Raw genomic sequence first — 71,266 nt, forward strand, 5'->3', positions numbered from 1 at the left:
ATTCATCAAAAAAGTGCACTGCTCTTCTGTCTATTGTACCGACTTAACCTCTTCCACCCAAGTCCGCATCTGTGTGTATCATCAATAAAGTTGTGTGCTTTGATTGGCAGAAAAGAGTCATGGTCCTTGTCCTTGAGTTTACAGTCTGCACGGAGAGAAGGACAAAAAAGAAGCACGGTAAACGCCAGCTGACTGGAACGTCTGCTCCCTGACAAATGCAGGCTTATCGGTGCTCACAGGAGGCAGGGATGGAGAGGGGCTGCAGTGCTCAGAATAAACTTCAAGAAGGGGCTGGGGGCGGGGGTGGGGGAAGGGGAGGGGCACAGCGGGGGAGTTCGTGGAATTAGGATGGAATGTTGAGAGGACTGAAAGAGACAACACCCGTGGAGCAGGCAGCACCGTGCCCGGCACAGAGAAATCCCTTCTTAATGTCTCTTCCTTGACTGCCAGCCTGGAGAGAAAGGTCAGTAACCCTGGCCTTTTCGATTGTCTGCGCATCCCGACGTGGGGATGGGGACCGGGGTGGAACGGGTGGGGGCGCTCTACCACGCATCGGGGCGCGTTTATTGCACAATGATGGCGATAAAGGTTGCCGCTTGCCCAGCACCTACCCTGTGCAGTTCTATCCCTCCTGCGAAGCCAGGGGGAAATCTGCTTCCAGCCCTCCTTCTCTCTTCCTTGGGATCCCCAGCGCTACTTCCTGGCAGAGTGAGAGGGTTGGCCGCTGCTCCCTTTGGAGCAACCTCCTTTCTTCCATATCCCCACTACCTGTGGTGGGACCCAGGAAGGGGACAGTGGAGCCCTCCATCAACTACCTGCAGGGGTGATAGGGCAGATGCTGAGGGCACTTGGCACGACCGTGGCCACTCCATCCATCCGGAGACACCTCCACACTCTCCATCTGAGGTGCCTGCACCTTGCCAGGAAAGGAAGAGCCCGTGGGCGCAGAAGCACTCCATGGGTCAGGGCAGCTCGTTCTGCCCCGCCCCCACCTCCAACATTACCAGATCCCGCCCAGCAGGTTTAGCCCCTGAATCAGCAAAGCCAGGTTCCCTGCATGTTTGTGATGTGTCAAGAAGTGGTCCCCTTCCCTAAAGCCATGGCAAACCCAGTAAACACATCTGCTTCCCCTTGGGCAAGGCTGCTGCCGTGCCCGGTGCCCTCTCGGTCTCCCAGGGCTGCTGCTGTGGGTCACTGTGTCCTGGGCAGCCGCGATCTCTGTGGTGCTGGGCATTCTGCTTGTTCTGTTCCACACAGAACAAAGCTTTCTTTTCTTGTCTTATTCTCCCTTCCCCCCGCAGCTTGCCTTCCAGGTGGGTTACAACTTTCCTGCTTGTACCATCTGCCCCACAGTCCATGCTGGCCAGAGGGCCTGAGTGCCTGCCGGGTCCCCTGACCAACTCTGGGAAACCCTCCCATCTGGAATGGGGACCAGACCTCTTCCCAGGCCCTGGTGCCTGGGATGGCCAACAAGTGACTTGCAGTTGTTGTGACACCACATCCCCTGTCAAGGCTCACACTGCTGGGGCTTCCTTGGCTGGCTCTGGGAGCCCTGTCTCGGTTCCTAAGGGTTCCTAAGAGCTGTCAGAAGGACCACCCTTTCTCCCAAGCCAGCCGCAGTTTGGCTGGGCAATCTGATTTCAAAGGGGATTTCCCTGCAGACAGCTCCGCATGCACTTTTCCCAGTGGAGCCTGCTTCGCCAATGCTGTCTTTAGTGACACCTCATTGCTCAGTCTCTTTGAGCACAAAGGCATCCTCCTAGCCTGTGGTCCCGAATTAGCATGCACCTCCCTACTTCCCTGCACGCTACCAAGTTTCCCTTTACGTGCGCTTGTCCACCATCGCTGAGGCACTTGACACCGTGAGGCCGCAGCTGAGTCCTAACTCAGGGAGCGCCCCAGAGGCTTTCTGCCCATCTCCTGAGCAAACTCTGTCACAGAAAAGCCCATCAGCGTCCAAGTGTCTCCACGGCGTTGTCTTGGCCCAAGTCAAAACCCTCCTGTCCATTTGTTGGCACTGCCCTCCCGAAAGCACTCACGCACAGCCCCTCTGTCCTGCCCCTCATCCCCTGACTGGTTGCAGTGCCTGGGTACGAGCCCAGTTCCCGTGGATTCTGCCTCCCTGGGATGCGCGGGGGGAGTCGGGAGCATGCCTGCCTCCCAGGGCCTGATCAAGACACTGAGAGGTTCTCAGCACTGGCAAGAGCGCCAGTGCCCCCATTCCATATGCAACGCAAACATAAAAACAGACCTCAGCCATCAATCACAATGCATACCTGCCTGCTGCAACCAAAAGACAGCCTTTCTGGGCTTCCCCGTGGCAAACATTGGAAAAGGTCATCAATCCTGAGCTTGCCACATTCTGTGAGAAGTGCTCTGCCTTGATGGTGCCGCCCCAGCCTGAGCCCGTCTCTTGTGTCAATCTGGAACTGCCGCCACAGGCTGTCTTCCACCTCCAGAAAGGGCCCTCAGTTTTGCTTCTCATCTATCTTATGAGCACGTTTCCATTTGGTGCCTGGAGGCACTGACTGACTTCCAGACCAACTTCAGGTGCCCTCCCCAGCCTGCTGCCTCTCCTAGGGATTTTGTGGTTTGCCACCCCCACCCCGCCCCCCTCCAGGTGAGTGCACACAAGGTTGCAGACAACCAGCTTCCCGGCAGGCACGTCCTGTCTCAGACACGGGATCCTCACCGGGGTGCTATGTGTCACTCTCAAAGCAGTATCCACTACGATCCCCTTACTTTTAAGTGCCACCCTGGACCAGCATAGCCCTCACCCAGTCCTTCCCTCTGACGATGCACCACCGGGCTAAGAGTTGGGCAGCTGTGGCAAGGGGTTGCTCTTGCCTCTCTTCTGAGGGACACTGGCTGCTCTATGATGCAGATGGGCACTGCACCAGAGTCCAGCAGAGTGCTGCAGAGGGCCGGCCCTTGCCCCGTCTGTTACAGACGCCAGATGTGTCTTCTCACTGGCTGCCACTTCCCTACTCTCTCTGCTCATGGCCTCCTTTCCATCCTGGAGGTCCATTTTCCCTTATTGCCTCTTGTTTTGGTGTGAGGTTTAGGACAGCCTTTCCCACTTTCCCATGAACACAGTCTCCTTGGCAGTTTTCTCGTTCTTTCACACCTTTCTATTCAGAGTTTTGTCTCATCGATCTGCCTGGAATTTACTTTTGTGCAAGGTGAGAGACAGTGATGTGACTTCACTTCTTTTCCCGCATGATTAGCCGATGAGCCCAGCACCACTGGTTGAGCACTCCGTTCTAGTGCTGTCTGTGGCACGTTCTGGGATCCTCATGCGCCCAGCTGCACACCCGCTCTGTGGTTTCCAGGCATTAAAGTTTCTCCTGAGGCACATCTCTTTCCCTCAGGAACCTCTTACTGACTTGGAGTCCCTCAGCTCACTAAGCGGCCTAAGGCAGGTGGTGTGTGTGTGTGTGTTTGTGTGTTGGTGGAGAGAGCTGTGTTGGTGCTTGTGAGCAAGCCTCTGCTCCAGGTACGTTCTCAGGACATATTGCGGCCCACAGGAAGCTTAGGAACTCTCATCCCGCCGACCTTTGCATCATGGCAAACTGGGCACTGGTCTCTCTCCTCTCCCAAATTACTATATCTGTACAGAAAAGTTGCAGAACAGTGTACTGTGTGTATAATTGTAAATATTATATATCCTATAACACTATATACTGTTTTATGTGATTATACATTTCCTAAATATAGTGTCGAGTATCTCTGGAATGATGCACAATGAATAGGTCGCTTTGGTTTTTTTGTTTGGCTCGTAGCATGTATTATATATTAGATTTGCAAGTGAAAAGACCAATAACTCACTTAATTGTCTTTTTCTGTCCTTTGTGCCTCTTGAATTTTGTCCTTATGTATCCATGTCCCATTGGAAAATAAATTTACTAAAAGGCAATTATTGCAGGTTTCTGTAAAAGCTGTTGATGTAGCATTGTCATTCTATAGTCAGACTCTTTCGGTGAAATCTCTTATTAATTTTATTATATTGTCTCTTTTTTTCTTTCTGACTTCTTAAGTAGATAAACGTACTGTACAAATTATGACAGTTTTAGCTCTTCCTATTCAATAGTTTTTAGTTCATTTCTTTTACTTATCTCATTGCACTGTCAGGGACCTCCAGAAAAACAGTATTGATGATACGGCACATATTGGTCTCATTTCTGATTTTAATGGTTGATGTTTCAGCGTAAGGCTGGTGTTTACTGGAGGTTTCTGAATAAATAATATGTGGCATGTTTATGTAATAGAATTTATAGGCATTAAAAATGAGTGAACAGCCGGGCGTGGTGGCTCATGCCTGTAATCCCGGCACTTTGGGAGGCCGAGGTGGGTGGATCACCTGAGGTCGGGAGATTGAGACCAGCCAAATCAACATGGAGAAACCCCCATCTCTACTAAAAATACAGAATTAGCCGGGTGTGGTGGCACATTCCTGTAGTCTCAGCTACTCGGGAGGCTGAGGCAGAAGAATCGCTTGAACCCAGGAAGCGGAGGTTGCAGTGAGCCAAGATCCCGCCATTGGACTGCAACCTGGGCAACAAGAGCAAAACTCCATCTCAAAAAAATAAATAAATAAAAAGAAAGAGTGAACTAGATCTCTATGTATCAAGCTAGGCAGTTTTCAGAAACCTAATGTTGAATGAAATAATCAATTTGCAGAAAGACATAGTATAATGCCATTTATATAATTTTAAACATATGAAACTATATGTTATATTGATACATATATTTATAGCAAAATTTAAAATGGACACTGAAAGACGCACATCAATTTTGCAATATCAGTTGCCTCTGGGAACGGCTGGAGGAGAATGTGACTCCAACAATATATGCAGTTTAATTTTATCTATTAAGAAAAAGATTATAAACAAATATAAAGAAAGCATTAGCATTGCTAATTATGGATGATGTATACAGAGATCCTCATTGTTTTTTCTCTGTATATCTTTTTTAAAATTAAAACTAAAGATGTATTGTGTACCCAATACAATTAATTTAAAAAATTCCTTCACCTAGACATATTCTCAAGAAATTTTAGGATAATAAGGACTGAAAGGAGACCCTAAAACTTCCCAGGATAAGGGGAACGCCACCTACAAATCAAACTGGCCTCAGACTTCCTAGTCATAATACTTGATGATAAATGTCGATGTATAAATGCCTTGAAATCCTTAGAGAATATGCTTTTCTCTAGTATTCTATTCCTAAACATACTATCAGGCAAATATATAGTGACAATAAAGATGTCTTCAGGACTGAAATTACTCATAAAATTTACCTCCTGTAGAATTTTCCTTAGAAAATTGACCTCCTGTAGAATTTTCCTTAGAAAATTGTTTGAACATGTACTCCCACAAAATGAGGTAGTAATCAATTGAAAAGTAAATATGGAATCCAGGAAATAGTGATCCCAACTTGGAAAAGTAATAAAGGTTACTTTTAAGGTGATGGTCAAATAATAGGTCCTGATTAACTAGACCAAAGTGGAGCAATATGATAGAAGATTTAGGGTAGTGGATGAACTCATGAATAAAAGGAGACTTGGTAAAATGAATTGAGAGGTTAGAAAAACTAGAGGGTGCAATAAAAGCAAATAAGGGAAGAAAAACAATTAGAAGATCATCTAAGAAAATATTACAGTAATGACCCTCAATAAACCATGCCTCCCTGTATCCATGCCATTGTATAGTCCCCTCCCGCATTGACTCTGGGCCTGGCCACGTGATTTGCTTTGGCCAGTTTAAATGTTAGGAAACATGACAAAAGAAGAGGCCTGGACAGAGCATTTTCAGTGAGACTTGCACTCTTTCTGCTCTGAAACCACCATGTGTGGAGCTGCCCAGGCTAACCTGTGGAGGGTGAGACCACATAGAACAGAGATGAACTGTTTCAACTGAGGAATCCTAGAAAGAATTGTCAGATAAAATATAGGAATCCCAGTTAAATGTGAATTTCAGCTGAATATCAAATAAATTTTAGTGTATGTGTTTTCCAAATATTATATGAGACATACTTATACTTTAAAAATATTAATTGTTCATCTTGAATTCAAATTAATCTGGGCATACTGTATTTTAATTTGCTGGATACAGCAATCCTAGCTACAGGAAAACCAGTCCTCAGCTAATCTGCCAGCTGACTTTAGCCACATGAAAAACCTCAGGCAAGACTAGCAGAAGAACTAACCAGATGAGCCCAATACGAACTACCAATCCACAAAATAACCAGCAAATAAGATGGCTATTTAAAGTCACTGAGTTTTGGAGTGTTTTTTTTTTTAATTCAACAATAGACAACAGATGAACAAAACAAAACAAAACAAAAATATGTACTTGCTCCAAAAGTGCAGCAAATTAAGATACAGAATGAATTCAGCATTTTGATGGAATATAAGGAAAAAGAATCTATTAAGTCTTGAATGTAAGAACAGTCCCCCTTATGTGACTCAAGAGCCTTGAGCTGGAATATTTCTAAACAACTATAGTGGGCTTGATTAAATCATAACCTAATCCCAGATGTCTCTTGAATCTGACCTGGGCACATAAGATGGGGCAGGATTGAACTAGCTCCCAACTTACTAAGAGTGATTCAGGTAAATATTCCCAGGGTAAGATGAATTCATAACGTGATATAGTTTATTTCTACCTTGCACCTAGCTGTACTACACCAGAAGGTATTACATAAGTAGACGACGGTTACGTGGCTCCCAGAGAAGTCTGAAGTGACCAAATGGATATGAAGGCAACCCTTCTACATCCCAAGAAAGGCTTAGGTTGAACTTGTGAAAGCATCTGAGATATGTGAACACTAGTCATGTGATATTATCCTCAAAAGGGTACCTCCATGCGATCATAAAATCAAAGGGAGCTTGCCTCTTTAATGGAGAGAATGCAGTTGAACTTCCTGCTTTATATAACCATCTGCATGCAGCTAAGTTCCAGTTTACTTTTATATTCTGTTCTGTAACAGCCAGGTCTTTCTCCCATTAAAGCTTTCTGCTTTCAACTCTAGACATTGAAAACCATGAAGTGTGTTCAGTTTATTATGACTACATAAATGCTGCCCATTGCTGAGCCAAGTAGTGTCCTAGCGCTTGAACCCATCTTGTATAGTTTTAGAAAATGATTCACATATCACCTGTGGGGATGAGATTTTAAGTAGACATGAGATTCAGTGTAGCTGACAGAATGTGGGATATAGAAGATGATAAAAGGCAGAAGAAAGAATAGTGGAATGGATATCCTCATTTTACAAAGTGCAAAGTAAAGAAATACTAGTGGAAGTTTATGAAATAAAATAAAGTTATATGTATATTAGTTAAAGTTAAATTTAGCTACTTTATGTGTTTTATTTTTATTGCCTACTTCTTTCACAGGAAAACAAGCTTAATAAAGGCTACCTCTGCCCTGCTCACTACCAAATTTCAATGGCACACAATGGTGCTCAAGAAATATCTGTGGACTGCATGATTAAATTAAAATAATAATAATGCTATAAAAATGGGAATAAGAGGGGGAGAAAGTATGATAATATAAATGAGCTAAAGTGTCTTATTTTCATATCAAAAATTCATTAGGAATACAAGTGTATTTTAGAAGTCTTGATGATAACCACAAGAACAGGATTTCCCAGGCACTATTAACATTTTAAGCCAGGGACTGTCCTGTGCATTGTAGGATCCTTGGTCTCTACTTACAAGATGCCAGTAGCACTCTTTCCCCCAGTTGTGACAACCAAAATGTCTTTGAACAGTGACAAATGTCCCCTACGGAGCAATATCACTCCTAGTTGAGAACCACTGCATCATAAGGAGTTAAAAATCAGAAAAGTTGAGAAAAGTTTGGCATTCTAGAAAGTGATACTGAGTCTAGGCAAGTTCAAAAGGGAAAACCGTTTTTATTATAAATTCTGTACTATAGAGTTTTTGTCAAGTGTATGTATTGTTTTGATACATATTAATATTTATTAAAAAACATTACTGAGGTAGAATCAATGGGGCTTTGTGACAAGCTGGCAATATAGAGTGAAAAAGACGGAAGAGTCAATAATGATTAGGGTTCTGGCATGTGCAACTGGGTGGATGATGGTTGTTTTCACGGAGACAGGGAATACAGGCGGGGAAATAGTTTTGTTGTAGGAGCAGGGAATAATGGCTCCAATTTCAAATATGTTGAGCATGAAATATCTGTGAGATATGTAAGCTGTAGGCATCAAATAAATTAATCTTGAACTTCAGATATAGAGATGTGTGAGTCATTAATATATAGATGATAATTGAAACGATGGCAGTGGATGAGATTCCTGGAAAAAGAAGAGACTTGAGAACAGGACCCCAAGGAACAGCAGTATACTGAGTGTGTAATATTTTAGTCTGTTTTATGCATCTTAATTTTTAAATCAATTAGGACTATACTGTAAATATGGTTTAAGATTTTTTAAAAAAAAATTTTATCTTTGCAAAAATAACGCACATTTATTGAAGCCATTTCAAAAACATGTAGATAAGCACAAACTACTCTCCAGAACCAGAACTGCAGCTTCAGGCCTCGATGATCAAATAGAGTAGGCATTGAGCACTAATTATGTGCCAGGCAGATGGAGATTCGATAGTAAACAAAACAGACACCATTCTTGTGTTAATACAGCTTATTATCTAGTAGAAAATATAGTCAAAGAAAATAGGAATTTACAATGGAGTGTGATGAATGGTATAAAAATTAATAATGGAAATCCACTTCACCTACAGATGCAGTGGGATGTGATTAAAGCATCTTCAATGTCCTCCATTTTCCTCTTATTTCGCATGAGCTTAGTTGCAAGAACAGGAAGAAACTGTTTTGAGTTCCTTTGCTCCCTGTACCGTGTAGTAAGAACGTTCAGGAAGGATGACAGAGAACATGAAGTTGTTTGCCATTGTGGGCCTTACTAGAGGCTCTGTCCAAACCAAGCTTCTCAATATTCTGGGTTCTGACTCCTTCACAGAGAGTGTCTCCTCGGATTTGTAAATTGGTTTTATACTTTATAATCTGTTCAGTTAATTTTCCAGAAACTCCCTAGCTGCACTCTTGAGTCACTCACTCAGTAACACCAAATTCCAAAAAGAGAGAGACTGTATATTTCTCAAAAATAAGAAGCATGCACAAGTTGACAGCACCTCAATGGACCCTATGGGTTATAAGAAGCAGAAAGAGATTGAGATGAAGAAATCACAGAGACAGGTCATGTTTGCACGAAGCAATCTGTTCCCTTGGTAACATTGTAGTTGACCCTGCCCCTGAGTAGCAGGAGAGAGCCCCAGCTGTCTTGCAAAGCCCCAGCTACCTCTTTGTAATGACTTGGGCCACAAGGAAAATTGTTTACATTAGGGGAAACAATGCTGGCCCTAATCTTAGAAGAACTATCTGCAAATAACTGATTTGAGAAAACCTGATATTTCTTAAATATGGTGAATTAAAATGAAACTGGCATACAAGGTAAACACAAATAATACATGAAAAAGAGAGAAAAGGGACATGAAAACTAAATGGCAGATGATGAAAAGTCATCTGAAAAATGTTACCATAAAGTAGATGAAATTTTTCACCAAATATTTCATATGAATTTGAAAGTTTTAATAAAGCAAGTAAGCAAGAGCTCAAGAAAGGAGTGGCAAAATAAGAATGAGAAGAAATGTGATCTGTGAGGCTTCTGTGAAGAATGTGAAAAAAGAAATTTAACGATCACAGAGATGAAAGCAAAAATGGCAGAAGCACAAGGAAGAGAGAAACCATGGCAAAAGCATAGTAATTAGTGTCAAATCTGTGTACATTTAGGACTAAGACCAAAACAAATGTGGTGATTATGTTTACAGAATGAATGTAATGGTGATACACTCAGATGGAGAAGCAATTATACAATGAACAACAATTGGAAGAGGAAAGAAAAACAAGGTGGGAGGTAATGTAAATATGTTGATTTTCTTATCCTTAATGATTGAGGTCAAAAGATACCATCTAAACCAGACAAATATGGTGATACAGGTATAAGTATATTGAATAGTATAAAGATAAACACTAAGAAATATAATCTAATCAACTAAAAGTGCATGAAAAGAGGAAAGGGAGTAGGGCAGAGGACTAAATGTGTATAAAGTTAATCCTTAAAGCATTATTCATAATAGCAAGAAAAATGAAAAAAAAAAACCACACACACAAAATATTCACAAACAGGGGACTAAGGAATTATGACACATTCATGCAATAAAATACTATTCATCTATAAAGTGAAAAGCAAATTTTTAATCTAGTGATAACCAAGGATTGACAAGGTTATTAACATATTGCTGTGTGTGTGTGTATGTGTGTTTATTTGTGTGTTTATGTGTGCCTGTGTAATATCTCTAGAATAATGCATTAGAAACTGCTTCTGGTGGGAGAGAAGCAAGTAGTTGGTAAGAGAGGGGGTTAAAAGATTTTTAAATGTATACCCCTTGTTATCTTTTGAATTTTGAACCACTAGGATGTGTTACCAGTTTTTAAAAACAAATTAAGTTTAAAAATAAGATAAAATGCAGTCAGGCGCGGTGGCTTATGCCTGCAATCCTAGCTCTTTGCAAGGCCAAGGTGGGCAGATCACCTGAGGTCAGGAGTTTGAGACCAGCCTGGCCAACATGGCGAAAACCCATCTCTACTAAAAATAGAAAAATTAGCTGGGTGTGGTGGCACGCGCCTGTAATCCCAGCTACTCAGGAGGCTGAGGTAAGAGAATTGCTTGAACCCGGGAGGCGGAGGTTGCAGTGAGCCGCGATTGCACCACTGCACTCCAGCCTGGGAGACAGAGTGAGGCTCCGTCTTAATAATAATAATAATAATGATAATATAAAATGTAAAGATTTGGCTGATTGATCTTTGCCCAGCTTTGTAGATATCATGTGAGATCCCTAATATATGTTTTGTAGAGTTTCCTCATTCCACATACATCTGTCTTTGTTCTATCCTCCTGAAAACTGAGGCAAAGGGTACAGGGCAATGTTCTCATTGTCAATGTTCCCCCTGTGTGCCTCCCCATTTTCATTATTCACCATCAAGACTAAGTAATTAGGATATTTCTCTGTTAGTATATTTCTCAAAAATAAGAATCATGTACAAGTTGACAGCAACTCAATGGACCCTATGGCTTATAAGAAGCAGAAAGGTACTGCCAGTACCTTGCTCAAGAAACTTTGAGTTCTCAAAGCTAATTTTAAAAATTCATAGCCATCAATTTCAAGTTTTCCTAAATTCCAAAAGCTGCCATTACATATTGGTAACCAGGCCTGGGAGATTCTGACCAAAGATCTTTAATATAAGCCAAAGGTAGTGAGAACTCAGGACCTAAAGGAAATGTTTATCAGAAAGAAACTTAGTGGAAAGGAGAGAGGAAAGATGAGGAAAAAACAGCCAATCTCATGTGTCCTGGTTCAAATCAATTCCCAAATTGAAACCCTAGAGAGTGGTGGGTATCAGGTATGACCAGATAAGTTACTGGGAAATTTAAGAGTATTGGGGTTAGTTTCTTCACTTCCGTAGGCACAAGCTGAAAAAATGCTGAGTCTAACATGGGACAGCTCAAGTGTAAGGCTAGAAAAGGCTGTGAGAGAAGGCTGGTGATAACATCTCCCAACACTTCCCTTACCTCCATGCCCCATCCCAAGGTGAGGGGAGGTTGCCAACTTCATCTACTACCCAACTCAAAGGACTGGTTAATTAAAAATACAGAACACTGGATATAGATCTACGTATTGACAATTGGTCTTTGTGAGATGCAAATATTTATTCAGAGGAGGGTTGTGTAACACGGTTATCTGGAGTGCTTAATCGTGGTAATAGCTTGAGCCATCAAATTGCCTTTCCTTCCTTCAAAATTATCCCATATCCAGATATTTGAGAACAAAGAACAATAGAATACTGATGGCTAGACTTAATAAAGACCTTGCCAGGGTCGAAAGAAACATGATTGAATAAACCAGAAGAACTAGTTTGGACTACTCCACTGCCAGGGGAGTCGGGGAGAAAGACAACATAAAAATAAAATGAAGGCAGGGAAAGGGTCTTTAGAAAGATTTCTGGGAAAAGAACATTTGTAGAACACTAGGTCCAAATGCTTTGTTTTTTCCTCCTTCCCTCCTCTTTGAGAGTAGCAATGGTGAGGCACTTCACTGTCCAATTTTTTCATTGCTATTCTCAAAGCAGTAGAAGCCAAAGATATGGCCTGTGTGCTGGCATGTAGGATGAGGACAGCAGAGTCAAAAAAGCACTCTTATAGGACAAGGTAAATATCATGTCCACACAGAAAAACAGATAAATCCTTAGGAATAACCCCAAAAAGAAATGTGAATGATCTTTATAAAGAAAATATCAAAAGTGACGAAAAGGTCTAAATAGTTGTACCTGGATAAAATTCTAAGATGCCAATCCTTGCCAATTTGATCCATAAAGTTAATATGATTTCAATCAAAACATAAATGGTGTGTCCTACAATAAATGACATTAGTATAATTAATAATATATTTAGAGAAAATTAAGATAGAAAATCTACCTCAAACTGTATGGACAGACAGACAGACACACACACACACACTCACTACTAGTAGGTTAACAATGAAGCTAACTGTAAAAAAGATATTCTGTTTGTATTCCTTCTAAGGAAATAGGCAAAAGTTTTTCTTATAACTTTGAGAAGGAAAGGCTGTCATGGGAAAAAAAGAAAGGAAGGAAGGAAGGAAAGAGGAAGCAAGAAAACAGTACATATAGAAGTCCTAAAAGGAAAATATTGACAGAAGCAGAAAACCCAATTTCCTGAGCGATGAAATGAATCACGCATACACAAAAATATCAAGAGATGGGGTGAGTGAAAACATTTGCAATGGTTGCAACATGTTACAAGAATCTTATTTCAAGTGTAGCTAATGACTACCATATGGGACAGTACAGCAACTCTATACTTAGAAAAGGAAATAGCTTTTCTCTTGCACAGATACAGTAATTTGGGAGAGGAGAGAGACCAGTGCCCAGTTTGCCATGATGCAAAGGTCGGCGGGATGAGAGTTCCTAAGCTTCCTGTGGGCCGCAATATGTCCTGAGAACGTACCTGGAGCAGAGGCTTGCTCACAAGCACCAACACAGCTCTCTCCACCAACACACAAACACACACACACACACCACCTGCCTTAGGCCGCTTAGTGAGCTGAGGGACTCCAAGTCAGTAAGAGGTTCCTGAGGGAAAGAGATGTGCCTCAGGAGAAACTTTAATGCCTGGAAACCACAGAGCGGGTGTGCAGCTGGGCGCATGAGGATCCCAGAACGTGCCACAGACAGCACTAGAACGGAGTGCTCAACCAGTGGTGCTGGGCTCATCGGCTAATCATGCGGGAAAAGAAGTGAAGTCACATCACTGTCTCTCACCTTGCACAAAAGTAAATTCCAGGCAGATCGATGAGACAAAACTCTGAATAGAAAGGTGTGAAAGAACGAGAAAACTGCCAAGGAGACTGTGTTCATGGGAAAGTGGGAAAGGCTGTCCTAAACCTCACACCAAAACAAGAGGCAATAAGGGAAAATGGACCTCCAGGATGGAAAGGAGGCCATGAGCAGAGAGAGTAGGGAAGTGGCAGCCAGTGAGAAGACACATCTGGCGTCTGTAACAGACGGGGCAAGGGCCGGCCCTCTGCAGCACTCTGCTGGACTCTGGTGCAGTGCCCATCTGCATCATAGAGCAGCCAGTGTCCCTCAGAAGAGAGGCAAGAGCAACCCCTTGCCACAGCTGCCCAACTCTTAGCCCGGTGGTGCATCGTCAGAGGGAAGGACTGGGTGAGGGCTATGCTGGTCCAGGGTGGCACTTAAAAGTAAGGGGATCGTAGTGGATACTGCTTTGAGAGTGACACATAGCACCCCGGTGAGGATCCCGTGTCTGAGACAGGACGTGCCTGCCGGGAAGCTGGTTGTCTGCAACCTTGTGTGCACTCACCTGGAGGGGGGCGGGGTGGGGGTGGCAAACCACAAAATCCCTAGGAGAGGCAGCAGGCTGGGGAGGGCACCTGAAGTTGGTCTGGAAGTCAGTCAGTGCCTCCAGGCACCAAATGGAAACGTGCTCATAAGATAGATGAGAAGCAAAACTGAGGGCCCTTTCTGGAGGTGGAAGACAGCCTGTGGCGGCAGTTCCAGATTGACACAAGAGACGGGCTCAGGCTGGGGCGGCACCATCAAGGCAGAGCACTTCTCACAGAATGTGGCAAGCTCAGGATTGATGACCTTTTCCAATGTTTGCCACGGGGAAGCCCAGAAAGGCTGTCTTTTGGTTGCAGCAGGCAGGTATGCATTGTGATTGATGGCTGAGGTCTGTTTTTATGTTTGCGTTGCATATGGAATGGGGGCACTGGCGCTCTTGCCAGTGCTGAGAACCTCTCAGTGTCTTGATCAGGCCCTGGGAGGCAGGCATGCTCCCGACTCCCCCCGCGCATCCCAGGGAGGCAGAATCCACGGGAACTGGGCTCGTACCCAGGCACTGCAACCAGTCAGGGGATGAGGGGCAGGACAGAGGGGCTGTGCGTGAGTGCTTTCGGGAGGGCAGTGCCAACAAATGGACAGGAGGGTTTTGACTTGGGCCAAGACAACGCCGTGGAGACACTTGGACGCTGATGGGCTTTTCTGTGACAGAGTTTGCTCAGGAGATGGGCAGAAAGCCTCTGGGGCGCTCCCTGAGTTAGGACTCAGCTGCGGCCTCACGGTGTCAAGTGCCTCAGCGATGGTGGACAAGCGCACGTAAAGGGAAACTTGGTAGCGTGCAGGGAAGTAGGGAGGTGCATGCTAATTCGGGACCACAGGCTAGGAGGATGCCTTTGTGCTCAAAGAGACTGAGCAATGAGGTGTCACTAAAGACAGCATTGGCGAAGCAGGCTCCACTGGGAAAAGTGCATGCGGAGCTGTCTGCAGGGAAATCCCCTTTGAAATCAGATTGCCCAGCCAAACTGCGGCTGGCTTGGGAGAAAGGGTGGTCCTTCTGACAGCTCTTAGGAACCCTTAGGAACCGAGACAGGGCTCCCAGAGCCAGCCAAGGAAGCCCCAGCAGTGTGAGCCTTGACAGGGGATGTGGTGTCACAACAACTGCAAGTCACTTGTTGGCCATCCCAGGCACCAGGGCCTGGGAAGAGGTCTGGTCCCCATTCCAGATGGGAGGGTTTCCCAGAGTTGGTCAGGGGACCCGGCAGGCACTCAGGCCCTCTGGCCAGCATGGACTGTGGGGCAGATGGTACAAGCAGGAAAGTTGTAACCCACCTGGAAGGCAAGCTGCGGGGGGAAGGGAGAATAAGACAAGAAAAGAAAGCTTTGTTCTGTGTGGAACAGAACAAGCAGAATGCCCAGCACCACAGAGATCGCGGCTGCCCAGGACACAGTGACCCACAGCAGCAGCCCTGGGAGACCGAGAGGGCACCGGGCACGGCAGCAGCCTTGCCCAAGGGGAAGCAGATGTGTTTACTGGGTTTGCCATGGCTTTAGGGAAGGGGACCACTTCTTGACACATCACAAACATGCAGGGAACCTGGCTTTGCTGATTCAGGGGCTAAACCTGCTGGGCGGGATCTGGTAATGTTGGAGGTGGGGGCGGGGCAGAACGAGCTGCCCTGACCCATGGAGTGCTTCTGCGCCCACGGGCTCTTCCTTTCCTGGCAAGGTGCAGGCACCTCAGATGGAGAGTGTGGAGGTGTCTCCGGATGGATGGAGTGGCCACGGTCGTGCCAAGTGCCCTCAGCATCTGCCCTATCACCCCTGCAGGTAGTTGATGGAGGGCTCCACTGTCCCCTTCCTGGGTCCCACCACAGGTAGTGGGGATATGGAAGAAAGGAGGTTGCTCCAAAGGGAGCAGCGGCCAACCCTCTCACTCTGCCAGGAAGTAGCGCTGGGGATCCCAAGGAAGAGAGAAGGAGGGCTGGAAGCAGATTTCCCCCTGGCTTCGCAGGAGGGATAGAACTGCACAGGGTAGGTGCTGGGCAAGCGGCAACCTTTATCGCCATCATTGTGCAATAAACGCGCCCCGATGCGTGGTAGAGCGCCCCCACCCGTTCCACCCCGGTCCCCATCCCCACGTCGGGATGCGCAGACAATCGAAAAGGCCAGGGTTACTGACCTTTCTCTCCAGGCTGGCAGTCAAGGAAGAGACATTAAGAAGGGATTTCTCTGTGCCGGGCACGGTGCTGCCTGCTCCACGGGTGTTGTCTCTTTCAGTCCTCTCAACATTCCATCCTAATTCCACGAACTCCCCCGCTGTGCCCCTCCCCTTCCCCCACCCCCGCCCCCAGCCCCTTCTTGAAGTTTATTCTGAGCACTGCAGCCCCTCTCCATCCCTGCCTCCTGTGAGCACCGATAAGCCTGCATTTGTCAGGGAGCAGACGTTCCAGTCAGCTGGCGTTTACCGTGCTTCTTTTTTGTCCTTCTCTCCGTGCAGACTGTAAACTCAAGGACAAGGACCATGACTCTTTTCTGCCAATCAAAGCACACAACTTTATTGATGATACACACAGATGCGGACTTGGGTGGAAGAGGTTAAGTCGGTACAATAGACAGAAGAGCAGTGCACTTTTTTGATGAATAGGTTCACTATCCATCAGGCGCGTGTAGAAGAAAGAGCAAACGAAAAATAATTCAACCTAAGCTGCAACAAATGCATTTTCAGCTCAAGCCGCGATATGCGTCTGGTCTCTGCAAAGCGGTCCCGCTTGGACAGGGAGACCACCACAGGCAACAATAGCACTCGTGATGCTGTAATTTGATGTTCTTTGTCCACAGCAGGCAGCTGAAGTGATCCCCTCACCACATGAAGGAGGCTGCAAGGGAGGAATTTACAATGCCAACATTGCCTGCAGACTGCACAACCAAGAATTTACTCAAAGCTCTGTGGGAGCCCCTGCCTGGCCAATAAGAGTGTGGTCCTGGATTGAGCCCTGGAACTTTCACCCAATGAGGTGGTGATTGGCTAAGGCTGGATCTTCAGTAGCACCCTCTGCAGATTCTTTGACATCTGCAAACCAAGCGCGTTGTGGGTGGATTCCGTCCCATTGTGTTCGAGAGGGCCGTTTATGGGGCAGGGGTTTCCAGGAGAATCTCTCTGTTTCCATTTCTGATAAAGAGGGACATGAATGAGAAGAGCATCTGGGCACCGACTAACTCCCCCGCCAAGACTGGCTTTTCAGACAAACCCATCAGCGGTTTCAAAACCTGAACCTTAGCACATCCACTTCCCTCTGATATCAAAGGAAACTTCAAGTCTGAAACGGACTTGGCAAGCATGTTATTAATAACTGTCATGCTTATTAACAAATTTAATCCGGCCTGCTGCAGAAATGAGTTGCAGCAACGTGACACAGTCTCCCGACACACTTCATTGATGTACATCTTAATCTGGCCCTGACTTTCAATACTCGCATTTAAGTTATCCGGGGCACACAAAGCCTCTCTAACAGTGGGGTCTGGAGTGGGGCTCGTGTTTCTAGCCATTGAGAGGCTGGCCAAATGGCTATTGATATCCTGGCTAAATGGAAAGCCCGCATCCTTGGGCTCGGCAAACAACAGTTTTCCCTGAATGAAAAGACACTTGGAGAGGTCCAGAACACAACTGCCATTTTTACAATTTTGAGCACTCCAAGTATTTTTATGTTCATAGGGGAATGGCCGCTGTTTTATTGGGTGTGCTCGGTTGGCCTTGCCTCCCCCTGAGGGCCTGTCCTCAGTGCCACCTGGGGCCCCAGGTTCAGTCCAATCCCCATCCTCAGTCCAGGGCCGAGCCATAGTTTCAAAATCAAACCAAATATCAGGCTCCTCCTCATCCAGCTCCTGGTCGTCGTCCCACTCCTCTTCCCCCTCCTCCTCCAGCTTCTCACTGTCATCTCTTCCTATGGTCAGTTTGTAAACGCAGTAGCAGGCACCAGCCCCAATCATCAGTCCTGCCGCCATCCAACCCACTTCCCGAGCCCGGCCCATGCTCAAGTCTGTGCCAGCCTTGGGGCAGGACAGGAGAGGGCCTTGCTCCACCTGATTGAAGAGGTCTCTCAGGTCCAGGGTGAGTAAGGATGGAGGGTAGCAGTCTTCAGCTTCTTCCAGGCTCTTGTAGCTCTCTTGTGATGAATCTATGGGTGAAACAGAGTATTAGGGCTCGGGACTATGTTTGGCTTTGTGCCTCACAGACAGGGTGGATTTCGAGTTGGTGATAAAGGCAGATTAACAGGATACAACTTCTTTGTTCTTTTCTGTCTTCCTCTATCGACCTCAGGAGCCCCCATTTCTCTTCCTGGGTCCACAGGGAAGGGCAGGAGATGGGTCTCTGCTATGATAGCTAGGAGGGTGACAGTGTGAGTACCTCTCAGGTAGTCTCCTACACCAGACCTCCACCCCCAAAGATTAAGGGCAGTTTCTCTCATTAACCTCTACCAAAGTCAGATAAATTCCTTCGTTTTCCCTTGTCTTCTGTTGTCAGTGGTCCCTCCACGGTGATAGAGGATAGAGTCTGGCAGAAGGACAAATGCAAAGATAGGTAGGCGGCAATGGAGAAATGAAAGTGTAGTGGATGAACTGAGGACACAGGTCCCAATTTCTGTTTTTGTGAATTTTAGGCACTTGAGTTTAAAATATTTCTCATACTCTACTGACTTTCCGGACGCAGGCCTCCCCCGCCCCACTTGTCGTCCGCCATTTCCCCAGCAAAGGCCGCCACACCCCTTTCCCTGCACTGAAATGGGAGTGGGTGTGGAGAAAGAAGGGGCCAGGAGAGGGCGACTCGGACCTGGCCCTCTCATATCCCAGCCCCCCTCCTCCGCCACCCCCACCCATGGTCCTGGGCTAATCCCACCTTCACACTGACCTGCAAGGTTCCAACCAAGGCAGTTTTCTCCTTCTCTCGCTGAGACTTGTGCCGAAACCTACAGGCCAACAGACCTACAAACCTGCAAACAGACAAGGGACCGAGGGGACGGAGTGCTTGGTGGACGGACCAGCACCCGGGACACTAGAACCTTTCTTTTCTCGGAGTCTCTGGAAACGCCATTCACTCCCCTCACCCCCACCCGAAACCCGCCACTTCTCTCTACTAAAATGAGCACGGGGTGGGGTGGGGGTGGGTAGCAGTATTTAGAAAGTAGGCGAGAAAGGGACCCAGCTGTGATCGGCCTGAACTCGGATCTGTGGCGTTCTTGGCCCTCTTCCACCCATACCTCCTCTCAAGCAGCGCCCACCCTCGCACCAACCTGCACGGTCCGAGCTAGTTTCCTTCTTTCTTCACACGCCTGCAGAGTAATAGGGGGCTGGTACCCAGACGGAGGCGACTAGCAGGACTTGTGCTCTAGGCGGCTCTTGGTCACGTGACGGCCACGTCACCAGTGCGCTCTGGCCCCCAATTTCCACTCCCACAAGCAGTGCGGCAGGCGCCAGCCTGCCTTGTATCTCCCCCTCAACCCCCACAGTGGGCCCTGTCACTTTTTTCCTCTGTAACAATACCAGAAACCAGAAGTGGCCCTGTCTTTCTGGTGTTTGAATTTATGTTTCTCTAATTCCAGGAAGGGGCAGCATCTTTTCCTGAGTCTACCCTTCATTTACACTTCTTGGGGAATTGTCTCATCCTTTCCTTGGCTCTGAAACTTCTGCAGCCCCTTTCTTAAATTTCTACACTTTTCCGTGTTCAGTCTCTACACCAACATTGGGTGAGGGGGCAGAAACGGAAGTCCAGGCAGTGGTGAGATTTTAATTAGTATTTTGATAACATTTAAGTTATATTTTGTCCTTTCTTTTTTATTGACTTGAACTACACTATTTTGTAATCGGAAAAAAACAAATAAAGCTTTTCCCACTTGGAGAAGAAATAATTCAAATCTTTTTTTTTTTTTTTACAGATATATATATAACATAAGCAAGATTTCCCAGTTAATAGGAGGCCTCATTGATTTGATGAAGTTAGTTTGTATCAAGTTGAACATATTTTCTTCTGACTGCACAGGAAATAGCAGCTTTCAAACAACATATTAAAATGTAAAAACACACCCTTAGAAACAAAACCAGTTGTGCTTTCAACATGATTTATAAATTGATGGATAAATGAATCTATACCGAGAAGGTCAGTGTTCTAATTTTGACCATTTTAAGTAAGTGAACTATTGTCCCTTTCTTTCTCCTGGCTGAACTCATAGTATTAGGTGTCAGATGACTGAGATCTTCATAGAAGATTGCTGGGTGACTTTCACTCTGGCTTCAAAGGACAGATTTTATGCAGACCCCAACTTCAGATGAATCTTACATCTTCAGATGAACTTTACAGATTAGTGACTCCACAGATTAGCCTGCCTTTCATTCACAGGGCTTTATTTACAATCTATTCTGAAGTTTGTGGTGCAACCTATAAATCTTCCAGAAATTAGAGAATTTCCTGTTATCCTATTGATGAAAATGAGACTTGATAGAGGTAATTTTCTTTCCATCATGACACTGTTGGCGATCTCTCTGCTGTCTGCCATTCATGTATTTTATGCTACCCTAGCAGTGGTGAGTGTTCAGCATTTTCCAGTGGAGATGGTGGTGAGGGTCTGTGGGTGACTGGGAATCAGTGCAACACCCCTGATATCTGTGTCATGTTTTCCCCTCACAAGTGGAAGGGCAATGCACAGGATCTCAAGCAGTTGCCAGAAAAAAAGAGGGCTTTTCATTTCCTGCCTTCTATTACAACTTCATTGAGCCACCAGTACAAGCCCCTCAGAATAATCCCAAAACTCAGGGACCAAGTATGCAGAAGTTAGTCCTCATGCATCCACCTGTCCCTGCTGAGGAGTCATACTCTAAATATAGACACTCCAGGCAACCTCTTAGAACATTGAAATATGACACCCCAGAGGGAGGGGCTCCCCAGTGAGGGGCTCCTGTGTGGAAGAGGCCCTTTCAGGAGGCAAGCCAGGGAGTCCTAGTGCCTTGCTGGTGAATATTCAGAAGTCAATATGTCACAACTTTCTGGTCTTCCCCTTTTATAGTCCAAACTCACCAATATCACATCTTATCTCTCTAAATCTTTACCTCATTTTTTTTCATGACCCTTTATTAACTTCCCCTAGACAAGTGAATTATACTTATGAAGGCTTACTAACAGAACTCTCAGATTCAACAGTCCATCATTCAGTGTTTGGCTGCTAGGTAGTTGTATAAGTGGCTTTTGTTTGTTTTGAATATATACATTAGAAAAAACTAAGGAGTATGTAAAGCTTAATAAAGACAGATGACTTGGTGTCACAGACATGGCTTTACAATAAGAACTCACTTTCACAACACTTAGCCAGGCTTCAAGGACAAAAACTTTACTCCTACCTCTCCTCAGTAGTATAAAATATCTCCACCCTTTTGGTATATTCTCCAGTTAGTCCAATGTATAACTTCTCACTACCATTCTCCCAGTATGCCAGACCTTTCCTGGTTTGAATCCACTCCCTGTCTAAAACTTCCTAAAACCCCATGGTTATAAAAACCCTTTCAATTCTCTTACCTCTTTGTTCTTCCGATCCATGATTCCATCAATTCCTACCTGGAGACTAGCATTAAAAAAAAAACTACTTTGCTCTCCATTATACATCTACCAACAAATATTTACTTAAGGACATGTTATAAGGCTCACATACCTTTCAAAAGTGAGAAAGGAAAATGCTTAAAGAAGTCCTCAGACACTACTGTTAAAAGTTTCTGAGTCCGCAAAAAACTACTGTGAAACCACTGCCAAAACAAAACTTTTGGCTTAAATCAGTTCACATGTGATATGTAACTTACAAAGCACCCAGAAACAAAAAACGACCAGCAAATGGTGACACTAATGGAATTGTGGAGGGTGAAAAAAATAAATTATAGAAGGTTGTTATCTTGAAAAGTTATATTACTTTTTGTATTGTGTAATTTCGGTATTGTGTCTTACTTAAGGTTGTTTGGTTGCAAGCAACAGAGAACAAGCCTGGTTAACTTAAGGAGGAAATATTGAAGACAAGGCTCATCTCCGAGGGGTTTAGGTAGAAGGAATTGATAGACGTCTTTTCAGGATGTCATAAGTCCACCGGTTTTCAGGTTTTTATCTCTCTGATGAAGATTGAAATTTTAGTAAGGCAGCTTTTGGTTGTTCTGTTTTGGGCACAATACCCACCCTTTTGCTGAGGAAAACAATAGGGTCAGTAAAATGTAAAATGCACTTCCTTTCTTTTCCCAGGGAGAAATTTAAACTGTTTCAGATGTTGTTGTTGATTTGCAGGAGCCCTTTTATCACTTTGAAAATTAACCTTTTGTTTATCTATAACGGTAGTGCTGGGGGCATAATATGCCACAGAGTATCTTAGTTGTAATTTCCACCATTAACTAAACATTAGAAAGGTATGGTTATGAAATGGTGATGCACAAGGTTGTCCTTTGAGCCAAGGCCATCTGGCTTCTCCCACAGGATTCCCCCAAGGTTGCGTCTACAGTTCAGGGTCTCTTCCTCAGTATTGCATGACCAAATCCTGATTTTGTTTGTATGCTGAGAAGAATTGCCTCTGGATGCCTCAAGGAAAGACTCCCATTCATAGAGACTTATATATAAACAGATCTGAATGCTCAAACCTAGGGATCTCTGCATTCTCTCCCCATAAGTAGACCACAAGGGAAGCTGTTTCAACAGGAGTGACAACTGAATAATTTGCCCTCAGAAATACAATTGTCAGGGGGTACTGGAGGTTTCTGTCAGTCTTACCTGCCTATTCTTTCCCTGTAGACAAGCTACTACTTGGGAAACCACAACCTTAGAAGGTTGTTTGGTGAGCCTGCAATCAGAGCAAGGGTATTTGTTCATTTTAAGAAGGGGGTTTCAGCTGAGGACGCATGAAGTACTATTACACATCATGGGCATGACTCTGCCAGAGAAAGTGAAATGTTCCATTCTCCTTAGCCAACACTTTTTCTCCTCCAGGCAGTGCTTGGGTGGGAAATACCAACACTTTCTTCTGACTGTCCTTTTCATATATTCCTGTGCTTGAATAAGACCCTTTGCTACACATGATCTTTCTCTAAACACAGGATCATATAGTTGATTTGGTTTCTGTTTACTAAATAAATTTCAATCACATTCTAGTACTGCCTCCCAGAAGTTACACAGATATGAATTTTCCTGGGGGTTTGCCTGTTCTCAACTTCCTCAGTCTCTTGATTTACTCCCATATTGTCTGTGTATTTTAAAAGTTATACTCAAATAATAACCTTTTATTCAAACTATTAGTGAATATCTCACTGAAGACCCTATGTTCTGAAAAGCTATATTACTTTTTGTATTGTTACCTGTTTTTGTATTGTGCTTTAGTTAAGGTGGTTTGGTTGCAAGCAACTGAAATCAAATCTGGTTAACTTAAATAATGAGGGGATGTAATTATTTTATTCCTTTTCCTACTTTAAAAAAGGTAAATCATTGATGATGGGTGAATTATTCAGTTTATCAAACCAGTAAGTAAAATAGTTTCATACTAATTGCTAGGTCCCAGTTTCAGCCAATTTTGTCTTGGTCTGTGTTCCTCTAATACTTATTTCATTTATAGATGATATTCTCTATTTTGCCCAAGCATATTTTGTAATGTTCTTTTTATGCACACTCATTTTTTCAGTGTGCATGCTCTATCTCACAGATACCTACTGTGCACTTATGTTTTCTCCTCAGTTTTTTTTTTTTTTTCTGCGTTCTGGCTTTTGTGGGTTTAATGCCTCCTCCTTGCTAATGGGTGCAGGTGAAAGTCTGTAGCTCTCCTATTCAGAAGACTGGTCTAGTCAGATGACTTACGTATTGCCAGACACACTGATTAGCTCACTCAGGGCTGTGCTGTGTGCTAGGCCCCAGAAGACATTAAGATTGCTTTGAGTGAAGTGTGTAACACTCTCCACCAAGTGAGAAAATGTGGGACTTTTGGAGGCCATCACCCAACATCATTCTTCAGCCTCCACTCATTTTTTTCTAAAATGGAAATAGCTTTATAGTATTTTTTTTTCTCATAAAAAGAATGCAGGCTGGGGGTGGGGGAGGACGGAACAAAAATAACAAAGTATTAAGAAAGTAAAAACCACACTCTCATTCCAGATTTTCTTTTCTGATCGCTTGTTCCTTTCAGATCTGGGACTAGATTTCAGAGGAAATGGTAGACTTTCATAGCTCGGGGGAGGGGAGGTGGAGGGAGAGGCTGCTGTCCCAGGAGCCTAGGGAAGGAAGAGGCAATTTTTCATAAAAGTACAAGTGGCCCATAGCCCCAGGGGAAGATGCCGTCCCTTTCTGGTAATCGGTGGAAGGCAAACACAACTACAAGGTGATGAGATTATCGAAGAAGAAAGAGTAATAAGGCCTGGTGTGGGGGAGGGAAAGGAGGGGGGCGGGCCCTCTTCTGCCGCACTGCTGGTGGGAGGGGAAATTGGGGACCCGAGTTGGTGGATGACGTAGCTCTCACGTGACCAAGAGCTGACGTGTGCAGAAGTCCTTCTTGTCCTGGTCGTTGTTCCCGTCTGAGTACCAGCTCCCCACTGCCCTGAGGGCGGGCCGGCCTGCGGCGGAGGGAAAAAGGAAGAGGAGAAGGAAATTGTCCCGAATCCCTGCAGGTCAGTACCTGGAAGATTCCATAAAGTCGGGGTGCTTGAGGGCGTAGGGCCGAGACCGTCGCGGGTACTGAGGCGCCTCCGTCGTCTCTCCCACTCGCCGCCCGCTTTCCAAGACATATGTCCCGCTTGCAGCCCATTTCGATGCTGCGAAACGGTGAGCTGCGGGGTGTTTGGGGAAGAGCTCAGAGACTGGGAAATGGGAATCTGCTGGGAGCCTAGGGCCGCAATCCGGAAAGGGAGCTGTGGCCTGGGTGTTGGCCCCTAGTCCACCAGGACAGTGCCGGAGGGGAATGGCTGGATATGGGGGCGGGGGTGGTGAGATGCAACGCGATATGTTAGCAGAACCCCAAGAGAGGTAATAGGGGTGGGAAACCTCTGACAACCAGGCCTCCGAATTAGAAAAGAGTTTTGTGTTCTGGGAACTAGTCCGTCCACCAAGCACTCAGTGGCGGCAGTTTCCCGTCTTTCTGCCTGTGGCTGTGTCTTACTGACCATGGCTCTGTGTCTAGTGGGTCCAAGCCTCTCCCGGGTGGCCAGTCTTTCTGTAGGTTGCGGCACAACGCCAGGCAAAAGAAGAGGAAGGAATTTAATCCTAATCGGTGAAGGTCGATTTGAGGGTAAGACCACCTGGGGACCCTAGGAGGGACGGGGGTGGCGGCGGGGGTGGGGAGAAGGCAGAGAAGGTAATAATCTAGGTACATGTCTGAGTCCGAATGTGTTTCTTGCACTCCCCGGACTGTGGCGAAATGGCGTGCTTTGTGTGTCTGTGGTTGGGGGGAAGTGGGGGAAATGACAGCAGGGAAACCTATCGGATAGTTTGTTCGTAATCCTCCTCTCTCAACAGCACTTACTCTCCATGTTTTCGATCTGTCATCCTGCAGGTCTGCTGTAGCAGGTGGCTCCGCTTGAAGCGAGGGAGGAAGTTTCCTCCGATCAGTAGAGGTCGGTGTGGGCGTGGGGGCTGCCTGGAATGGGGGAGGGGTTAGAAATCGCCGGCACTTTGGACAGGCTCTTCCAATCCTGCTTTATTTTCCTTACCTCCCTCCCATTTCAGGCTAGGGAGGGGGCAGACCTGTGCATGTCTGGGATAGCATAAAGAGGTTAAAAACAAACCTGATAACCGGAATGGTGAATCAGGAAAGCAACGAATCAACAGTCAATCCATCAAGTGCTCCATTCTCACTGGCTCTGGTCTCTCTGCAGATTGGAAAGATTGTTGGGCGTGGCACACCACTAGGGAAAAGAAGAAGGGGCGAACTGCTTGTCTTGAGGAGGTTAGTGCAAGGGTTCTAGTCAGGTCCCTAGGGACATCTGAGGTTGTGGTGACTGAGACCCCAGCAGAGTCTGTGGATTCCATTGACATTATCTAGGCTTTGGGTGGGGTGACCTGGGATGGGGAGGGAAAGGCTGAAATGAGAGGCATAGAGATTTCGTCAACAATCTACATTTCCTACCTAGCATTCAATTATTATTATCTTGTCCCTCTGCGCAACTCCCTGCATGGGGCAACACAAGCAGAAGAGAAACTCAAACCCAATTTTCTTCTTCCACTCCTAGGTCAACCTCCAGAATCAGCTCTTGTGGCCTTGAAGTGGCTGAAGACGATCACCCTCCACAGGCTTGAGCCCAGTCCCACAGCCTTCCTCCCCCAGCCTGAGTGACTACTCTATTCCTTGGTCCCTGCTATTGTCGGGGACGATTGCATGGGCTACGCCAGGAAAGTAGGCTGGGTGACCGCAGGCCTGGTGATTGGGGCTGGCGCCTGCTATTGCATTTATAGACTGACTAGGGGAAGAAAACAGAACAAGGAAAAAATGGCTGAGGGTGGATCTGGGGATGTGGATGATGCTGGGGACTGTTCTGGGGCCAGGTATAATGACTGGTCTGATGATGATGATGACAGCAATGAGAGCAAGAGTATAGTATGGTACCCACCTTGGGCTCGGATTGGGACTGAAGCTGGAACCAGAGCTAGGGCCAGGGCAAGGGCCAGGGCTACCCGGGCACGTCGGGCTGTCCAGAAACGGGCTTCCCCCAATTCAGATGATACCGTTTTGTCCCCTCAAGAGCTACAAAAGGTTCTTTGCTTGGTTGAGATGTCTGAAAAGCCTTATATTCTTGAAGCAGCTTTAATTGCTCTGGGTAACAATGCTGCTTATGCATTTAACAGAGATATTATTCGTGATCTGGGTGGTCTCCCAATTGTCGCAAAGATTCTCAATACTCGGGATCCCATAGTTAAGGAAAAGGCTTTAATTGTCCTGAATAACTTGAGTGTGAATGCTGAAAATCAGCGCAGGCTTAAAGTATACATGAATCAAGTGTGTGATGACACAATCACTTCTCGCTTGAACTCATCTGTGCAGCTTGCTGGACTGAGATTGCTTACAAATATGACTGTTACTAATGAGTATCAGCACATGCTTGCTAATTCCATTTCTGACTTTTTTCGTTTATTTTCAGCGGGAAATGAAGAAACCAAACTTCAGGTTCTGAAACTCCTTTTGAATTTGGCTGAAAATCCAGCCATGACTAGGGAACTGCTCAGGGCCCAAGTACCATCTTCACTGGGCTCCCTCTTTAATAAGAAGGAGAACAAAGAAGTTATTCTTAAACTTCTGGTCATATTTGAGAACATAAATGATAATTTCAGATGGGAAGAAAATGAACCTACTCAGAATCAATTCGGTGAAGGTTCACTTTTTTTCTTTTTAAAAGAATTTCAAGTGTGTGCTGATAAGGTTCTGGGAATAGAAAGTCACCATGATTTTTTGGTGAAAGTAAAAGTTGGAAAATTCATGGCCAAACTTGCTGAACATATGTTCCCAAAGAGCCAGGAATAACACCTTGATTTTGTAATTTAGAAGCAACACACATTGTAAACTATTCATTTTCTCCACCTTGTTTATATGGTAAAGGAATCCTTTCAGCTGCCAGTTTTGAATAATGAATATCATATTGTATCATCAATGCTGATATTTAACTGAGTTGGTCTTTAGGTTTAAGATGGATAAATGAATATCACTACTTGTTCTGAAAACATGTTTGTTGCTTTTTATCTCGCTGCCTAGATTGAAATATTTTGCTATTTCTTCTGCATAAGTGACAGTGAACCAATTCATCATGAGTAAGCTCCCTTCTGTCATTTTCATTGATTTAATTTGTGTATCATCAATAAAATTGTATGTTAATGCTGGAAAGAAAAAAAGAAGAAAGAAAGAAACCATCCCTGTCCTTCAGTTTATAATCTAGTTGGAGAGATAAGAAACGTACAAACCAAAAGATAACAGAATATCTGAAGCACGTACTCATTGTCAGATGTTCCCTCTGAGAGCACAGAGGAGGCAAAAGCTTCTGTGGGATGTGCTAGTCGGCTAAAGCTTCACAGAGGAGGTGGCAATTGAAAATGAGTCCTGAATGGGGTAGGGTGGTTAGGGAATTCCATGAGACAAGACAAGGGGGGCATGGTGTGAGAAAGGCATGGAAGTAGGAACCCTCTTCCTATGACAGGAGATCATTCTGCTTAGAGTGGAGAGTGTGGAGAGTGGGAGTAGATAATTTTGGAAAGCTGGGTGAAGCCAGTTATGGAGAATTGTTTGAATATTATCCCATTGAACACCCAGAGCCACTAAATCTTTTTTTACTAGAAAATAATTGGGGTCCATATGAAAGTCTCTATTACTGAGTAGTGTCAATGAGGGTGTGGCAAAATGGAGCCTTTCACATCCTAGTGGTGGCCATTTGGTAATACAGATATAAGCCTTAAAGTATGTAAACCCTTTGTCCTAAGGAAGTAATTGAATAATTGCCCAAAGATTGTATGTACAAGGCTGTTCATCCCAGCACTGTCTAAGCTAGTAAAAATTGGAAACAATTTAAGTATCTAGCACATTGGATTGGTTATAAAGCAAGGAATGTTCACACAGTAGGATATTATAAGTATGCTGATGGAAATCTATATTGCCAGGAAAAGCTATTCATTATGCGTTGTGAAGTCAGAAAGTAAAAAAGGGTAGATAGAAGTATTCGAAGTATAGTTCCATTTTTTGAGACTAATAAAACATATGTTTAAAAGGACACTAAAAACTGGAGTTATAGATATCCAGATAGAAACAGTAGTTATCTTTGGGTAGAAGAATAATGAGTGATCTTTACTTTTTTACTTTTTATTCATCTTTGTGTTTTTATTTATCTAAAATGGGTATTGATTTTTAGGAAGGTTTTGAAAAAGAAAAGTGTTGGGAATGAAGCAAGTGATTGATTGGAACACATACTGAATGGAAGAAATATTTAGATTAAAAATGAGGTAGGTTGAAGTTTCTTCTCTGAAATGATAGATAAATGGTGAAGATAAGGCTTATTGTGAGGATTCAGTGAGGTAATATATGCAAAGTACTTACAATGTTCTGGCACATAGTAATTAATTAAGAAAATCGAGCACCCTTAATTACCTAGAATGCAGGGTTGTTAGTTTTTTGGTTGACTTTTGTTTTGCTGGGGCATTCTGCCATGTTTTAGTGTCATTTAATAAATAATAGTAACAATAAAGGTTAACATTTATTAAGTGACTACTGTGTAAAGTTCTGTCATTCCTGCAAGGCAACTGTTAAAATAATTTCTCACAGGAGTAGAGTTTTCTTTCTTTCCTAAAAATCCAAAGTGTTTCCTCAGACATGATCACACCAGCCTCTGCAATATATTTCTAGTTGTTTGGGGGATGTTATCCTGCTTTATATATGAGGCCAGGAAAGGGTAAAATCCTCTATTCACTTACCTGGTTTTATACCCAGGTTTCCCTGTATGTACTGTAATGTTTGTAGTAGAGACAAAACCAGGTTGGCTTAAAGTTGCTGGGTATGGTAAGCCTACTAAATCATGCATATGTAGAAACTCATTTAACACCAGTTTTAAAGGTGGGGTGATGGAAAAGTGAACTAACATTTTTTCTTGTTCCTATTGTTAGGTGAGAGAGAGAGATTTGTGGGGAGATGGAGTGGGGAGGATTAATTCCTTTAAAATAAATTCAGTTTGATGTACCTGCGTGACACTCAGATGGGGATATCCTATTGTCATTTGAATGATTGATCTGGTGCTCAGAGGAGATGAACAGGCTGCAAATAAGGATTTGAGAGCCATTGGAGGATGGATGATAATGGAGCACATGGAAGCAGATGTGGCCCTTCAGAGAGAAGGTGCAGAGTCAGAGTGAAGGGCTGCAAAAGAACTGTAAGGGACTATGGGCAGCTGGGGAGAGAAGCACAGAATTGAAACAATGTATACCCTTCCAGACACTTTTACTATTCATATACTTATATATTCTTTACATAAAATTGGATCATACTATTGAAAAATTTTCAGTGCCTGATTTAAAACTTTTTTCCTCAAAAAAAGAATAATATTCATTGGAGATATAATACTTGAAAAAATAGAGTTGATGAGTACAAACTTGTGCCTTGACCCAGATATGTAGCTTGAACATCTAACAAAAATCCAGATCAAGCCATGTTGAACTTGAGATGCGGAGCGACTTTTACACCTGGGGTGAAAATGAGGCTAACTCGAGTAGTAAAAATCCCCAGTGAGGCAGGTATAGGCCTGACTAGCACCCATCTGCTCCTTTCCCCATTCCTTTGTTCCTTCTCATTCTTCTTTCCACTTCCTTCCTCCTACTTTTCTTTATTTTCTCCTTCTGGGAGATCATTGGTGGTAGCCTCTCTGGGCTTCTCTGACCCTTCAATTCCCATGACGCCATGCCATGTATCAGTGGGCATTTAATACAGAATAATAACTGTCATTGCTCTGGTCATAAGTTGACCCTGGGTGTGACTGGATGCCAAGAATTTTTGGAACCTTTGTTGGACAAAAAGAGACTGAGAAGGAACTAGTCTTAACTTGTCACGGCCACATGTGCACTGCATGAATTTTTGATGTCCTGTACCCGGTCTTATTTAGACTGAATAACCCGGAGTCTGGGAAAGGTGTATGAGATAGATGTGTGACTGCCTGGTCCAGGCAGCCAGGTCACAGGTTGATGTCCCAATGTTTTCACATAGGAGGTTGTCACTCTCAATCCTTTTGGAAGGGGCAGAGTTCTAGGATTGTAGCTGATTATGGCAGCCCATTGGCGCATGGAGGAGGCAGTGTCTTCTCTTTAGAGAGGATGGCAGCTTCTGGGAAACCAAGGAAACCAGAAACTCAGAGGATGTCCTGCTATTTTGGTTTTGTTCTCATCTAACAGTTTTAGGAATATAAGTGGATCTATCCCAGTGCAAACATGTTCAAAGGCGATTTTACAAAAGTGGAGTGTTGTTCTGTTGTAAATTGTCAGCCAATATACATAATATTTCAAGGCTCAGGAAATGGATTTTCTTTTTTGAAAAATTCACATTTTACCTGTCTTTTTTCAAAAGAGATTCCAAGTGTAGGCTTAGCAAATTGATGTGGTTCAGGCAAATTTTATGTTTATGGCTCTCTTTCATTAATTTCTTTGCTAAGTTCCCTTGAGAATGGCCTTTTAGATAATGATTCATACTATTTTCAATGCTAGCTTTTTACATTTATTTTGCATCGCATCCCAGGCTGAAGATTTTTTTCCGGTTTTTCTGTTTAAACCATGGCTCTTTCTTGCTTTTAAGCCAGAGCCGTGTCACCACCATCCTGGGGTCCCTGATCTGCCCTGCCCCGAGGGTATGGTATTAGCAGGATAAGTAATATTTACTTATCTGAGTGGCATAGCTCAGTGCTTGACCCTCTCCACTGGGGCCCTCTCAGGTATTGTGCTAAGGGCTTGGGCAATGTATGCTTTAGGGGATAGATGGGAGAGGAGGGAGAGGGGAGAAGGGAGTGAAGGAAGCCTTATCAGAGAGGTAACTTTATTCTGACAGGGTGCCCTCAAAGTAGGAGAACTTGGTGGATCCATCTCCACTGTGAGGATAAAGTTATTGCTGAAATCCAGTTCTTGTATTCAAGAGATGCAGCACATTTCTCCCTGGACACAATTATAAATTTTGTCTGCCCAGATGCTCCTTTAGCAGAGGCAGAGCATCGGTGGGTGGTAGTTTTATGACTATTAACATATATGATCAAATTGGCTATCAAAAAGAGTTTAAGAGAAATATACTTTTTTTTAGCAGTGTGATTAATTTTTTAAATTATATTTTTAAAAAAATGACAAATAATAAAAAGTATGTATTTATGGAGTACAGTATCATGTTATGATACATGAATACATTATGGAATGATTAAAACAGGCCTATTAACATACAACACCTAACATACTAATCTTTTGTGGTGGGAACATTTAAAATCTACTTTTTAAGCAATTTTGGAATATACAATATGTTATTATTAAGTATAGTCCCCATGCAATGAAATAGGCTACTAGAACTTAATCCTTTTGTCTAACTGAAACTTTGTGCCCTTTAAGAAACATCTCTCCTTTCCTTGTGCCTCCCCTTACCCCCATCCCGTGGTAACTACCATTCTACTCTACTTCTATGAATTCGACTTTTTAAGATTCCACATATAAGTGAGATCATGCATTATTTGTCTTTTTGTGCCTGACTTATTTCACCTAGTACAATGTTTTCTAGATTAACACATGTTATTGCAAATGTTGCAACTGACAAATTTTCCTTCTTTTTTTTTTTTTTAAGAGACATAAGACATAAGCGTCTCATTACGTTGCCCATGCTGGTATCGAACTCCTGGGCTCAAGAGATCCTCCCACCCCAGCCTCTGAATTAGCTAGGACTACAGGCCAGTGCCAGTACACCCGGCTGGCTAGAATTTTCTTCTTTTTAAAGGCTGCATTGTTTCCATTGTATTTCCATTTGCATGTGCCACATTTTCTTTATCCATCCAATGATGGACACTTAGGTTGATTCCACATCTTGGCTATTGTGAATAATGCTGCAATGAACATGGGAGTGAAGATATCTCTTTGATATACTGATTTCAATTCCTTTGAATATATATGCAGAAGTGGGATTGCTGGATAATATGGTAATTAAAATTTTAGTTTTTTGAGGGGCCTCCATACTCTTTTCCAAAATGGCTGTACTAATTTACATTCCCACCAACAATGTTCAAGGATTTCATATTCTTGACATTCTTACCAAAATTGTCACAGTTTGTAAAAGGTAGTCTAATAAGTGGCCTAAGTGAATGTGACAACACTTCATTGAAAGCAATCTTAGGTTTTTCCAACTATAGTCAATAATAACTTAATTGTACATTCTAAAATAACTCAAAGAGTGTAATTGGATTGCTTGTAACTTAAAGGATAAATGCTTGAAGGGATGGATGCCTCATTCTCCATGATGTGCTTATTTCACATTGCATGCCTGTATCAAAACATTACATTTATCCCATAATATACACACTTACTATGTACCCCCAAAAAATAAACATTAAAATTAAGTTTTCAAAAAAAAAAAAACCTTAATGTTGTCCTAGGACATATGACAGTGAGTAATCTAATCAATGTACTTGAGAGTTTGAAAGTCTACTGGCTATTCCAGTCTTCCAACAAGACAGTTATTATATATTATCATGTGTGCTTGGAACCAAAGACAAGAAACTGATCTTTTTGAAGCATAGAATGAATTGTCAGATATAGAGGGTTTAGGCACTATGAGTTAAGACATTTTGGTGGACACTTACAAGATAAAGTAATATGCTTATCAAACATGGTAAAATAGTTTAAATTTATAAAATAAACTCGGGTACAAATGGAAAAAATAGTAAATCATATAATAGTGTAATAAAAAATAAAATAAGTGTCAGAGGGACATTGAGACTGATACAATTGGTTGAACTAGCAATTTATGCAATCATTCTATGCACTAGTTTGATGAGTTTGTTAGATAGATGATAGCCATTTACGAGTGATACATGTTCTTTTAATCAAAAGAAATAAAAGAATAATGTTGACACATGGGCTCTATAGTGTAATACTCTAAAAACTTGCTAGAATAGAGAAAAGCTGTTGATTTAAAAAATATTTCTTATGTTCCACCACCTTTTCTAATTTGCTGATTGACTTTCTAATTTTTAAATAGTCCCTTGTTTTTTAGAATACAATCATTATCAGTTGTAAATATAAATTAATTTTATCTTTTCCCAATTTTACACTATTTCTTATCTTATTGCAATAGTTATAATCTCAAAAAACACTTGAATAAGAATGGAAATTGTGAGTAACAGTGACTCGTTTCTGGTTTTAGTGGGAATTACTTTGGCATTTCATGGTCTGAATGAGGATTGCTGTTGATTGTTGGTAAAAAGTGCTTTTAATATTTAAGTCATCCCCTTCTATTTCTATTAGTGTCTGTTAGGATTAGCTGCTGATTTTTTCCCTAGTGGCTTTTCAACATCTATTAACAGAATCATGCACTTTTTATCCTTTAATTTTTTTTTTTTTTTTTTTTTGAGACAGAGCTTCGCTTTTGTCACCCAGGCTGGAGTACAATGGTGCGATCCCAGCTCACGGCAACCTCCACCTCCCGGGTTCAAGCAATTCTCTTGCCTCAGCCTCCCAAGTAGCTGGGATTACAGGCATGCGCCACCACACCCAGCTAATTTTGTATTTTTAGTAGAGATGGGGTTTCTCCATGTTGGTCAGGCTGGCCTTGAACTCCTGACCTCAGGTGATCCACTCACCTCGGCCTTCCCAAATATTTTATGTAATTAATTATATTGATAGAATTCCTGGGGGAAAAAAGACACTATCTGTCTCAAAATGCACATAGAAAAAAAACTTTTTTAGAAAAGAGAATTCAGCCTGTAGTCCCAGCTATCTGGGAAGCCGAGGTGGGAGGATCACCTGAGCCTGAGAGGTCGAGGCTACAGTGAGCCATGATTGTGCCATTGAACTCTAGCTTGGGCGACAGAGTGAGACCTGTCTCAAAAACAAAAACAAAACAAAACAAAACAAAAAACAAAAAAGAATTTGGTGTTTGACTATTTATTTTTGCCTTTGTGGATCTATCCCTATCAGGTAATAGTACAGTTTTTTTCTTGCTATACTTCTGAGATCTGTTTGTCTACATATTTTAGAGTTTGTTAATATTTTATTTTTTTATGTTTATCATTGGTAACTGCTTATAGTTACCTTTTTATGTACTATCTTTAACAGATTTTGGTCTCAGCTTTGCTAGCTTTATAAAATCATTAGTGAACTTTCCATTTTTTCCTGTTTTCTGGTAGACTTTAGATAACATTGGTATTATCTTTTCCTTAAAGGTTAGTTAGAACCCAACTGCAAAACTATTTCCTTTTGATTTGTTTTACAATGGTAAATCTACAAACACATTTCCGATCTCATCTGTAGTAATTGTTCTAGTCAAATTTTCTATTTCTTGAGTTAATGTTGGTAACTTCTATTCTATTAGGAAATTATATGTTATCTTTAGATTTTCAATTTTGATGTCATATGTTTGTGTGTAAAATTATAATAATAATAATAATATAATAAATTACTCATGTGATTTATAATAATCACATCTATTTGTGTGGTTCAACCCTTTAATCATAATTTGTATGCTTTTGCTTTCCCTGTGTTTTCTTAGTCATACTCATGATGTTTATGTATTTTATTGGTGATTTAAAAAAAACAACTTTTTATCACTTTTTAAATTACACTTTAAGTTCTGGGTTACATGTGCAGAATCTGCAGTTTTGTTTCATAGGTATACACGTGCCATGGTGGTTTGCTGCACCCATCAACCTGTCACCTACATTAGGTATTTCTCCTGATGTTATCCCTCGCCTAGCCACCCACCCGGTGTGATGTTCCCTTCCCTGTGTCCATGTGTTCTCATTGTTCAAAAACATATGGAATGCTTCACGAATTTGCGTGTCATCCTTGCGCAGGGGCCATGCTAATCTTCTCTGTATCGTTACAATTTTAGTATATGTGCTGCCGAAGCGAGCACTATTTATCACTTTTACAATTGGCTTTTTTGGTCATTATCTTAAACTTTAATTTTACTAATTTCTTCTACTGTCTTTGGATTATTTCTCTCGTGCTTTCGAATTTCTTCAAGAAGAGTGTGTATTTCTTTTATTTATGGTTTTATTGAATAATAATGGTAATTATGACTATGGGTTTTTCTCTGGGTATATCTTCAGCCATGCCACAGTACAGTTTGATATGATGTGTTCTCTTTTTCTTTGCTTTCCATATAACTTGCAATTTTATTTTTAATTTTCTTTTTGACGTAGGGGTTATTTTGGAGAATATTGCTATATTATCAGGCAATAACTATGATCATTTTTATTATTTATTTCTAATTTTATTTTGTTAAGAGGATATGCCTATATATTCTCTCCTTTTTGGAATTTATTAATGTATTTTTATGTTTTTGAGGATATGATCGATTTGTTAAAAGTTTTATACATGTAAGAAAAAAGATGCACATTCTCTCCTTATATCATGCAAATTTCTTTCTATTGAGTTAATATCATTGGTTGATTATTTAGATCCTCTATGTCTTTGATTATCTTTTCATCTAATGGGTTGGTCAAATTCCGATAGAGGTGTATTAAAGTTCTCCTTGTAATTCTAACAGTTTTTGCTTTATCTGTTTAGTTGCAATGCTGTTTGGTACATACAAGAGTATTACTTATAATTTCTTTAGTTGTGCCATTTTTATTCATACAAATAATGATTTAAATTGTGTTTTAGAGCTTCCTTTGGCTTATATTAATATTTTCAACCATGTTTTCTTTTTGCTTGCTTATGCCTGATATCTCCTCACTCACTGATTTGTTTCAACGTTTCTTTGTTGCTATGCTGTAGGTGTGTTTCTTGTAAAGAACATATAGTTGGATTTTTAATTCACTATCATGGTCTGTGCCCTTTTACCTTTAGTGCAACAGTTAATACCCTTGATTTTATTCTCTTCATTTTGTTTTATGTTCCTATTATTTTTACTATTAATTTTATTTTGTCGAGCTCCCATTTCCTTTCTCTAATTTATTTTTTTTTAGTTTATTCAAACTTCTATTCTTACACATTCATTATATTGTGAATTTGGAAAATTTACTATGCTTTTCTACACACTTCATTCCATGAATGCTAGCACTCAAAATCAAACAATGTTTCTCTACTGTTGAATCCAAATGAGATAATTATACCACCCACTGAGGCACCTTATTTTCCCACTGCCCCCGACTCCAAAAATAGGAAACCTTTAGAAACATTTATACAAAGTCCAAGTAGCATTCAATACATAGTGGTTAAATTTGTGATCTCAGAATGACAGTGGCTGAGTTAGAAGCTATTTATTTAAAAGCTGTATTTTCTTGGGTGAGTTTTAAATCACTGTCTATATAAATTTCTTTATGTGAAAATGAAGTTAAGAATTGGATTATCTCATAAGGTTGCTGAGCTGATATGTAAAGATATGTAAAGTGCTTAGAGCAGCACCTGACAAGTACTAAGTGCTCAATAAATGCTACCTGTGATAATTTAGACATGGATTGTATTCTCTCTGAATCTTTGCATGCTTGAATATATCCTACTTCACCTTGACTTGTAATGATTATCTAGGTTGGGCACACAGTTTTGGAGTTACTACTCTTTCCTTTTAGTAGTGTGTGGATATTATTTCCTTGTTTTCTTACCTCCAGGATGGCAAGTAAAAATAATTTACCTGTCGGATATTTTCCCTTTTTATGTAACTTCTTTTTTATAATATTCTCTGTGATTGGAATTTATGAATTTTATAATGATACTTCTAGGCATTTGAACTTTTAAAAACTAATGGTGTCTGGAACTTGGGGTATCTTTTTATTGTTCAACCTCAAGATTTTCTTTAGATTAGAGAAATTTTTCTTCACAATTTCTTTACCTATCACTTTTCCATCTGTTTCTCTTCCTCGTCCTAGAAATTCATTAATGTTTTGGGCCTTTTGGATCCGTCCTCCAAGATTTATCTTTTCCTTCATCATTTTCATTTATTGTTTAAATTTTCACCTGATCACCTTGGCTGCTTATTCAATTTTCAACAGTGACATTATCTCTTTCATTTAGTGTGAGTTTTTAAATTTGAAAATCATGTTTCTCAATTCCAGAAATTATTTTTCCTGTTTTAATTTTATTTCTTCCAGTGTTGTTATTGCTTTTTGCTAAATATGATATTTGACTCTATAGTTCTATTTCAGTCAGAAATAATATAAATTTTGAAATGCACAGACAATGGATATGAATTGTCACCTATGGAAATACTACGAGGGACTGGAGAAATTTGGAGAATGGAAAACTCCAAGGAAGGTCTTTTGGGGGATAGGCAAAACTGGGATTGATTGAAATCAATTTTGTGATTCTGTATTTCTTCACTGTATCAACATTTTGCTTCACATACTGTTTCTTAGACATACCTAGAGAGGCCTACCTAAGTGATGGATTAAAGATTTTAAGAAAGTATCTTTAGACTGTAATGCATAATTTACTTACTCTCTCAATTTGTCTTCCCCATCCCTTCCAAGTCTCTGATGTTTCTTTTTTCTTTTCTTTCTTTTTATTTTTTGAGATGAAGTTTCTCTCTTGTTGCCCAGGCTGGAGTGCAATGGCGTGATCTCAGCTCACTGCAACCTCCGCCTCCTAGGTTCAACCGATTCTCCTGCCTCAGCTTCCCAAGTAGCTGGGATTACAGGGGCCCGCCACTATGCCCAGCTAATTTTTGTATTTTTAGTAGAGATGGGGGTTTCACCATGTTGGCCAGGCTGGTCTCGAACTCCTGACCTCAGGTGATCCACCCACCTTGGCCTCCCAAAGTGCTGAGTTTACAGGTGTGAGCCACCACGCCCATCCGTCTCTGATATTTCACATTAGCATATTGCTCCAGCTACTGTTATTGTATGTTGATTACCTTAGCTGTGGCTTTAAAATAACTATCCTCAGAATTTAGTGTCAGGAGAAAGCAGGACAATTAAGCTGGGTAGAGATTGTGGCTTGACTAACAGCTGATACCATTTCTCAATGGGATCATTTTGTATATGGCCCCAAGAGAAACCTCTGAATAGTCAGAAGGAAGAAAATGTGCAATGATTTACGAAGGAATGGGATGACAGATACAGAAAACTGTTAAACATTGTCACGTACCCTCTGACTGAAATCCTGGAAAGAGAGTGCTATATCCTCCTTTCCTTGAAGACAGTTTCTTACTTTTTCTTAAAAAAAGATTTACCATTTCACTAGAGATTGTAAATATTTACACATGTGCATATATGACAGAATAGTATGTTTTATAAACTTAGTTCTTCTGTTTCCCACAATATTTCTTACTTTTCCATTTTCCCATTCCTTGTTTCAGGAAAGGTTTACGGAAGGGCTTTTCGATTTCCCAAAGCCTAAACACATGAAAATATAGTGTTAGGTATAGTTGGTGCTCTTCCCTAACATGTATCAAGCTATGGCTTTACTTCTATTTATGCTGCTTAAGGATTCATGTCTAGCACCAGTTGTTGAAAAATTCATGCCACTATCTCTTCAAATATTGTCCCTTCCTCATTCTCTCTAGACTCTCTTTATGGACTTCATTCTAGGTATATTTTGAAACTTTCCCTTTTTCTGCCATGTCTTCTAGCTTCTCATATTTTGTACTGTTTTATCTTTGTGTGCTGCATTCTGGGTGATTTATTGAGATCTATATTTGAATGTCCTAATTTTCTCCTTGCCTTTGTCTCTGCTAAGGCTATAAAAGTTTCACCAGTTCCAGATTAATTTTTATATTAGTGTATGTCCCTTGAATTCTCTCACATGTACAGATTATGAATTTGGCCTATGAATGGAGCTGGCCTGGATTTTGATTGCTCCCAGGGGGCTCTGTATCCACCCATGACCTCACATAAAAGATGAGCTTTCTTCTCATGTATCTTTGCTGTGGGATAAAGTTTTCTAGTTATCATTTCATGTACTAGTTGTGTTTCTGTGGGGCCTAGATTTAGATTGGAGCTCAGTACCAGCTTCCCATCTTCCACTGCCTAGAGGCATTGTTTTCTGTCCCTATGTGGGATTAAATCCTGGTCTCTAGATCTTAAAGCCGATAGCCGTCTGTCTTTATCTCCTGCTCCTTGCTAGCTCCTTCTTTGTTTCTTGGAGATTTCCATTTCATGATGATGAACTTGACTATTTACTGTTTTTAGCATTCTATCATATCTGTGAGTTTCGAGTGGGAAGGGGGAAGCTTTCCAACTCACTTCAGTCTGCTGTTGACTGGAAGTTCGCTGGACAGTTTTGTTGGATTAAATTGTGTAGGTGACATGTCATACCTGTTAAGAGATACCTGAAGCATTGCTGCTTTACATTGCTTCCAGACGTATAGTATAGAGTCTAACGAAGTTTTCTGTATCTCAGCATAGCAAAGGCAGGGAAGCAACACAGAAAGTCTTGATCATTCAAGGTCGACACAAGCAAAATAGAGAGCTACAATATTTGAAGAGGTCCTGAGGAAGGAATGAAAATGGTGAATTATGTAGACCAATATTACTAGAATCATGGGGACCTCCTCCAACAACTCTAAGGTGCTTTGTAAGCATCTTTGATCTTAGACACACCACGGAAAATGCAGCAGATCCTAAATTGATTCCATTTCAGCACAACAATGGGATGAGAAGACAAAATATAAATTATGAGTATTGCTATAGAAAATAAAAGCTGGATGTTTTATACACTTGGGTTTGTGGACTGTGATTTATTCCAATTACACATATGTGTTAGCTATGGCATTCTGCAGGATGTATGATTACAAGACATTTATATTATCCTCTTTGCCTAGTAATTACACTTTTCCTTATTTCCTCTCAAATTTTACTTCCTTAGGGAAGTTTTCTTTGTTCCCTTTTTAGCCCCTCAGAGTATGTCTTGATCTGCAGCAATATACTCATATACGTACCTGTGTTCCATTCCTTTGTATTTATGTGGAATTATAATTATCCGTACACTCATGTGATTATTTGATTAATGTATATACCCCACTAATCTGTGAGCTTCATGAATACAAAGACCTAGTCTGTTTTTCCTACCATTGTATTCTCAATGCCTTGCATAGGTGCTCAATAGAGACTTATTAAGTGAATGAATGAATACAATACATTTCTGCGTTGTTTGACATTTTTACAATGACTATATTAGTTTTACTATTAAAAAATGAAAATCATCCTATTTAGAACAAATATAAACATAGACCTTCTGGGCCAGTGGTTTTTAATATATTTAGGGTTATACTTCCCATTAAAAACATGTTAATAATTATAGCTTATAGCCGCTCACCTGGAAAACTTACATGCACCTTCCCCTCACTCCCAATACAACCTTGTATACAATTTCCAGGAATTTATAGACTTATCCAGTTGAGAACACCTGGTCTAGGTTAATCAGTATGGTCAGTAGGTGAGAGTTTCTTGGACACTGTCCTTAGCCTGGCTGAAGGGCCACTAGGGAGGAAGGTGACTGAAAGGCAGCAACCTTGCAGTAAAGCTAGGTTCCCTAGATTCCCTGGAGATGCAGATTTTGGGCATGAAAGGCCCACCAGACTGCACTGCTCATGATAGGTGGGAGGCAGCAGATAGGGTCCAGGGAGGCTTCCACTCAGACACTGTGAATAAGGGCAGAGAGCAGGGAGATGGCTAGGGACACTCCCCCAGCAATCACTTCTCCAGGCCTCATGGACACCCTCAGCTGCAAGGGTCTAGAAGGCATGAGTTCTGGTTTCCAGTGGCAGGAACAGTGCTCCCTTCTCTGCTGGGGCTGGGTTACCCCTGTGGAAATTTAGGAGAGGGAGGAGGGAAGGATCCAAAAGCATTTACTCAGGTCACCACCTTGGTCATCTGTCCAGGTATATTTTTGGAGTGAGCAAGAGTCAGGTGCCCATATGCAGGAAATGAGACGTTCTGAAATATGAGAGGGGATGGGGGCAGCACCTTCCCCCTATCTTGACTGGGCAGAAAGGATAGGACCATCTCTGCATTCCTCATACCTTGCAGCATCAATCTCACAGCTCTTCCCTTTGCTCAGAGTTAAATTTCATTGTTTAGAAGGATTCAGTCTAATCCTTCTAAATACCTTATCAAAAACCTTACCAATTACCTTATCAAATACCTTAGCATGTTTATAAACTCTTCTTGTGCAGAAAAGCAATACATTCATAAAACGTAATTGTGCTAAGGCACTTCCTCCCTCTTAAGTTGGACTTTTTTTTTTTTTTTTTTTTTTTTTTTTTTTTTTTTTTTTTTTAGACTGAGTCTCCCTCACTCTTACCCAGGCTAGAGTACAGTGGTGCCATTTTGGCTCACTGCAAACTCCACCTCCTAGGTTCAAGCGATTCTCCTGCCTCAGCCTAATGAGTAGCTGGGATTACAGGTGTGCACTGCTATCCCCGGATAATTTTTGTATATTTATTAGAGACAGGGTTTCGCCATGTGGGCCAGGCTGGTCTCGAACTCCTGGCCTCAAGTGATCCACCTTCCTTGGCCTTCCAAAGTGCTGGGATTACAGGTGTGAGTTACCGCACCTGGCCAGAAATATTTTTTATGATAGATTTTTCCCAGATTAATTCCTCATTAATTTTTCAGTGACCATAACTTCATTTTTTTTCTGATTGTAAAAATGATTGCATACTGATGCTTTTTTTTTTTGATGGAGTCTCTCGCTCTGTCACCTAGGCTGGAGTGAATTGGCACGATCTCGGCTTACGGCAACCTCCGCCTCCAGGGTTCAAGCGATTCTCCTGCCTCAGCCTCCTGAATAGCTGGGACTACAGGCGTGTGCCACCCCGCCCAGCTAATTTTTATATTTTTAGTAGAGGTGGAGTTTCACCATGCTAGCCAGGCTGGTCTTGAACTCCTGACTTCAGGTGATCTGCCCGCCTTGGCCTCCCAAAGTGTTGAGACTACAGGCATGAGCCACCGCGCCTGGCCACTGATGCTTATTTTTTAAGGCGGTAATAGTACATGAGGAAGTGAAAATATGAGGAAGTACAAATCTCATGTTCATTCCCTGCCTCTGTTACTGACATGCTGTCCATTTTCTAATTCTAATCCCTGCCTGCCTCTCCGCCCTCACGTTTTGGGGGATGGACACAGTTGCAGGGGAAATGGAAGACATTACTGATCATGGACATCGAGGGTGGAGAGAGAAACTTGGGCATCAAACTAGCCCTGAGAACTGTACCAATGAGGTTGAAAACATTTGTAAACCATTGCCTAGTAAAAGCAGTCACTGAGATCAGCGTTTTGGATGATTAATATCTCTTAAAAACATTTTATAATTCCCTCAACAAAGCTCTTGCAAACTGTGGTAGAGGCTGTTAGTGCTCTCCAATATCCATGTTTTCTGCCCACTCCTTGGAATCCAGCAGGATTGGTCAATAGTGGCCTAGCTATAGTGGTCAACGTCCCCTATGATTGGGTGCAACCATGAGACTGAGTTCTGGCCAATGGATTGTGGCAGGAGTGATGTGTTCCAGATTTTCCCTCATGAAACTTCCTCATGCTTGACTTGTGCTCTCTCTTTTCCTATCTACCCGCTGAATGGAGATAACTTTGAGTACCTAGAGAAGGATGGAGCTACAAGATGGAATGAGCCTGGGACCCTGAATGGCCACGTGTAGCAGAGCCTCTCTGCTGACCTGGAACATTAACCTCAGACTCTTTTGGTAATGAAAATATATTTTTTAAGTCGTACAATTTTTGAGTTTTTCATTACAGCAGTTGAGACTTTTATACTACTACAACATTAATGGATTTCTGTCCTTCCTTTTTTTTTGGACCTTAGGTGATGAGGATTATACTAACCATATTCTTCCCTTCGTAGCATACCATCTGCATTGGTCTAATCAAAACCCATTTTCTTTCCTTTATTAATTCATTTACTACTTTATTTGTTTCCTTTCTTCTCTATTCTTTACTTCCATCTCCTCCCCAAAGGCAACCTTCTAATTTATTTGATGTGTATGTTTGTTTGAGTTATTTTAAAACTTACATTACTTTGTATGCATGGATTTAGATAGTAGTATGGTGCTGTGGATCTTATTCTGGCTTTTTTCCCCACTCAGTAATATTTTTTTAAAGATCCATCTATGTCACTCTGTGTACATGGTCTGTAGTTTCACACTGTTGCATAATGTACCATGGTATTCATCCACTCCAATTTACTTCCTCATTTTCCAGGAAATAAAATCTATACTGCTTCCAACTTTCTGTTACCTCATACATTGTGATGAACGTCCTCATGCATGTCCCCTTATGGACCTACATGAAAAGTGTTCTGGAATATATATAAAATGAATGGAATTGTTGAGTCATAGGGCATATGTATAATTCATTTATGTATGTCAGATTGCTGTTTGGAATAGCAGCTCCAGTCTAAACTCTAATCAGCTGTGTGCATTAGAATTCCTCTATCTTTGTACCCTCACTAACAATCGGCAGGTCCCAGCTTTAAAATTTTTGCCAGCCAAATAGGTATAAACGGATTTATAATTGAATTTTAATTAGCAATTAACTGGTTAATAATGAGTTTGAACATCTCTTCATTTATTTCTGAGCATTTTGGTTTTCATCTCCTCTGGGTATATTTGTCATGTTTTGTCAGTTTATTTTATTTTACTTTATTTTACTTTTTGAGATAGGGTCTCACTCTGTCACCCAGGCTGGAGTGCAGTGGCACGAACATGGCTCACTGCAGTCTTGACCTCCTGGGCTCAAGCGATTCTTCTGCCTAGCTGCTCCAAGTAGCTGGAACCAGAGGCATGCACCATCACACTCAGCTAATTTTTTAAAATAGGTTTTTTTTTTTTTTTTTTTGTAGAAACAAGATCTTGCCATGTTGCCTAAGCTGGTCTTCAACTCCTGGCCTCAAGCTATCCTTCTGCCTTGGCCTCCCAAAGCACTGGCATTACAGGCAGGAGCCACCTCATCCGTCCGTCCTCTTTTGTCACTTTAAGGCAGTGTATTCCTGTCTTTTTCTTTTGGATTTGCAGGAGTACTTTGTATATGCTAGCTATTAATCCTTTGTTAAAGGTATTGTAAATAACTTTTCTCTGTCATCTATTAACTTTGTTTATGGTGTCTCTCATTGAATAGAAATTCTTATTTTTTATGTAATCAAATCTATTAATCTTTTGTGTCTTATGGCATCTACTTCTGAGGTTTTGTTTAAGAAATTGTTATCTAATTCTAGGCCACAAAGATATTCTCCTATATCATCATCTATTAACTTCATAATTTTAGCTTTCAAATTTATTTTATTCTCTGTAGTCTAGATTTATACATGGTGCTAAGGAGGGTTCCAGCTTTATTTTTCTTCAAATAGTGAACTAGTCTTTCCAATAACATGTATTATACCGTCCATCCTTTCTCCATTGATTTGTGCTGCCTATTTTTTCTGTATCTACTTAAGTCTGTCTCTAAACATTTCCATTTATGTATTTATCTCTTCCATATTACTTTTGTTACTATGATACGGCAGGGAGAGCTGGTACTCACCAAATGATTTTTGTACTTACTTTCCTAGCTTGTCTTGCAGTTAGATTGAGGTAATATGACTATCTGGACTACATACTACAAGCAAAGTAATGTTTATTATTTCTGGGTCAAGGTTATTTAAAACTGGTGTAAAAGGCTGTGTGTTTAGATGGAGGAACCACAAGATGGAAGAAGCCTTAGGTTCCTGAGTAACTGCATGGAAGACTGGAGAGCTGCCTAATCATTAAATTTTACGTAAATAGGAAATAAACCTTTGTTTACTTCACTGAGGTTTTGAGGTTCATTTGTTACTTCAGTATAGCATATTGTTACCCTGACTGACACATACAGTGTATCTTACTATCCAGTAGGGTAAGTCCCCACTCTATCCTTTGTTTCCAAATTGATGTAGCTCTTGTTGGGTCTTTATATTTCCATATAGTGTTAGAATGTATCAATTAAGCTTTGATAGATTTTTTAAAATGTTAAGCCAGCTCTGCGTTACCATTCTGATCATGACTTTTTAAAATACATTGCTGGATTCTACTTGCTGGTATTTTGTTTAAGATTTTCACATTTATATTTTGAGACTTGTTTGAAATTTCATTTTTTATACTGATCTTGTCAGTTTTAATATAAAAGATATTTGGCTCATAAAATGCATTGAACAACATTACTTATTTCTAGGCTATAGAAGAGCTTGTATAAGATTGGACTTTATCTGTTACATCTGGGTCTATTTTTTTGAGGAGAGGGGCAGGGAACTTTTAAACTACTGATTTAATTGTTTTCCGTGGTTATAGGACCCTTTGGATTCTCTGTTTCTTTCTGAGCCAATTTTGGCAAGTCTTATTTTTCAAATAATGTATCCATTTCATCCACATTTTCGAATTCATTGTCATAAAGTTAATTATGGTATTCTCTTATCTGTTAAAATCACTGCATATTCATTATTGTGTCCTCTTGTTTACTGCTAATATTGTTTATTTTCACCTTTTTTCTTGATTGGTCTCACCAAAGGCTTGCTTTTTAAATTATATCTTTTGAGGACCAATTTTTCACTTTTTAAAATTCTATCAAATGTATTTTTTTCTATTTCATCTATTTCTGCTCTTGTCTTTTTCATTCTATTATCTTACATTTATTCTATCAGTCTATTTCTAACTTTTGATTTGGATGCTTAGCTCATTAATGCTTACCTTTTTTTTCCAGTCTAACGTAAGATTTTTAAAACAGCTTTATGAGATATAATTCACATTCTAAACAATTCACCTATTTAAAGTGTAAAATTCAATCTTTTGTTGTATGCTTGCAGAGTTGTGCAACCATCACCACAATGAATTGTAGAATATTTTCATCACTCCAAACAGAAACCCTGCATCTATGAGTTGTCACTCTTCAACTTGCCTCTGCCACTCCTTTCAACTATTACTTTACTTTCTGTCTCTATAGATTTGCCTGTTGTAAACATTTCATATAACATTAAAAACTTAAGACCATAAATTTCCTTTGAAATAATGTTTTTATTGAGAACACAGGGACACGGGGAAACAACATACACCAGGGGCTGTTCGATGGTGGGAGGTGAGGGGAGGGATCTTAGAGGACGGGTCAATAGGTGCAGCAAACCACGATGGCACACATGTACCTATGTAACAAGCCTGCACGTTCTGCACATGTATCCCATTCTTTTTCTTTTAGAAGAAATAAAGAAAAAGAAAGCAAATAAAAGCAATACTGTTTTTACTGAATCCTACAAATGTTGATATTTAGTGTTTTTGTTATTATTCAGTTTTCAGTGTTTTAAAATTTCTATTATGCTTCCTTTTTTAACCCATAAACTACAAAAAAGTTTTTTTTTTTTAATTTCCAAACATGATCGTAGGTGGTGGCTCACACCCGTAATCCCAGCACTTTGGGAGGCCACCCGCCTTGGCCTCCCAAAGTGCTGGCATTACAGGCTGAGCCACTGTGCTCAGCCTCTTTATATATTTTGAGGTTATTTTATTAAATACTCACAAATTTATAATTTTTTGGCGAATATAACTTTTTATCATGGCTTAAAAACTTTTATTGTGAAATAATTATATATTTACCTGTAATTGCAAGGATAATACAGACAGGCAGGAGGATCACATGAGGTTAGGAGTTGGAGACCAGCCTGGGCAACATAGAGAAACCTGTCTCTACCAAAAATACAAAAATTAGCCATGGAATGTGGCATGCACCTGTAGTCCCAGCTACTTGCGAGGCTCAGGCGGTATGATCCATTGAGCCCGGGAGGCGGAGGTTGCAGTGAGCCATGATCGTGCCACTGCACTCCAGCCCGAGCGACAGAGTGAGAACCCATCTCAAAATAATAAATAAATAAATAAAATAAAAATTTCAACAAGGAGGAGCTGGTACCATTCCTTCTGAAACTATTCCAATCAATAGAAAAAGAGGCAATTCTCCCTAACTCATTTTATGAGGCCAGCATTATCCTGATACCAAAGCCTGAGAGACACAACAAAAAAAGAGCATTTCAGACCAATATCCCTGATGAACATTGATGCAAAAATCCTCAATAAAACTGGCAAACCGAATCCAGCAACACATCAAAAAGCTTATCCACCATGATCAAGTGGGCTTCATCCCTGCGATGCAAGGCTGTTTCAACATATGCAAATTAATAAACATAATCCAGCATAGAAACAGAACCAAAGACAAAAACCACACGATTATCTCAATAGCTGCAGAAATGGCCTTTGACAAAATTCAACAACCCTTCATGCTAAAAACTCTCAGTAAATTAGGTATTGATGGGACATATCTCAAACTAATAAGAGCTATCTATGACAAACCCGCAGCCAATATCATACTGAATGGGCAAAAACTGGAAGCATTCCCTTTGAAAACTGGCACAAGACAGGGATGCCCTCTCTCACCTCTCCTATTCAACATAGTGTTGGAAGTTCTGGCCAGGGCAATCAGGCAGGAGAAGGAAATAAAGGGTATTCAATTAGGAAAAGAGGAAGTCAAATTGTCCCTGTTTGCAGATGACATGATTGTATACCTAGAAAACCCCATTGTCTCAGCCCAAAATCTCCTTAAGCTGATAAGCAACTTCAGCAAAATCTCAGGATACAAAATCAATGTGCAAAAATCACAAGCATTCTTATACACCAATAACAGACAAACAGAGAGCCAAATCATGAGTGAACTCCCACTTACAATTGCTTCAAAGAGAATAAAATACCTAGGAATCCAACTTACAAGGGATGTGAAGGACCTCTTCAAGGAGAACTACAAACCACTGCTCAATGAAATAAAAGAGGATACAAACAAATGGAAGAACATTCCATGCTCCTGGGTAGGAAGAATCAATATTGTGAAAATGGCCATACTGCCCAAGGTAATTTATAGATTCAATGCCATCCCCATCAAGCTACCAATGACTTTCTTCATAGAATTGGAAAAAACTACTTTAAAGTTCATATGGAACCAAAAAAGAGCCCACATTGCCAAGTCAATCCTAAGCCAAAAGAACGAAGCTGGAGGCATCACACTACCTGACTTCAAACTATACTACAAGGCTACAGTAACCAAAACAGCATGGTACTCGTACCAAAACAGAGATATAGATCAATGGAACAGAACAGAGCCTTCAGAAATAATGCCACATATCTACAACCATCTGATCTTTGACAAACCTGACAAAAACAAGAAATGGGGAAAGGATTCCCTATTTAATAAATGGTGCTGGGAAAACTGGCTAGCCATATGTAGAAAGCTGAAACTGGATCCCTTCCTTACACCTTATACAAAAATTAATTCAAGATGGATTAAAGACTTAAATGTTAGACCTAAAACCTTAAAAACCCTAGAAGAAAACCTAGGCAATACCATTTAGGACGTAGGCATGGGCAAGGACTTCATGTCTAAAACACCAAAAGCAATGGCAACAAAAGCCAAAATTGACAAATGGGATCTAATTAAACTAGAGAGCTTCTGCATAGCAAAAGAAACTACTATAAGAGTGAACAGGCAACCTACAGAATGGGAGAACATTTTTGCAATCTACTCATCTGACAGAGGGCTAATATCCAGAATCTACAAAGAACTCAAAGAAATTTACAAGAAGAAAACAAACAACCCCATCAACAAGTGGGTGAAGGATATGAACAGACACTTCTCAAAAGAAGACATTTATGCAGCCAACAGACACATGAAAAAATGCTCATCATCACTGGTCATCAGAGAAATGCAAATCAAAACCACAATGAAATACCATCACACACCAGTTAGAATGGTGATCATTAAAAAGTCAGGAAACAACAGGTGCTGGAGAGGATGTGGAGAAATAGGAACACTTTTACACTGTTGGTGGGACTGTAAACTAGTTCAACCATTGTGGAAGTCAGTGTGGTGATTCCTCAGGGATCTAGAACTAGAAATACCATTTGACCCAGCCATCCCATTACTGGGTATATACCCAAAGGATTATAAATCATGCTGCTATAAAGACACATGCACACGTATGTTTATTGAGGCACTATTCACAATAGCAAAGACTTGGAACCAACCCAAATGTCCAACAATGATAGACTGGATTAAGAAAATGTGGCACATATACACCATGGAATACTATGCAGCCATAAAAAATGATGAGTTCATGTCCTTTGTAGGGACATGGATGAAGCTGGAAACCATCATTCTCAGCAAACTATTGCAAGGACAAAAAACCAAACACCGCATGTTCTCACTCATAGGTGGGAATTGAAGAATGAGAACACTTGGACACAGGAAGGGGAAAATCACACACCGGGGCCTGTTGTGGGGTTGGGGGAGTGGGGAGGGATAGCATTGGGAGATATACCTAATGTAAATGATGAGTTAATGGGTGCAACACACCAACATGGCACATGTATACATATGTAACTAACCTGCACATTGTGCACATGTATCCTAAAACTTAAAGTATAATAAAAAAATTTCAAATACATGGTTTTTAAAACATATTACCTTGTTATGTATTTCTATCCTAATTGCATTTTGGTCAAATAAAGTGATTATTATGACACTGATTCTTGGAAATTTGTTGAGATATGTTTTATGGCCAAATTCATGATCATTATTATAAACAGTCCCTCTATGCTTGAGAAGAAAGTGTATTCTCCTATTATTTGGTGCAGGATTTTGTGTACATCCATTAAATCAGATTGTTGACCACACTGCTCAATATTCTATATCTTTACTATCAAGATATATTAATAGAATACTTTTTGTTCTCCTTATTCTTTAAATACTTTAGAGATGTTGTATTCTTCCGTGCGATTGTTGATTTGTTCATTTCTTTTTATAGTTCCATAACATTTTTCTTTATATATACATATATATGTTTTGAGATGGAATCTCGCTCTGTCACCCAGGCTAGAGTGCAATGGCGCCATCTCGGCTGACTGCTACCTCCACCTCACTGGTTCAAGCGATTCTTTTGCTTCAGCCTCCTGAGTAGCTGAGATTACAGGCATGCATCACCACGCCTGGCTAATTTTTTGTATTTTTAGTAGAGGTGGGGTTTCATCATGTTGGCCAGCCTGTTCTTGAATTCCTGTGACCTGAAGCGATCCACCTGCCTCGGCCTCCCAAAGTGCTGAGATTACAGGCTGAGCCACTGTGCCCAGCCTCTTTATATATTTTGGGGTTATTTTATTAAATACTCACAAATTTATAATTTTTTGGCGAATTTAACTTTGTATCATCATTTAAACACCTTTATTGTGAAATAATTCTATATTTACCTGTAATTGCAAGGATAATACAGAGAGGTCTTCTGTACCTTTCTTCACAGTTTCCCCCAATGGCTACATCTTATATGACTGTAGTATAATATTAAAATGAGGAACTTGATACTGATAGAAAATGCGTCATATAGTTCTATACCATTGTATTACACCACCGCAATCAAGATACAGAACTATTCTATCCCCACAAAGATATCCTTTGTGCTACCCCTTTCTAGTGATACACACTATCCACCCCACCACCCCTAACACCTGGAAACCATGAATCTGTTTTCTATTTCTATAATTTTTTCATTTTAAGACTGTTATACAAGGAACTCAACTCAAGAGCAAAACCCCGAATAATTCCATTAAAGTGGGCAAAGGATGTCAACAGACATTTCCCTAAAGAAGACATACAAATGGCCAACAGGTGTATGAAAAAATGCTCTACATCAGTAATTATCAAATAAATGCAAATCAAAACCAGAATGAGATATCAACTCACTCCATTTAGAATGGCTACTATCAAAAAGACAAAAAATAACATGCTGGCAAGGATGTGGAGAAAAGGGGACACTTATACACTGTTAGTGGGAATATAAATTTGTACAGCCATTACAGAAAAGAGTACAGGGGGTTGTCAAAAACAGCAAAACTGGAACTATCATCCAATCTAGCAATCCCACCACTGGATAGTTATCCAAAGAAAAGAAAATCAGTATATCAATGGGATACTTGCACCCCCATGTTTATTGCAGCACTATGCACAATAACCAAGATTTAGAAGCAATCTAAGTGTCCATCAATGGATGAATGGATAAAGAAAATATGTTACATATACACAGTGTAATACTATTCAGCCATAAAAAGTATGAAATCCTGTCATTTGCAGCAACATGGATAGAACTGGAGGTCATTATGTTAAGTGAAATAAGCCAGGCACAAAAAGGCAATTGCATGTTCTCACTCACATGAGAGAGCCAAAAAAAGTTCATCTAATGGAGGTAGACAGTAGAATGATAGTTACCTGAGGCTGGGAATGGGGCGAGGCGGGTAGCAGGGGATGAAGAGAGGTTGGTTAATGAGTACAAACATACAGTTAGATAGAAGAAATAAGTTACTGAGTTCGATAGCACAGCAGGGTGACTATAGTTAACAATAATTCAAAATAGCTAGAAGATTTGAAATGGTCCCAACACAAAGAAATGACAAATGGTTAAGGTGGTGGATATCCTGAATATTCTGACTTGATCATTACACCTTGTAGGCACATATCAAAGCATCATACGTACCCCACCAATACTACAATTATTATGTATCAATAACAAAGCAAAGCTAAAAGAAGAATGTTATAAAAATGGAATCATATAGTATGTGACTTTTTGAGATTTGTTTTCTCACTCAGTATAATGCCCTTGAGATTAATCTAGATTGTTGTATGTATCAATAGTTCATTCATTTTTATTTCCAAATGGTATTCCATGTTATGGATGTAACACAGTGTGTTTAATCATTCGCCCAATTCTTTAACAATGTTTTTCCTTTAAAATCTATTTAGTCTCATATTTATTTGGCTATGCCAGCCTCCTTTTGGTTAATGCTTACATGGTATAACTTTTCCTATCTTTTTGCTTTCAAAATTTCTGCATGCTTATTATTTAGCATGTAGATGGTTTTCAAAATCCAGTTATATATATTTAACAAGTAAATTTAGCCGTTTTCACTTACTGTGGTTACTAATACATTTGAACTATGTGCTTTCTATTTGTCTTCCTTTTTTGAGGCTTCACTTTTCTCATTTCTCACCACCTTTTGGATTAAAAATATTTTCTCAAAGTGCATTTTTTCCTTTATTGCTCTAGATATTATACACTCTATTTCTACAATTTTAGTGGTTGTTCTTGAAATTTTACCATTCATATCTAACTTAAGTCTAGAGCTAATCAATATATTATCCATATATTAACAATAGGTGAGAACTCTAACTGCAATTAATGTGGACTGATCTAAACTATGTCCCCTAGTCAGGCACACTCAAAATCTAATTCTCTGGTTTTAATATTGAATTATCAACCTCATATTTTAAAATATCAACCTTGTATTTTAAAATACAAATTTCAGTGGGGGCATATGAGACAAATTGTTTTTTTTTATATATAAGCGAAGCATAGTGGGAAATATTTTCAAAAATCCCAGAGAGGCTCAGTATTTGCCAGATTACCTATCCTGGTTACCAGTGTTTCCAGTTTCACTAAGGAAACCTGGTAAGTTGGTGAATTCAACTTATATTACAGTTAAGTAATAGAAAAGGTCAATTCCTAAACTCATTCTTCAAGAGGTCTCTGACAGTCTTAACTGGAAAGGATTCTTGCAGTAGGATTCCTTGTTGTTTTATCTTTCACATTAAATTCCATATTCAAGCCCACTCATTGTTTTCACTGGAAGTTGTTCAGTGTCCCTAGATACAAATACCTGATCCCACTCAATTCCTCTTCCCCGTGAAATTGTTCTATAGGAGCAATTACCTTGTCACATAGAACTTTTGTCACAGGGAAAGCTCTCAATTAATTGTAGACTGTTTTCAACCCCAGATTGGGAAGGAAGTCTCATTTGCATTTTGCCCACCTCAACCCAAATATCCCATGATTTCTTGAGACTCTATTGCTTACTGCCCCATCTCTCATCTTACTCTTAGTATGAGGCCTTTTCCTTAAGCACAAAAAGATAATTTAAGGAAATATATTGTGATAGATCTTACAAGGGAAAAATTCAATAACCTGGCCTGATAAAGGGTGGAAACAAATGCAGCTCCAGGAACTCCAAGAGTAGGAGTTTGTATCAATTTATCATTGTGCTCTGCCACTAAAATGACAGCCTTGTATCCTCAGTCCTTGCATTTATTGGGCCACATTCTTAAAAAGAGAGAACATGAATGTTTCTTGACCTGACTGTTTACCCAGACTAACAAATTGAAGCAAGGAAAGCAGGACTATTCAGTGCAAACAGTTGTGAGAACTGTACCCCTTCATATAGGCCCTGGACACACAATATAAAAGGAAAATACTATAGTACAGAATACCTAAGGAATGTTTCAACAGTCACATTTCAGGAATAATAGAATACTATATAGCTGATGCTCAATTCCTGGTACCTATTGTTATTATTTTATGAAGTTAAATCTTTCAAAGAGCTACTCTTTTAGGATTTAGCCACACCTGAACTACGCTCGTACTTTCACATGTGATATGATTTAAGGCACAAAAATTCAGACCTTAGGAAATAAAGCATTTCCCTATTGTGTGATTTGTAGCTTATTCGTTAGGCCAGACCACACATCTCTGTATGGGAATAGGTTTCACCTGAAGATTATGGAAGTTTCCACTGTTAATCAGAGCAGATAAAGCTGATTAGACTACCTGAATAGTGAGGATCAAGCCAGGAGGTTCTGATGCATCCATCTTCCATATACGAACTCAAATACTACCTCTATCTTACCCCAGAAATACTTTTCCAGGACTGACATATTTTCAGGTTCTCCTTAGTAATGGTTCAAAAATTCTTGGGTCTAACCTCACTCAGGGTCATGTTGTTACCACAGCAATTGTATTATTTATTAAATAGCCATAGATTCGATGTCATATGGGTTACAATGATTACAGTAAAACTGAGTAAGAACATTAGGCCCTAGGGTCTTCTATCAATTTTCTCCTAGGAGAAAAAGAAAAAAGGCCATCACCTCCATTATTATCACCACTGATCTCTTCAGAAAAATCTTCAAGAGAAGCTGTCAAGCTTGAATTTGTGGATGCAAGTTTTATAAATTTCTAATTTTGCATAAAAGTTCAAATTTTATTGCTGGTGACAAATCCTGTCAGTTGTTTTTCTTGAAGTCTCACTTCATTCATTTTCAAGAAAATCTCTGCTAAATACCGAAGTCTGAAAAACCATAGTTTGTCTGCCAGTCATTCTTCAAGTAAAACTAATGTTCCATGAAAAAAGCAGCTAATTCAGTGCACAACTAAAATGATTATGCAAATATTTACCTTGAGACAACCATTGTCCTAAGCTATGTGGCAGAAATGCTTTGTGCGTACTTCCTATTTCATCACACGGAATATTAAAAAGACTTGCACTCAATCATTGAGATTTTATCATATATAATTTTTATAAATAAGGACTATATTAAATACATTTTTAAATAAATTTGGATTTAAAAAAATTAGAGCGTGTGGTTCTAAAGAATGCAATCACTACTAGTATAGTATGGGGACACTGCCTTAATCCATGCTAAGGCACCAGCAGTTTTACCCACCAATGCTTTTGCACCATCAGTGCAAATGTCAACTCGGTGAAAACAGCAAATAACATGTTACTATTGTTTTGAAAATAGTTTTGACCTTACTGTTTCAGGGACCTGCAGTAGTCCATGGACTACACATTGAGAACCATTATCATACAATATGATTCCAATTTTATGAAAAAAATACACAGGGATGTATATAATAAACATATGAAGGAATTTTCACCCAGTTTTAATTGTGTGGACTTTTTGACTGATGCGACAGGCCCTTACATGTAGTTAATGTCTTTTCATGCCAATATAGAAGTATATCAGTTTTTAAAAAATGTATTTTTAATAGACCAATAAGAATTGTATATATTTAGGGGTAAACATGATATTTTGATATATGTATACATTGTGGAATGGCTAAAACAAGCTAATTAACATATGCATTTGCCCCATATAGTTATCTTTTGTGGTTAGAACACTTAACATCTACTCTTTCTGAAAATTTTAAGTATGCAATATACTGTTGTTAACCATAAAGGGTGTCAGGAAAGCAGGCTGGGTTTGGAAAAATCTCTCGGACCCTCCCACTTTCTAATTGCTTCAGTGGGACAGGGAGGAAAGCATACCTGTTCATAAGTGAACTTGGGAGTGGGGATGGGGACTCCCATCAAGGCCTCACCACTGCCCCTCTTCTAAAAGATGGCAGACCTAAACCTCTAACCCTAGGAAGCCAACCACTGCTCTGTGCCAAGAATCATTCTTTCTGCCACACTGCTTTTTTCTCATCCCAAATGGTGACTCACTTTGTCATTGTGCCGTCTCCACAGTTGCCCCCCAAATAGGGCTCTTCCCTGTCAGGACCTGCATGAGGTTATACAATCCTCCAGCTTTGTTGATCCACAGACAAGCGTCAGGCAGCAGATCTTCGTCCTTCTTGTTTTGTTTTGTCTCTTATTATCATCATACACTAACAGTTCCCTTAGTCACCACCCCACTTCACCCCTCATCATCTCTTGCTTGGCTTATTATAACTTTCTAACAAATGTCCAGTCTCCAACATAGCTCCAATCCATCTTTAATATTGCCACCAGATTATTTTTCCTTTAGTCAAAAATGTTCAGCGATTTGCATAATATGACAAGATATTATTTCAATATTTTGGCTTGGGGTTCAGGATCTTCCTCAAACTTTCCTCACTCTGAATTTTCACATTTATCTCTCATCATTCCTCTTCCCATGGCTTCCATTCCAAGCAAATTGGCTACCTTCCTATCACAGGCACAGATTTCTCACTTGCATGCCTTTCTCCAAAGCATTTCCCCCTTCTGGAATGCCCTTCTATGTTGTCCTTCAGGGTTCAGCTTAAATGCGCCCTTCCTCCTTGAAGCTTTCTCAGCAACCTCTGCTTCATTTAAACAGATAGTGTACATTTGACAAAGAGCATATGCCCAGGTACTGTTAGTAATCCTTTTGTATTTATTTATTATTATTATTTTTCATAGATCTTTGTATATATACTTTTGTATTTATGTACCTTATCTCTCCATCTGGATTTTAAATTCAAGCATTAGAACGACTTTTTGTCAGTTGAAACATACAACTTTATTGATGATACACAAATGAAGTCTTTGGTGGATAAATTCAAGTCAAAACAAATAATAGAACAGTAGGCCATTCATAATGGACAGGTTTACTGTCAATTCAGAAGAACCAGTAAAAATATTTCTATCCAAGCAGCACGATTAAAGTCACAAATATGTTTTCAGTACAAGAGGTCTATTTATTTGGTATTCATAAAATGGTTCAGCTTAAAGCTGGTGACTGTCACAGATAACATCACTCTGGATGATACATTATTCAACACTGGCAGCTGAAAGGATCCCTTTACTATATGAGCAAGTGGAAAAGCAGTAACTTTAAATTTTCAACGCTTCCACACTGCAAAATCATGAAATTTCTTCAAGTCTTTTGACGATACATAACCAATCAGAATTTGTTCACTAGTTTTATAACTTTCACTTTCACTAAGAGGTCATGGTGATTTGCTAAGGCTCTAATTTTCTTAACACACACTCCAGATGTAGTGCATAAGTAAAAAAGGGAACCTTTATTGAATTCTCTATAGTTAAACACTTCTGCTCTGAGATTGTCATAGATAATCTCAAATAGAGTAAGGGCATTAATAAGGATTTCTGATTCCACGTAAGAATTATAGAGGGAACTAAATGATGCTGGCACTTGGGTACTGAGAAGTTTCTTCAACATATCTGGATTTTCAGCAAAATTCGAAAGGATTTTCAAAATCTCAACCTTGATTTTTCCACCTCCCTGAGATAGCAAACGGAAAAAGTTTGCAATGGAATTGACAAGCAGGTGTTGGTAGTCATTAGTAATAGTCATGTTTGTTAGAAATTTTAGTCCAACTACTTGAACTGCTGAGTTCAGGTTAGAGGCCATGATATCATCCATCACTTTATTCATGTACACCTGAAGCCGGCCCTGATTTTCATAATTCTCACTCAGGTTATTCATGGCCATTAAGGCTTTTTCCTTAATGTGTGGATCAGTTTTGTTGATCATGTTTGCAATAATTGGGAGGCCTCCCAATTTGCGGATTGTCTCTTGATTGCATGAATAATTGGCATTGTTGCTCAGAGTGAGCAAAGCTACCTGTTGGATGAAAGGATCATCAGATTTCTGAAGCAAGGCAAGGACCTTCCTGAGATCGCGGACACCCAGAATCTCATCAATTTCATAAGGAAAGGGGCGCTTCTGCATGGCAACGGGTCTTCTTCCCCTCCCTCTGCGCTGGGTCTCGGGCTCAGAGTCTGAATCTGACTCTGTGTCAGTCCACCCGGACTCCCCTTCCTCAGAATCAGGGACCTCTGCCAGGAAAGCCTGTCCGCCATTAGCAGAGGCTGCAGCAGCTGCTGCAGCCCCATCTCCAGGACGGAAGCCCATCCCCAGTTCGTCTACTTCAACCTTGCTTTTCTTGCCCTTGCCCTTGCCCCCATTCCGGGACCTGGTTACACCCTTGCCTCCACCTTTGGGTACCGCTCCAGTCGCTGATGTGGCTTTCGGTATAGCCCCAGTGTGAGCCCCAGGGGTTGCTTTCTTGGCAGCTGATGTTCCAGGAACCACCGCTGTTCTAGGGGAACCAGAAGTTCCAGGAGACTCTGCAGCCCCAGTAGGTGCTGCAGCCCCAGTAGGCGTTGCGGGCACAGGAGCCTCAGCTGCCTCGGTAGGCGATGCCACCCCGGGAGCTTCAGCTACCTTGGTAGGTGCTGCTACCCTAGGACCCTCGGTCACCTCAGCGGGTGCTGCCGCTTCGGTAGGCACCACTGTCCCAGGAGGCACCGCTGCCCTGGAAGTCTCCGCTTCTCTGGGAGCTTCTGCCACTTTGGGAGCCCCTGCCATTGCAGGGGCTTCTGCAGCCCCAAGGGCCTCTGTCACCCCGGGAGGTGGTGCTATTGCAGAAGACATTGCAGCCCCAACTACTGATTCGGCCTTAGGCCCAACCCCGGCTCCATCTGCCTCTTGGGCCTGACTGCCTGCCCCACTCTGAGCCTCAGGGCTGGATGCAGCTGGGGCCACTGCCTCAGCTCCAACTGTGTCCAGAGCAGAGGCTTCATCCTGGGCCCTGTCCTCTGCTTCAGCACGGACTGGGGTTGGGGGACTGAATCCTGACCCAAGGTCGATTGTGAATCCAGCTCTTAGCCCAGCTCTAGCCCTGGCTCCAGTCCCAGCCACAGCCCGGTTTTTGGGCTTGGCCATTCTCTTCTTGGTCTGGTCTCTCCCTCTGGTGTATTTGTAGACACAGTACCAGGCACCAGCCCCTATCACTATCCCCGCCGCTACACAGCCAGCATCCCGAACGCGGCTCATGGTGCAGCTGGGGTTATTCACTGATCCAGGGCGTGGAACTGGATTGCTTAAGGTTAAGGGATGCCTGCTCGTCCGGGTGAGGCTCTTCAGTTTAGGCTTACAAGTTCTGCTGAGGCTTAGGCAGGGCCTAGGGGTAAAGGATAAAAATGAGGCTTAGGGCTCTGGCTCACTTCGTGTCTAACCAGTTCTACTTAGAGAAGAGTTTAGGGACACAATGCTTCGTTGGCGGGCTAGCACCCAGACACAGGTGTCAAGGCCTGTGTTTGCTGATTCACAGACCTAGTTTAACGTTTTCTACATCTTCAACCTTAGCCTGCTCTGCCAATGCCTACAACTTCCAGCATCTAAATGGAAGGACGAGAGGCAGTACAGACATGGGTAAAGCTGGTAGAGAGCTGGAAAAACAGTAGAGATCATCTCAGATTCTGCTATGATGCCCCACCCCCTACCCCCCAGGTCCCTACATGGTGCTCATGCACATACCAACCTTCTGGGATCAAGAGCAGTTTGCTTTTTTCCACTGTAGCTGCAGTTGCACAGAGCCCAAAAGGAAGACAGACCTGAGGACAGATCAGAAAGGGCGTTTTTGAGCCATTGGTGGACGAATTCTGGTTCTTTTCCTGATTTGGACCCCTGTGGGTCAAAGGTTTTCCCCCCTCAGGGATCCTCTTTTCCTCTTCAGCCTCTCCTCCCCCAAATATTAACTAAGGCAGATGCCACGCCCCTTTCTCTGCACCAAAAAGAAAGGGCCTGGGGCAAGGGTGTCTTTGAAATTAAAAGAGAGAAGATGCAGGAGGAGCCTCTGGTCCCATACTCTACTCTTGTCTCTGCCACACCCACACCAGGGGGCCCCAGACAATTCCAACCCCAGCACTGACCCTCCAAAGATTCAAGGCTGTTTCTCCTTACTTCAGTTCAGTTAGAGCTTCATCCTAAGGACAGACTGAAGAGCAGAAATATAGACTGTCGACGTTAGACAATGAAAGCCTGGTGGATGGATCAGCATCCAGGACAAGGGTCTCAGTAACTGCCTTTTCGTGTTTGCACATCAGAATGTCAAATGATTCTACCTCTCAATTCCTTCAACTCTTCTCACCCCACCCCTCCCACCTCAATCCTCCTCCTGCGCAGGCTCCCCAGGCACTCAATCCCGCCTTCCGCTTTGCCCCGCCCCCGTCCGCCATTTCTCCGGGACACACCGCCACACCCCTTCTCCTGCAACGAAGCGGGAGGGGAGCGGGGCGAGGGTGCAGCAAAAGCTGGATGGGACGCGGTATGGGGGACTCCTGCCAAACAATTCAGTGTTCCCCTCCCAGGATCACCCATCTTTCGCTCCCCAGCCCCTAGGCCTAGCGTTAGCCTGCAGAAGAGGGGCCTCAACGTCTGCCTTTTCGGGTTCAGGGTCGAGATTTTCCACGATTTCTCTGCTATGGGCTCTACCTCCCACTTCCCACAAATCCCCCCAACAACCGCCATTTCTCCCGCCTGCATACCCGAATTCCTTTTCCAGGACTGAAAAGACGGGGGGTGAACGGCTGTGTGGGCCGGAGGTGTCTGGAAAGCAGTCTGCGAGTTAACAAGGCGGTTTAATACCAGATTCTCTCAGGGTCCGCCCCCTCCCCCCCACCTCCCGTGAAGCCCAGACAGCGCCAAACCCGCCACCTCTCCAACAGCAGCTGGTACACCCATTTCCCAGCACTCCCAAATCACAGAGGGTCGGCTGGGGGATGGGAGGGTGCGGGGGCGGTGGTGGGGAAAGTCAGGGTGGGAGTGTGCCGCCCAGATTGTTACCAAATTGCATGCCCCACCCCCGCCTCCTGGTTACCCTTTCCCAACCTCCCTGCTGGCCTTCTATGCGCTGCCACGTTTATTTCTCTTCCCTCCTCCTCTCAAAACAGGACGGGATGTGGGGTGCGGGCCTGAATATTATAAACAAAACCAAAAAACACTGGCTGGAAAGGAAGTAAGCGGATTCTTCGTAAAGTCTATCAAAAGTCTTTTCGTTTCCCCCTCCCCCTTTCCCCGCCGCCCACCAAAATGAGCCGCGTTTGAGCACCTCAGGTCTGGAAAGCCGGCCAGGAGTGGGGGAGACCGAGGCACCCGCGGCCTCCGACTCCCGCATCCCTAGATTACCCCTATTCAGGGGTCCCAGACTGTGCCCACCCTCACACCCACCTGCCCGAATCTGGGGGAATTTTCTCCTCCTCCTCCTCGCCTGGGTTAAACGCACGGCAGCGAGCTGCGCAATAGAGTTGGTACCCAGAGGAGGACGGAGAACGACGGTCAGGGCTTTAAGTACCTTTGCCCACGTCAGCTCCTGGTCACGTGAGGGCGGCATCGCCAGTAAGCTTGGGTCCCCAATTTCCACTCCTACCAAGAGTACGAGCCCCCTCCTTTACTTCCATTCCCATCTCACCCCACCACATCAGGTCCTGTCACTCATTTTTTTGTCTTTGTAGTCCTGGAGGCCTAAAGTAGCCCCTTCTCCCTGCTTTCACAATTTGCCTTTCTCTGGTTACCTGGGAGGGGCTGCATCTTCTCGGAGGGCTACTGAAAATTTTTACTTTTTTGTTGGGGAATTGTTTCATCCTTTCCTGGGCTACTGGACACTCTTCCATCTCTCCACCTCTAGTTCCTCAGCCCCTAGTCCCCAGGATTTTCCTTGCAGTTGACTCCCTGTTCCAGTATAGCTAAGGGGCAGAGTGTCAGAAAGGAGACAAGGAGTGGGAGTGGGGTCTGTACTTCTCAAATACTTCTGTTTTGTTTTCAAAACTATCATCATGCTTTATTTTTATAGTAAGAAAATTCAGTAAAACAAGAATTCGATGTGGGAAGTAGCAACAAAAAAAGGGTGGGCATGTTTTGTAAAGAAAAAAGGTTTCCTGCGTCCATTGGAAAGCACCATTAATTTTGGTTAATTTTTACCGAATAGAACATGAATTCTTTTGGTCACATAGGAAATAGTTTTTAAAATATGCTAAGGTATTTGAACATCTAAAATGGAATATTTCTCAATAAGATAAGCATATTTCCATGTGATCTGTAAATTGATCCACAGAGAGATGTTCAGTTCTTCAATCTTGTTTATTTTGGACAAATAATACGCTACTTTTTTCTCCTTCTGGGACAGCTTTTAAGTTGCATAAATAAATGATCCTGTCTTGTCCTGTTAGAGAAACACATTTATTTAATATTCCCAAACCATTGCTGACTGCTGTGTGTGAACCTCCTATAATTTGATGGCTGTAACCATGGTAGTTTTAAACACCTGTCTTCGGATTAGGTTCCAGTTAATGATTCAACTCTGGGCAAAAGGAAGAGCTGTGAGGCCAAGGAAACTGAGTGTGGTGGGTGCAGAGTGGTCAAATCCTCCCTGCCCTGTCAGGAGGAGGAGGGAGATGCTGTCTCTCTACTCCCTCCCATATGCCAGAGCCGCTCATCTCCTGCATTCAGGTACCTGGCTCAGTTGCTCACACCCAAAATATATCCAGACAAGTGACCAAGATGCAGACCTGGTTAAATGTCTTTGGCTCTTTCCGTCCCTCCCCCAAGTTCCCAGAGGAAACCCACTGATGCATAGAAAGGATTGCTGTTCTTACCTGACCCTGCAGCTGACGATTTGTGAAACCTGTGATTTCACAAAAAGGTTTTTGTGATCACACAAAAAGTGATTGTTGGGGGAAGTTCCCAGGCCTGACTGCTGTCTGTCCTTATTCGTGGTTACCAGTGAACCTTGCTCCAAACACTGTCTGCTACTACCACCTGGCCTAAGAGATGCATCCTCCTGGGCCTCTCACTTCTGGCCTCCTTAGCTCCAGGGGACCTAGGAAGAGTCTAGCCTTCCTGCAAGGTTACTGCCTGCCAGTACACATCCACCTTGGTGCCCTCTCAACCAAATGTATGCCCAGGGAACAATCCCCACTGATGAACCCAGAGTAGGTGTTCTCGCCCGGTCAACTCTGTAGACCACCTGAAATTGCATTCACCTGCAAAGCTTTGTTTGGGATTATATGTGTGGTTAAATGCATTTTTTTCAGGAACAGAGATCACTGACCTCATCAGTTTCTCAAGGGGTCTGTAACCCCCGCCCTGCAAAAAATTAAGAGCTAATACAATGGCCAAGAGGGTCTGTGTTATATATATATAATAGTCCAGATTAGGAATCTTGTATTTTGTTCTGGTAATACAAGTATTATATATTAGTGGTTAAAAATATTCAAAACAATAAGGAAATATATAAAGTATACAGGGAAAGAAACTTTTGTTATCTTTTTCACTCCCAGCCACTGTCAACAGTTTCCAACTTTCTTTTTAGACACATTAGTAGTGCGTTTGTGCTTATTAATCAAGTTCCAAATTTTTGTGATCTGTCTTATTAATTCTAATTTAAAGTGATACCTTTGGTTTATCTTGGTATTATATATAATCATTTGTAAATGATGATTTTTCATTTCTTCCTTTCCAACATTTATGCCCCCTTTTCTTTCTTCTTCTGCATGAGTCATTCTTGGTTAAATTAGACATAAATGAAAATATCCTTAACCTGATGAAGAATATATCAGAAGTTCTTCTGATCTGGCAGATTCGTCCCTCCCTGTGGTCTACCAAGATCACAGAGCTTAATGACTGGCATTGACTAGAACTTCCTTACGAGCCTCCTGATCTTGTTCTTGAAGACAGTGGGAATGCCTCTTTTGTTTCATTATTTAGTATAACTTTTGTTGTTTGTGATTGATGTATTTTTTTTTCAAGGCTAATTTCACTTATGTTTACCAGTCCCTCTCTTTCTCTCTGTCGCACGTGCACACACACACGTAGTACAAAGAAATACTATCAGTGAATGGAGGCAAGTCATTAAGTTCTGTAATCTTGATAGTCCAGAGAAAGGGATGAAGCTGCCAGATCAGAAGAGCTCCTGATATCTTCTTCATCAGGTTAAGGATATTTTCTTTTATATCTAATTTAATTCATCTAAGAACGACTCATTAAATTACGTATAATTCTTTACTACATAAATGAAGTTCCCTCCTATTCCTATTTTACTTTTTTTAAAATTAGGAATGGTTACTTATTTTATCAAATGCTTTCATTATGAGGTTTCTTTTCTTCTTTGGTTTGCTGTTGTCAGGAATGATGTAGACAGGCCAGTCTCCCTGTCACTCTTCTCTTCCTATAGTTTATTCTCAACATATCCAGACACATGTCCCTTGTTCAAACTCCCCACCCACTTCCTGTGTTGTTTAGAGGAAATATAAATGTCCTTATTATAACTGACAAGGCCCTACCCTGTTCAATCTTACTACTTTTCTGCCTAATCTACTTCTCTCTCTCTATCTAACTCATCCTACTCAGTCATCTTGGCTTTCTTGATGTTCCTGGAATATACTGGACATGTTCCCTTTACAGAGCCTTTTCAGTTGCTCGTCTCCTTACCTGGGATGTATTTCCATCCCACATCACCACACTTAGTTAGATCCCTCACAGACTTCAGATCTTTACTCAAAGGTCACCTTTTTAGTGAGTCCTTCCTTGGTCACCCTTTCTAAAAGTTCATCCCATCTTGACTTTTCATATCTTCTTTCCTGCCATTTATTTTTTCTTTAGTACTTATTAATAACAATACACTATATGTTTTATCTTGTTGGTTGGTTGTCTCTTTCACTAGAAAGTAAGAACTATGAGGTTAGAAATTTAGGTCATCTCTATTCACCGCTGTAACCACAGCATCAAGAACAATGCATGGCATGTAGTACCTGCTCAGTACACATGTTGAATAAATGAATAAATGAATGAATGGCTTTCCAACACTCAACCACCTTTACACTCCAGAAAAAAGCCTAGTTGGTTCTGGCATATCATCAAATTTGTAAACTCTCAAATGAGTGATTACCTAATCAGGATGTTGTCATGGGACAAGATGTAGAAAACTTAAGATTGCTTTGAGTGACATGTGCAGAACTCATTATGCAGTGAGAATTATTGTTTATGATATATGCCATTTAATAAAAGTGAATCATTTTTCTTGAATGGAAATAGTTCTTTAACATTTTTCAATAATAAAAATGCATGTTTGTATAACAAAGAACAGAATGGTGTTAACAAGAAAGTAACAGAATCCATTCCTACTGTTTCCTTTCCTGACACTCCCTCCCTCATCTTCATTTCCAGGTATTTTCAGGACTGCAGAGATGAACATTAGTGAGCCCAAATAGAAGTGGTGAAGGGAGCAGAGAAGAGGATGGGCCCGTTTCCCAGAGAAGCAGAAATGACCAGTAGCTCAGGAGAAGATGCTGTTTCTTCTGGTAATCAGAGAAAGATGACACTTTTGTTGTGTGCACGAAGACTAAAAAGAAAACAAGTGACAGTGCCCTGCATGGTGGAGGTGGTGGGAGGGAAGGCGGGGGAGTGAGGGGCCTTGCAAATAATGAGAGGGGAAATTTGGGACCCAGACTCACCAGTGACGTGGCTTCACGTGACCAGGAGCTGACATGCTGGTGTGTTGGTCCAAATAGCGGTTCCTGCTCAGCTACCAGCTCCCTGTTTCCTTAAAGGTGGTGTGACTGTGGCCAAAGAAGGTGGAGGAGGACAGGGAGGAAACCCATCCAGATCCTTGTAGGTTGCTGTGAAGGTGGGTGTTGATTGGAGACTCCTGAAGTCCAGGTGGAAGGGAGCAGCACAATTTTCAAGTTAGGAGGCACTTCTCTGTTTCCCCAAGGGGACAACCCGAACCCAGGCTTGTTCTCATTTTGTGACTTGTCAAAGGCAGGGCAGTGTCAGCAGCGGAAATGGTTGACATTGGTGACTAGAGGAGGTGGAGGGGAGAAAGTGGTTATCATGTAGCACAGTGACGGAGGACTGTGAAATAAGAGACAGGCTTGACAACCTGGATTCTGAACAGGGAAAGGTCTGGGTCTGGACCTACATTCAGATGTTGGTGCATCCACTGAGCACTAAGTCCGAATTGTCTTTTCTTTGTTCCTGTCTGGTTTTCGCTTCCGTCTGTCTGTGTCTGCTGTTCTGTCCATCAGTGGTGGGTTTTCCACGCAAAAGGAGGAGAAGCTAAAAGCTTCATTTCCTTCCTCCTTCCCCTCCCCCTAAACACTCAGTCCCTACATCCAACTTGATTGAAGCTTCAAACTCCTGCCCTCAATGTGTTCTCACTAGCCTAAGGGAGCACCCCTGAGACATTCACAGTGCTGTAGAATGGTCCGAGTTTAGAACTCAGACTTGATGGCAGTGGGACTGGTGATTCGGGCTGGTGCCTCGTACTACATACACTGACTGGCCTGTGGTAGACAGCAGAAAAAGAAGAGACCAGCTGATTTGAAAAACAATAATCACGTCTACAAAAGTTTAGAAAATACAGAAAACTATAAGAAATAAAATAAAAATAAGCCACCAATAATTACCACTCCTTGTCTTTCCTCTCTAAGAATGTGGTTGTGTGTATTTAACATTATTGCAGTCATACTATATGTTGCCCTGAAATTATTATTTTTTCAGGTGCATTGCAGGGTATTACTTTTATTAGTTAATGAAAATGCTTCATAAACATCCTATTAATTAATGTTTCATAATAACAAAGCATAATAATCATAACCTTACCCTTTTGCTGCCTTTCATGAAGCAGGTATGAAACTTAACTCATGTGTGAAAGAATTATTAAACATCTTTATTTTTGTAAAAAAAACCCAGTCCTCTGTAGATTCCAGGATGGCAAAACATCCTATCACATGGATTTGGAGGTGGTGCCAGGTCCCTGGGGTTACCCATTACCAAGGTATTGGGGAGTGTCTTTCTATACTTGTTATAGCTGTGAAACGGATCATCCATGTTTCCATGAGTTTCCATGAGCCTTTCAATGGGCCAGTTAAGCAGCTTGTGCGACATGCTTGGCATAGAGGGGACAGGAATTTGGTGAGACTGGGCATCCTGGATAGGACTCAGCCTCCAAGGTATATCACATGGCCATCAGCATTGAATTTCTACTCTGTTCTCTAGGTTGCTGGGGAGCAGGCCAGAGGTCCCATCTGCTGAAGGAATTCAAAGGCCCCTGTCTTTTCCCCTTCAGTAGTGGTGGTGAGGCATTTTCTTTTTAGTGTGAGGGAAATCTTTCACTCCTCGAACTCTGTTCTTCACAATGGACTTGGATTTCTGGGAAATGAACTCTGGGAAGTCCTGACGTAAGCTTTCTCTGAGGCAAGGAAGTGCAGAGTTAGCTTGACTGAGAAAGGGAAAGTGGAAAATGTAAACAGACAGAGATGAAATATAAATTAGTACCCTGGTGACTTAAGTGGGGTTCCCTAGAAGCAGAACCAAGAATGGGGATTCTTGTGAAAGTGGTTTATCGAGGGAGTATCCTTAGATGAAACCTATATGGAAGTAAAGGGAGCAGCATAGGACAGGGGAAGAAACTAAGCATAGATATAATCCAGCTGAAATCTAGCCTCAGCCTGAGCCCAGGGGGACTGTGGAACGTGAAGGGCACCAGGGAAAGAACACACCTTGAGACAAGGGAGCCGGGCTTTTATACCCACTGATTGCAAGACAGGATGCATGAGTGGGTGGCGGGCGGTGGGGCGGGGGCGGGGGGGAACAGGGCGCGGTGTGGGGTGAGAAGAGAGAGGTTTTAATTCCTCAGGTTTTCTAGACATAGTGGATCTGACAAGGGCAAGAGTACAAATCTTCAGCAGCCAACACTCACAGCAGCTAGGGGATGGATGCACTGGCCCAATAAGTGGAATCTGGACAGGGCATCAATAGCGTCCACTATAACTAGCCAATCTGCATTCTAGCAGTGAAAATGTACTTCCTACCTATGTGTCCCACCCCCACCAGGAGGCCTTAATTTCAGCGTTACTAGCTGTAGAATCTCTTCATGTGTTCAGTCTACTAGGAAATGACCAACTTCTCCATTAACAAAAGAAAAAGAAGAGAATGCTTGTGCTTCTCTAATCTTCTAGTGGTTGTCTCAGAAATACCACCCTCAGAGGCTAGTTTTGTCTCTTTAACCTAGAATCAAATCTTCTCCTTCAATGTATACATTTCAGAAAAGGACTACCTAACATGTAATTTAGCACTTAGTGAAAACGTGTTCTGCTTGTAATGACATTAAAGGCCAGTACAAAGTTTGAGGGAAATTTAGACGTAGGATGATTGGCTCTGGATAATTTAAAACAGATTTTGGCAAGTGTTAAAATGAACACCATACAACTTGCCTCTGAATTTCTTTAAATTAGTGAAGAAGTTGCTAAAGGAAAGGCAGACATCATTCACTTAATTCAATCCAAGGTGAGCCAAGCAAAGATGGAAGGGTATCATGGCAAAGGGAGCTTGCCACCCTGACAAATGGACTGCCCATTAATCTAACATCCATATAGTAGCCTTGGGCTCTTGGGGATAGAAGGTGCCTTGGAGGAGTATAAACTTTGAGCTTCCATATTGCTAATATGGAAGAAAAATTAGCCTTATTTATTTTTGTGGTTCCCTCACTCATTGAGTGTTGTCAAAATTTGGGAGCCAAGATATCAGAAAAGCAAGCCCTTCCACAAACGTTATTGCTGAGGCACATATTGTCCCAGATTGCAAACTCATTTAGGGCTTAATGGCTCTGGTGCTTCTGTGCTGTGCTAGAGGAACAGCAATCTTTGTCAAAGCTGGAGTTGCTAGGCTTAGGATCCAGTTTCCCTGGTGCATTTCATGGCTGTCCTGTCTGGGGCTTGCAACATCTTTGAGACACTGTTGGAGTAGGGCACAGGTATCTCCTTATCTCCTTATTTAGGAGCCCTCCATTGCTTCATCCTCACTAACCCTGTCCCAGAACAGAGGAGGGTTTTTTGTTGTTGTTGCTGCTGTTGTTGTTTGTTTTTTAACAGGGGAAAAATTCCTGTCTTTTAAAACACAAGTTATCTCACTCAACTTCACAGATAAGGCCGGAAGAGAATAAGTAAATTAACCAAGACTCTATAGACATTGGTGGGTCATTAAATACGTTTTTTCTCATTTTAAAAGTATGTATCCAGTTAAAATAATTAAATACTGAGAAACAGTACTATTATTCAATTTACTCCCCTCTCCTGTCCCCAACCAGTTTCATTTGTAATTAAAAGTTATAACTTCTAACACTGTAATATAACTAAATATTATAGAACATTATAGGATAAGATGTGAGAGTCTACAGAAAATGTCTCCATAACAAAGGTTCCCAGTTCTCAGCTAATTGCCGACTTTATTCAATATAAGCATTTCTTTCACAACTATGTTTTCATAATTCAAACTGGATACAATGTAATTGATCAATAAGAAGACCTAATTTGCATTGTGCAAAGAGTAGTTGGTAATAATGTCATCAAAACCAGAAGCCATTATCAGTTGCGTTTAAAGCAAAAAACCTTGAGACACACCACAAGATGCCTTTCAGTTTTGTTTATCGTAACAGTGGGTGATAAATGTGATAAAAATTGATAAGAATGTGTAAGAAGCTTTATGTTAGTTATAGAGCTCAGGGTGATAAGGAAAATAAAAGACATCACTCGAGCAAATATTTCTGAATTTGTTCACTGAAGTCTGTTTTATAGTTACACACTTACAGGTCTAATAAAACCTTTATTATTGAAATTTCTGTAGAAAACATAACTTTGTTATTGCAAGTTGCAACTTCTCTGGACCTTAATTTCACTTTCTCAACTGAAACAAATGTTTTTAGATGGGAATTTTGAAAAATGTCGGTTTCTTTGAAATGCAAATACTGCCTTAGAGGAGAGCAGGGTGTACTTGTGAATCATGTGAACCATTAAGTAACCATGACAATCCTGACTACTAAGTGGAGAAGTGCCTTTCTGTTATCTAGATCTACGGCCCCCAAGGAATTTGAGACTCCATAAACATGTTTTTCACCTATTTTAGTTTTACTTTAAAGGGTGAGTCTAGAATTGGTTCACTGGCTGACCATACAATAAAAATCAAATCAAGAAGAATTTGGGGACTCCAAACCAATCTCCTGTAACATGTGCACTTCCCATATTATATGTTGCAGTAGATCAGATGGTATCTTGGGAAAAGGAACTCAAGCACCTGAATCAACACCCAGAAATGCCTCATCAATCTCACACTAACCCTGTGGCTTCCCACTCCTCTAGAAAATACAACATTTATTATAAATCAGGGAGACAGTATGCTTCCTTAGGCACTCTTCTTTCCTCCTAATGCCTGGCATAAAACTCTAGGGTTGCAGCCTCCAGATTCTTTTGGAGCATGAATAATAATAATAATAATAACTAATGTGATGAAGCTTTCCATGAGCTATTTCAATCTTCACAAAATGTCACTGGAAATGGTATGAGTTTAGAGATGAGGAAATGGAGATGCAGAGAGGTTAAACAACTTTGCCAGTGTGCATACGGCTAGAAATTAGTGAAGGTAGTCTGAACTGTGTTCTTCACCACTGGATTATGCTGCCTGTTAAGGCCAAGAGCCCTCAAAAGCCTAAAGAATAGAAAGGTAGTAAAGAATGGCAACCCCTAGGCTGCTCTACCCCCAGAAACAAAGACACACTGTTAGCAGGACCCCACCATGGTAAGGAAATAAATGATATTGCCTCTGGGGGATTACAAAAGTCCTTTTCCACACCATGTGAGAAAATTTAGGCATCAGCTGTCTGTGCCTCATGGTTTTCCCTGTTTCTCATTTCTCTTCTCCCTTTTCATGGTTGGGTGTCCTCTAGCCAGCTGATCCTCCCTCTGGTTTCTGAAAGCTGATGACACTCACATCTTCATCTCCCAGTGCAGGCCTCACACCTGAGTTCCAGATCCATATGATCAACTGGTCACTGAAGAGCTCCTTTTGGGTAACTCACTGCCTCCCACACCTCAACTTTTCTCAACCTGAACTCCTCCACTTTCTCCTCAAATACCTGTTTCTCCTTCCCTTCCTCCTCTTCTTCCTGCTTCTCCTCAAAGGGTTCTCACTCTCTATGATGGACACCATCAACGCACCTCACTGGCCAAGCTAGTCTCTCTTCTCTGCCTCACCCCCACATCCCATCTGCTATTGTCTGAAGGTTGGTGCCTCCCCAAAATTCACATGTTGGAACCTAATAACCAGTGTGATAGTATTAAGAGATGAGGCCTTTGAGAAGTAGTTAAGTCAGAGGAAGGCTCTACCCTCATGAATGGGATGAGTCCCCTTAGAAGAGAGGCTGGAGCAAG

The 71,266-nt window shown here is 41.7% G+C and overlaps 4 protein-coding genes, 1 long non-coding RNA gene and 1 other non-coding gene across 39 annotated transcripts in view; 3 read left to right on the forward strand and 3 right to left on the reverse strand.

The window, feature by feature from the left end:
• Nucleotides 1-116, forward strand: part of LOC107966492 (protein ARMCX6-like) — a 1,218-nt gene extending 1,102 nt beyond the window's left edge. The window contains exon 1 of the mRNA XM_016944141.3: nucleotides 1-116. This exon is cut by the window's left edge and continues 1,102 nt beyond it. The gene's annotated coding sequence lies outside the window, so the exon portion shown is untranslated.
• Nucleotides 117-16,510: 16,394 nt separating this feature from the next.
• ARMCX6 (armadillo repeat containing X-linked 6) lies at nucleotides 16,511-19,406 on the reverse strand. Of its 2 annotated transcripts, XM_016943331.3 has the most exons (3): nucleotides 19,271-19,406; nucleotides 18,889-18,970; nucleotides 16,511-18,157 (listed from the first exon to the last, which is right to left on the reverse strand). In XM_016943331.3, exon 3 carries the CDS (start codon nucleotides 18,009-18,011, stop codon nucleotides 17,109-17,111), a length of 903 nt encoding a protein of 300 aa, XP_016798820.1. In that variant the 5' UTR covers nucleotides 18,012-18,157; nucleotides 18,889-18,970; nucleotides 19,271-19,406; the 3' UTR covers nucleotides 16,511-17,108. The 2 variants fall into 2 exon arrangements, with proteins under 2 accessions (XP_016798820.1, XP_521184.3); XM_521184.9 differs by lacking the exon at nucleotides 18,889-18,970 and having other exon boundaries at nucleotides 19,271-19,386.
• A 4,758-nt stretch (nucleotides 19,407-24,164) lies between these two features.
• Nucleotides 24,165-29,212, forward strand: ARMCX3 (armadillo repeat containing X-linked 3). 3 transcript variants are annotated; one of them, XM_063803812.1, is made up of 5 exons: nucleotides 24,165-24,644; nucleotides 25,182-25,261; nucleotides 25,526-25,586; nucleotides 25,848-25,918; nucleotides 26,202-29,212. In XM_063803812.1, exon 5 carries the CDS (start codon nucleotides 26,348-26,350, stop codon nucleotides 27,485-27,487), a length of 1,140 nt encoding a protein of 379 aa, XP_063659882.1. In that variant the 5' UTR covers nucleotides 24,165-24,644; nucleotides 25,182-25,261; nucleotides 25,526-25,586; nucleotides 25,848-25,918; nucleotides 26,202-26,347; the 3' UTR covers nucleotides 27,488-29,212.
• Nucleotides 29,213-35,474: 6,262 nt separating this feature from the next.
• On the reverse strand, nucleotides 35,475-35,581 carry LOC112207114 (U6 spliceosomal RNA). The gene has a single exon (XR_002941585.1). It is a non-coding gene; the product is annotated as a U6 spliceosomal RNA (small nuclear RNA).
• A 7,634-nt stretch (nucleotides 35,582-43,215) lies between these two features.
• LOC134809290 (uncharacterized) lies at nucleotides 43,216-46,619 on the forward strand. The gene is made up of 2 exons (XR_010154688.1): nucleotides 43,216-43,306; nucleotides 46,432-46,619. It is a non-coding gene; the product is annotated as an uncharacterized LOC134809290 (long non-coding RNA).
• A 10,133-nt stretch (nucleotides 46,620-56,752) lies between these two features.
• ARMCX2 (armadillo repeat containing X-linked 2) lies at nucleotides 56,753-61,379 on the reverse strand. 31 transcript variants are annotated; one of them, XM_009439367.4, is made up of 6 exons: nucleotides 61,236-61,379; nucleotides 60,897-60,979; nucleotides 60,554-60,626; nucleotides 59,939-60,003; nucleotides 59,548-59,620; nucleotides 56,753-59,187 (listed from the first exon to the last, which is right to left on the reverse strand). In XM_009439367.4, the coding sequence occupies exon 6, from the start codon at nucleotides 59,058-59,060 to the stop codon at nucleotides 57,162-57,164; it is 1,899 nt and encodes a 632-aa protein (XP_009437642.1). In that variant the 5' UTR covers nucleotides 59,061-59,187; nucleotides 59,548-59,620; nucleotides 59,939-60,003; nucleotides 60,554-60,626; nucleotides 60,897-60,979; nucleotides 61,236-61,379; the 3' UTR covers nucleotides 56,753-57,161. The 31 variants fall into 31 exon arrangements, with proteins under 31 accessions (XP_009437642.1, XP_054532856.1, XP_024208806.1 ...); XM_054676881.2 differs by having other exon boundaries at nucleotides 60,886-60,979; nucleotides 61,236-61,378; XM_024353038.3 differs by having other exon boundaries at nucleotides 60,554-60,614; nucleotides 61,236-61,372.
• Nucleotides 61,380-71,266: the final 9,887 nt, after the last annotated feature.

Source organism: Pan troglodytes, chromosome X (genome assembly GCF_028858775.2).
Source record: "Pan troglodytes isolate AG18354 chromosome X, NHGRI_mPanTro3-v2.0_pri, whole genome shotgun sequence".
Taxonomy (NCBI): domain Eukaryota; kingdom Metazoa; phylum Chordata; class Mammalia; order Primates; family Hominidae; genus Pan; species Pan troglodytes.

What these genes read in the sequence shown, in the direction of transcription:
- ARMCX2 (XM_063804044.1), bottom strand. Translation starts at nt 59,060, where the DNA reads ATGAGCCGCGTTCGGGATGCTGGCTGTGTAGCGGCGGGGATAGTGATA.
- ARMCX6 (XM_016943331.3), bottom strand. Translation starts at nt 18,011, where the DNA reads ATGGGCCGGGCTCGGGAAGTGGGTTGGATGGCGGCAGGACTGATGATT.
- ARMCX3 (XM_063803812.1), top strand. Translation starts at nt 26,348, where the DNA reads ATGGGCTACGCCAGGAAAGTAGGCTGGGTGACCGCAGGCCTGGTGATT.